The sequence below is a fragment of the Megascapheus bottae genome, chromosome 1, assembly GCF_031878675.1.
Source record: "Megascapheus bottae isolate mThoBot1 chromosome 1, mThoBot2.hap1, whole genome shotgun sequence".
Classification (NCBI taxonomy): domain Eukaryota; kingdom Metazoa; phylum Chordata; class Mammalia; order Rodentia; family Geomyidae; genus Megascapheus; species Megascapheus bottae.
The window spans coordinates 49769971-49842059 of NC_143509.1; the positions used below are offsets into that span (position 1 = coordinate 49769971).

The following is a 72089-nucleotide window of genomic DNA, read 5'->3' on the forward strand; positions in this document are numbered from 1 at the left end:
GTAAAAAAAGAAATAGGAAGAAAAAAGCAAAAAAAGAATGGAAGAAAAGATGAAGAGAAAGAAATAGAGGAAGAAGGCAGAGAAAAGAGGAAGAAAGAGGAAATAAAGCATAGAGACAAGAAAAAATAGAAAGACAAGAGAAAAGTAGAGGAAGAAAAAAAACAAAAAAACAAAAAAAAAACAAAAAAATAGAAAGACAAGAGAAAAGTAGAGGAAGAAAAAAAACAAAAAAACAAAAAAAAAACAAAAAAAGAAAATGGAAAATATGAAGAAGAGAAAGAAATAGAGGAAGACAGAAAAAAGAGGAAGAAAGAAGAAATAAAACACAGAGACAAGAAAAAAAATAGGATGAAAGATGAGAAAAGAAAAAGAAATAGGAGGAAAAAATGGCAGAAAAGATGAGAAAGAAATGGAGGAAGACAGAAAAAATAAAACACATAAAAAACATAGAGACAAGAAAGAGACAAGAAAGGAAAAATTAGAAGGATAAAAGATGAGAGAAAATGGAAGAAAATATGAAAGATGAAAATATGAAAGATGAAAGACAAGAGAAAAATAGTAAAGAGAAAAGAATTAGGAAGAAAAAAGTAGAGTAAGAAAAAAAGAAAAAAAAGAAAATATGAAGAAGAGAAAGATGAAAGAAAAAATAGTAAAGAGAAAAGAATTAGGAAGAAAAAAGTAGAGTAAGAAAGTAAAGAAAATATGAAGAAGAGAAAGATGAGAAAGATGAAAGACAAGAGAAAAATAGTAAAGAGAAAAGAATTAGGAAGAAAAAAGAGTGAAAAAAAGAGAAAAAAAGAAAATATGAAAGATGAAAGACAAGAGAAAAAGACAAAGAGAAAAACAGTAAAGAGAAAAGAATTAGGAAGAAAAAAGTAGAGTAAGAAAGTAAAGAAAATATGAAGAAGAGAAAGATGAGAAAGATGAAAGACAAGAGAAAAATAGTAAAGAGAAAAGAATTAGGAAGAAAAAAGAGTGAAAAAAAGAGAAAAAAAGAAAAGATGAAAGATGAAAGACAAGAGAAAAAGACAAAGAGAAAAATAGTAAAGAGAAAAGAATTAGGAAGAAAAAAAAGAGAAGAAAAAATGGAGGAAAATATGAAGAAGAGAAAGATGAAAGACGAGAGAGAAAATAGTAAAGAGAAAAGAATTAAGAAGAAAAAAGTAGAGTAACAAAGAAGAGAAAAAAAGAAAATGGAAGAAAATATGAAGAGAAAGATGAGAAAGATGAAAGACAAGAGAAAAATAGTAAAGAGAAGAGAAAGATGAAAGACGAGAGAAAAAATAGTAAAGAGAAAAGAATTAGGAAGAAAAAGTAGAGTAAGAAAAAGAAAAAAGAAAATGGAAGAAATATGAGAAAGATGAAAGACAAGAGAAAAGAATTAGGAAGAAAAAAGTAGAGTAAGAAAAAAAATGGAAGAAAATATGAAGAAGAGAAAGATGAAAAATAGTAAAGAGAAAAGAATTAGGAAGAAAAAAGAGGAAGAGAAAAAAGAAAAAAGAGAAAAAAGAAAATGGAAGAAAATATGAAGAGAAAAGAAATAGCGGAAGAAGACAGAAAAAAGAGGAAGAAAAAAATAGAAGGATGAAAGATGAGAACAATAGTGAAGAAAAGATGAAGAAGAGAAAGAAATAGAGGAAGAAGACAGAAAAAAGGAAAAAGAAAGAAGACATAAAACAGACAAGAAAAAAATAGCAAGAAAATGGAAGAAAAGATGAAGAGAAAAATAGAGAAAGAAAGGAAGAAATAAAACAGACAAGAAAGAAAGAAAAAAACAGAAGGATGAAAAAAATAGTACAGAAAATAAAAAGGAAAAAGAAAATAGAAGAAAAGATGAAGAGAAATAGATGAAGACAGAAAAAAGAAAATAAATAAAACACACAAAAAAGAGCAAAAAAAAGAAAATGGAAGAAATGAAAAGAAGACAAAGAAATAGAAGAAGAAAGAATAAATACAGACAAAAAAGAAAGAAAAATAAAAGGATGAAAGATGAGGAAGAAAAAGGTAGAGGAAGAGAAAAGAGCAGAAAAAAGATGAAAGGAAAAAGAGGAAAGAAATAGGAAGAAAAAATAGAAGAAAAAAGCAAAAAAGGAAGAAAAGGTAAAAGAGAAAGATGAAAGGAAGAAGAAAACAGGAAGAAGACAAAAAAGAGGAAGAAAAAAGAAGACATAAAAAATAATAGAAGGATGAAAGATGAGAAAAAGGAGGAAGAAAGAAAAAAGAATAAAGATGAAAGGAAGAGAAAAACAGGAAGAAAGAAATAGAGGAAGAAAAAGAAAACAAGGATGAAAGGAAGAAGAGAAACAGGAGGAAAAAAAAGAGGAAAGAGGAAGAAAAGATGGAAAAAGAAGGAAGAAAGAGAGGAAGAAAGAGACGAAGAAAGAAAAAATGAAAGGTAAAGGAATAAAGAATGAAAGGATGAAAGAGAGGAAAAGGAAAAAATAAGAGAAACAAGGAAGAAGAGAAACAAGGAAGAACGAAAAAGATAATAACAAAACCTTGCAGATCAATTCCATAAACTCAGACTCCAGATAAATGAGTTTCCCCTGAGAGGAATCGCAGCCAGGGACGGGTACGAGGTGATGCCGCTCTGACCAACCTAAGACAGGGCCTTCAGCTTGATTTGAAGAAGTTCCCCATGACGGGTAAGGCAGAGTCAGCAATCCACCCAACCTAAGACAGGCGGATTCGCTTCTTTTAAAAGAAAGACAGGGGGCATATGCTGGGAGCTGAGTGTGGAGTCAGACTGACCCATGAATCTGCATCATTGCTTTACCACTCTCTGCTGGGCTGTGGTCTTAAGCTTATGGCCGTAGGTGTAGTTAAGCTTATGGCCGTAGGTGTAGTCTTGGGCTGTAGCCCTCCCGCCCCCCCCCCTAGAAAAACAAAGATAAAGGAAGAATAGATGAAAGGAAGAAAAGAAAGAGGACAAAAGAAATAGAGGAAAGAACAAGGAATAAAGATGAAGAAGAAAAAAAAGAGATATAGAGGAAAGAAGGAAAAGGATGAAAGGAAGAAGAAAAAGAAAAAGAAAACAAGAGGAAGAAATAGATGAAGAAAGAAAAAGAAGAAAAAGAAAAAGAAAACAAGAGGAAGAAATAGATGAAGAAAGAAAAAGAAAAAGAAAAGGAAGAAGAGAATAAGAAAAGGATGAAAGACAAGGAAAGAGAAAAAGAAAAAGGAAGAAATAGAGGAATAAAGAAAGGAAGAGAAAAAGGAAGAAAATAATAGAGGAAGAAAAAGGATAATGAAAGGAACAAGATAAAGAGGAAGAAAAAAATGAAGAAAAAGGAATAAGGATGAAAGGAAGAAAAAAGAAAAAAAGGAATAAGGATGAAAGGAAGAAAAAAGAAAAAATAGAGGAAGAAAGGGAAAAAAGAAGAAAGAAAAAGGGAAAGAAGAAAGGAAGAGGAACAAAGAAAGAAAAATGAAAGATGAAGAGAAAAAAAGGTAGAGAGAAAGAGGAATAAATGATTAAAGGAATAACAGAAAAAAGAGGAAGAGGAAAGAAAAAAGGAAAAGGAAGAAAAGATGGAAGAGAATAAAAGAGGTGGAAGAAGAAAGAAAAAGACAAAAGGAAAAAGGAAAAAAGGGTGAAAGGAAGGAGACAATGAAAAAGAGGAAGCAAGAAAGAAAAAGGAATAAAAGATGAAAGAAGAGAAAAGGGGAAGAAAGCAAAAAAAAGGAAAAAGGAAAAGATTAAAGGAAAAAGGAAAAGATGAAAGGAAGAATAAAAGAAAGAAAAAGGTATAAAGTATGAAAGGAAGGAGAAAAAGGAAGAAAGGTAATGGAATAAAGGATGAAAGGGGAAAAGAGTTGAAAGAAAAAGGAATAAAGAATTGAAAGAAAAGAGAAAAAGAAATAGAGGAAGAAAAGGAAAACAGGTGAAAGGAAGAGAAATAAAAGAAAGGATGAAAGAGAAACAGGAGGAAAAAAATGAAAAATAAAAGATGACAGGAAGAAGAAAATACAGAAAGAGGAAGAAATGAAAAAAAAGAAAAAGCAATGAAATATGAAAGGAAGATGAGAAAAAAGAGGATGAAAGAGGAAATATAATGAAAGGATGAAAGGAAGATGAGAGAGGATGAAATAGAAGGGAGAAAAAGAAGGAAACAAAAGAAAGGAAGAAAAGAAGAAAGGAAAGAAAAAGCAAAGAAGGAAGAAAGATGAAAGACAGACACAGAAGGAAAGGAAAAGAGGAAGAAGAAAAAATGACACAGAAAGTGGGGGAAAAAAGGAAGAGAAAAAGGAAGAGTGAAAGCAGAGGAAAAAGGAAGAAAAACAAACACACACCAAAAGAAAGAAAGGAAAAAAGAAAAAAAGACAACAGGACACACAGATAAAAAAAGGAAAAGGAAGGAAGAAGAAAGAAAAAGAGAAAAGAAAGATGCAGACTGAAAAAAGACACACACCAAAAGAAAGAAAGGAAAAAAGAAAAAAAAAACAGGACACAGATAAAACGAAAAGGAAAAGGAAGAAGAAAGAAAAAGAGAAAAGAAGATGCAGACTGAAAAAAGGAAGGAGGGAAGAAGAAATAAAGAAATAAAAGAAGAGTGAAGGATGAAATGAAGAGCAAGAAGGAGAAAGAAAGAAAAAAGGAAAAGGATGGATAGATTTCACATTTCTTTGGGTCATATAAGTGATCTTAGACTTCATTTTTGATTCAATATGAATATATATTCAATATGAATATATAACAGTCTCATAAGAGTTTTATTCAAGAGAAAGATACGATTGGAAAATTTGAATATTAATACATTTTCACTGAAATGAAAAAGGGTAGATGACAGAATTCTATTGTTTCAACTAAAAAATATACTGTGAGACTCATCATCAAGAAGTGAACTTGCAAAGTAGAAATCTGAAGTTTGTTTAATACACAATTTCTCTCCATATGTAAGTGGAATATTTTTAAGGACAATAAATTATTTCCCTTTATCAATTTTGTTTCCTATAATTATTTCTACATAGCTGATGTCCTTAGAACTTCTTTCCATGGCTTTATAAGAAAAACATCTTTTTATAATCATCTCAACTTCTTTCCATGGCTTTATAAGAAAAACATCTTTTTATAATCATCTCTTTTTTAAAAAACACTTTTTAAATTTTTTTTAAACTTCACAATGCTAGAGGAAGGTGTCAACCAAAGGAAAAAAAATCAGGCAGCTGGGAGTTTGGCCTTGTGGTAGAGTGCTTGCCTAGCATGCACAAAGATCTTGATTCCTCAGTATCATTTACATAGAAAAAGCTGGAAGTGTTGCTGTTGCTCAAGTGGTAGAGCTCTAGCTTTGAGAAAGCCCAAGGACAGTGCTCAGGACCTGAGTTCAAGCCCTGGGATTGGCAAAAAAAGAAAAAGAAAATCACAGAAAATTTTGCTTCTTGCTTTCATTTTTAATTTTAATGATTACGTAGGATGCTTTTAGCTAGCTAAAGAGACAAATTTTATAGCAAGAAATGTAGAAATAACCCCAATATATAACAAAATATGGATTTTCCAGTCTTCTTGGCTATGATATTCTCTCTTCCATTTTTGTGCTTAGCTGTTTTCTAAGTTTAAGGCCTATCCACAGATATAAGGTTTTTATATGGTTCTTTTTAAAATGAAAAGCTAACATGATTGAATTATGTCTTGGATATTATCTTCCATACTAGGGGAAGTTTAGACACTTTCAACTTTATAATATTTGCTTATGTAAAAGAATAATGGATAGCTTTATAAAAAAAAAGTGTGCAAGCTTTTTATTTTTTTTAGTTTTTTGGTCAGTACTGGGGCTTGGATTCTGGGCCTGCGCATGGTCCTTGAACACCATTTGCTCAAGAGTAGAGCCACACTACCAGTTCCAACTTTTTCTGTGTATGTGGTACCAGGAAATTGAACCCAGGCCTTCATGCATGCTAGGTGAGAACGTTACCACTAAGCCACCCTCCTGACCCAAGAGAGAAGCTTTCTTTAGTCTTAAGGAAGGGGGGGGGGTGGACAAGATGGTTGGGAAGGGGGAGGAGGAGGGAAATGGGGACAAAAACATGAGAAGTATCGATGTGTAAGAAGCAATGCATCTACAACCTAGCGAATGTAACTGTAATCCCTCTATACATTACCCTGACAATAAAAAATTTAGATCTGAAATTATCCTATTTTGCATATGAGAGAGCTAAGATCAAACAGGATTCCAGTGGCAGAAAAATAATTGAGCTGCCAGTGGCAGCTCCTTTGATTTTAGGTGTGTTGATTTAGCTGATTTTGACTAGGGACAAAAAAATAACAACAGCACACACAAAAAATAATGTTTAAGGAATACACATGCCATGTCAAACTTTTCTTCAGCAATTTTAGTTTACTTTTATTTAATAAAGCATTTTTATAACATAACCATTCAAGTTAAAAAAAAAAGGCTGCAGTACAGTTAGATGATAAGCTAGACACAAAAACACGCCATCCCCCAAGGCCACAGATGATTAACATTAAGAGTTTTAAGAGCTGGAAGGTTAGGTTAGGGATTTCAAGTTTTCTTCTGTACATCTCACTTAGGACTGATGGATTTTTCAATCAGAAAACTAAGGAATATGCAAATCAACATTCCATTAAAGGAAGAGTGCCAGTATCAGTCTATGGTTTGTTTACTCACAGATGTTATAAGCTTCCTAGCAATGTGTTTATCACCCTGTGACTTGTCTGATTTATAATCCATAAAAATACTTGTTCTTTGCTAGTTAAAAAAGAAACAGTAACTGTGACAAAAGCATCTGAGAAAAGACCTTGCATATCCACAGGGTACAGTAGAGCTAACTCAACTTAAGCAATGTGGAAACAACTTTTTTTTTTTTTTTAAAGACTGATACTGAGGAAGAGGAAATAGTAGAGCAATAATTTCAGCATGTCTACTTGGTCTTATAACCAGTACTGAGACGGTGAGGAAGGACCAGAGAGCCAAGGGAGGACTCTGAAAGAAAAGAGTGCTAAAGATCAACTATATCACGGATGCACACCCTAGGTTGCATTGTGACAGACCCAGTGTGAACTCCCTTCCAAAAAAGACTTTACTGCATGAATTCTGTTCCTCTTCATCTGTTCTTGTATTCAGCTTGACCTTATGTTTGCTGCTTATAATTTGACTGTGCTGTACAGAGTCACTGAAAGCAGTTTCCTGAACAAAACTCGAAATTGCTATATACAGCAATTAAATTATTTTGGAATGAATTATAGTCACTGTCTATTTTGTCTTTTATCTTATTAACGCGGGGAAAGACAACAATTAGGACTCATGCTAAAGAATTCTTACACTGCAATGTAAAGTAATGACTGTGATGACAGCAATTTGTCAGAATCCCATTAATGAAATTATGACAAAGCAAAAAAGACTAGCTAATGGCAAAGATGCAGAATAATAAAACACAAAGACCAAGTAGTCAGAGAAGTAATATGCCTGTGAGATGTTGCCTGTGAGATGCTGCCTTTTTTCTCTACCTTAGTATATAAAAAATTAGATCAATTATGACCAGAAGCATCTGTACCTCAGTTGTCAAAATGCACAGAATGAATTTTCTCAACCTCAGCTGTAAGTTTTACATTGCTGTCTTCATGGAATTTTCACAATCAAGTAACTTTCACACGTTAGATTCATACGTAAAAGATTAAGTTGCACACCCTAAATACATTTGGAGAACTTGCTCTGTATACAGTCTCTTTTCATTTTTAATTTCTAACTAAAACATAAAAAAATCCTACCTTTGATTCAGGGTCATGCTTTCTTTTGTCTAAAGAGGACTTCTCACGATCTCTGGCTTTTTTATAAGCTTTCTTTTCTTCAGCCATTAGAAGCCGAGCAATTTCCTAAACAAAATCCAGTCAATTCCATTATCTACAATTAGCCTTGAAATTACCAGGATGTTAACCCAAAAATATCATCATGTAAAACTTGCTGACATGAACTTACCTCATCCTGGGCTACTTGAGCGGCTCTCATGTCCGCCTGGGTAGCCTGTGGTATAAAGAGCAGATATATGAAAGTGATTTAATTGGAATCCATGTTTTCTATCTTTTTAAAAACTCTTACATAAATAAACTGGCACTGGGTGCCAGTGGCTCACATCTGTAATCCTACCTATGCAGGAGGCTGAGATCTGAGGATCACAGTTCCAAGCCATCCCAGGCAAGAAAGACTGTGAGACTCTAAGCCCCAATTAACCACCAAAAAGCCAAAAGTAGAGCTGTGGCTCAAGAGATAGAATGCCACCCTTGAGCAAAAGAGCTCAGGGACAGTATGAAGGCTCTGGCAGAGTTCAAGTCTCAGTTCTGGCACATAAATTAATTTTTAAAAAGAATTGACATTGAAAATTATCTGTGGTTAACATTCCTGAAGTTGCTAATACTGTGGCTTACTTTGACTGACCAGAGCAGAGGTATATTTGATCAAATTTTACAACAGGTTAAGAAAATTACCAGAACTAAATAATGCAGTGGTAGATACATAGAAGTATACAAATGGAAGCAACTAAATTGACAGTCCCCTTCTCTACCAGGATACATTCCCATACCCTCAAGGATATCTGACACTGCAGATACGTGTTTCTTATACACATATACAGGAGAAAGCTTAGTTTACAAATGAAGTCCAGAAAGATGAATGATATTGAAAAAACATATATAGCACTATACTGTTATAGAGTTGGTAGTTGTTATTTCTGGACTTTGCATGGCACTTTTGGACTACACTTGGGCGTGGTCACTGGAACCACAGGTCTAGCTGTGGATAAGGAAACTACACTATACCCACTGCCAGAGACTATTGAGCCATTACATAATCCCTGTATTATTCACAATGTAATGGAATTGTCAGTCAATACACAAACGATCAAAAGCAACAACAAAATCTACTGATTCAAGCCGGGTGTGGTTGCTCAAGCCTGTAATTCTAGCTACTTGGAAGGCTGAAATCTTAGGATCAAGGTTCAAAGCCAGCCTGGTCACAAAAGGATCTGATCACAAAAGGAATTGAATGTGCTTACCAAAAGTTCTTCTTCTTGCAGTTTTCTGGCAATCTCAGCATCATACCACTCTTGATCCCTATGGGTCACCCTCGATGGAGTAGCAGTAGCCTCTTTCATCACTCTTGGCTTCACTCCTAAAAGAAACTCAGTACAATAAGGCAACTATAAACAGACATCGAAGTTTCCCTTTATTACCTTCAACTAAACATATAGCCTCCATACCAGAATTCAGTGTGGAGTAAATCTCAAATACACTTTTCTTGAAGCATGGGAGTGGTGATAGATAACCAAACTGTCCTGATAAAAATCCCTCTCACAGTTTCTTCAACAGCAGAAAATCATGCACGAAACCTTCACAAAATAGGGAATGGAAATAAAGAAGTTGTTGAAAATAAAAAGAATTTAAAGAAAAAGGTTACAGCATCAGATTTAAAAGGTTATATCATCGAGATGAGAGGGAAAGAGAAGCCTCTTTCTAGTTCCTACAAGCTTTTTATCTCACTAGTGAGAAGACAGGAAGACATCCACAAGTTACCTGAAAATGTTAGCCCCATATGGCTCCTGATTCACAATCTAATGTCATTACTAACTTTTAGGCAAGACACAACAGACAAAAAATGTCACAGAGTGCACTGCCAGCATCCACTCCTCTAGGGAGAAAGGAATACTGGGAGACTAATAAGTCCTGCAATTCTAGCTTTTTACTTTGAAATGCTATAGGCATAATCTATTGTGTTAGTGTCACTAATTACAACAAATGTTAATGGTTGTTTCCATTTTGTAGGTGTTTTCCAAGTACCTTGTGATAAATTACAATTACTTAACAGCATGAATGTACTGTGCTCAGAATTTCTCCAAACATTAAATGCAGTGAATAACATCAGACATCTGGAATAGTGGCATTCAGTAAAAAGATAGTGAAGACGGCTGGGAGTTTGGCCTAGTGGTAGAGTGCTTGCCTGGCATGCACGAAGACCTGGGTTCGATTCCTCGGTACCACATACATAGAAAAAAGCTGGAAATGGTGCTGAGGCTCAAGTGGTAGAGCTCTAGCCTTGAGAAAGTCCAAGGACAGTGCTCAAGCCCTGAGCTCAAGCCCAGGACTGGCAAAAAACCCCCAAAAAACCCAACACGGCATAGCATAGCATAAGATCTAGTATCTCCAGAGATGATTTAAAGTGATTTGTATAACCAGATCCTTAATAAGTCAAGCAAAGAAACCCCGTGTTGGTTTTATCCTCCATTACTAACTGGTTTGGGGCAGAAAAAAAAAAAAAGTAGATGCTCCCAAGGGGTAACTATATATAAATGGGATTTACACTACCCTGGAGTATCTTGGACCTATCCAGAAAGGCAGATTATTGGGAAAGTAAATAAAACTACGGAGGAACTTAGCACTGGGAGAGTTGAGTGGACAGATATGCTGTTATATGATCCTCCAATCTATTGGCAAAAAATGGCAGTTTGATGCACAATCCACAGACTCACTCATAATGATTTAATATGCCAAGCTTCTCCTATTTATCTATCTTATATCTAATGAACTAGTAGAGAAGAAAGTATTTGGATTTTAAGACATTCAACTTTCTTCACTAGTGCTGAAGATGTGGCAAGAGTGCCCACCTAACAGATGCAGGGCCCTGAGTTCAGAGGACAGAATTAACCAAGGAAATATTTTGCTTTAAAATCTATGAAAGGAAGGGAAGGGGTGATATTGTCCAAAAAGAAATGCACTCTTTACCTGATTTATGCAATGGTAACCCCTCTGTACATCACCTTTATAATAACTATAAAAAAGTAAAATATATCAAAAGACATTCTACCAAATATACCGTGAAATGAATGTTCAATTATTTTGACGAAATTATAGGATTATAACTATGAGCAATTAAAAAAGAAAGACAAGTTGGTAAAATTCAAAGTACTCAGAGGAGAAATAATTCAAATCCTTGCTGTGTTGTGAATTGGTAATTCTCATTAAACAGAAAAATCTCAGAGCTCAAGTTCCTGAACTTACATCACTTTCTACTCTTCATAGTGTTCTCTGTATGTCGGTGATTAAGATGTCTATAAACGCAAGTTAGTAACCACAGTAGCACTGTGAACAGTAGTCATTACAAAAGCAGAGATATTTTTTAAATGCTTTAAGACAGAATGAATTGTGGGCTAGAAACATGAACAGCTGTCTTCATTTTGGCAGCCTAAAGCTCGATTCAAGTGAGCTATATTTCTACGGAGGGTGTATGTGTGTGCGTACGCATGTGCATATGAACTGTGTGTGTGTGTGTGTGAATCTGAATCTGTGTGTGTTTCAGGTGAGAGCCAGGACTCTGCCCATGCTAGAAAAACAAACTTATGACTAGTAGTCATACCCTTATCCCTTAGACACTAACCTAATTATTTTCCTGTTCATCATTCAATTTGAAGAAACAGATTCCCAAAATGAATACAAATAAAGCCTTCTTTTTAGTGCCTCAGAATAAGAAAAACTGCTGAAAGTATTGCAAGATATATTTAGTCCAAGCTTGAAACAAAATTATGTGGTGACTTATAGACTTGATATTAGATAGGAATATTTTTTAATTCATCTCACATGTAGGGAATGTCATAGTACATGTGGCAAACAAATACAGAAAATTGCAGACATTTTATGGCCTTGAGAAGATAAAGAGAACTTGCAAACATGATAAGCTGTTTAGTAACAGAGAAATGTGTTTCAAAGATTAGGTTTGACTTAATTGCCCTGTAGGAAATTAACTAATCACCAATCTAGTTTAGCAATTTAGTTTTGTTACTTTTCCAACTGACTCTATGTATGTTGTTGTGTAAATGCTCTTGGAACAAGCTTTGTCATCCTTTTAGTTTCTTCATTATTGAGTTAAATAAAACTTTGGCTGTACCAACAGCCTTAAGAACTATGTTTTGTTTGTTCGTTTGTTTGGGGTTCTTGTCCCCAATAACAGGTACATAGTATGACTCTTCTGAACTACTATTACAAAAAGGTTGCAAATTCAAATGACAACCTGACAGGAAAAGTAAAATTTGTAAGAGGAGCTGAATGTAAAATGGCAAATACATCACAGCTCACATCTTAGTCATTTTAATACTGACTAGCAACACTTTTTAAAAACTCTTGTAGTAGCAAAATAAAGGAGTATTTGCTTATAGTGCCAGTACTGGGGCCTGTGGGTCAGAATTTACTGTCATGCTTCCTAAACTCATGAGTATAACCAAAAGCCCTGAAAGCTAGCAATCCTTTAAAGCACTTTTACAGAGTCAAACTCACAGAATCAGAAAGAGGTCAATGTAATCACCATTCCTTGCCTCCCCAAAACATGCCTTTCTAAACTTGAACACATACACCTACTCCAGATAGATATAATAACTTCCTTCTTTATTCCCCACTGTTCTTTCTTCATATCTCCCTAACACATCTCTGATTTGGCAAGTATTTGTTTACAAACCCATCCTTTTGGCTTAACTCTCTGAGGCTTGGATTCAAGTATAAATTCTAATGGTATTTGTGGTACTCAGTTTGGTTTGCTAAATTTTAATTTTCCTTATAATTAAGTCCTTCTAACAGAGATAATATGACAGGAAAACCAACTGAATCAATCTGAATTTGAAACCTAGAAACCAGCTTCCCAGCCACAAGTAAAGTACTATCTGGGCCACAGCAGGTTCCTCCTTTATACTCCTTTCCCAATAACCTATCCATTTCTGTAAAACGTCAGTGAGAGTGAAATAAAACCAGGATGCTAAGTAGGGTCTAGTAAAACATCAGACAGTGTGATGTTGTGACAACATCTTAGCCACAGGGAAAAGCCCCACCTCAGATTTGTTCCAAACAGCACAAAAAACAATTCATGTTGGTGACAGGTTTCGGAGTTAAGTCTCACTGAAGGCTCATATTTAATCACTTCATTTACAGGGACCAAGAACTTACACTTATTGATACTTTACAAACAACATCTGTAGAATTAGAATTTGAGAAAGAGCATAAAATGTAACTTAAAGCTATCTTTTAAGATTTGTATACCCAGCCATCATTTTACATAAGAGAAAGATGATATCTAGAAAATCAAGTACTTCCAGCTTTAACATCATTAAGTCATTTTCACCAGATCTTCTGAGTTCACTGAAATTCAGTGAGTTTCACAGAAATTCAGAACATCTGATTACGTTTCAAATGAAAAAGCGCAGAGATTTGGGCATGTTCACCTGAAACCTGGGCCTGGTAGAACCCTCCTAGGAATCTATGTCTCCTCACTGGAAAAACCTGAAGAAATCAGTGTATTCTCGACACAGAAGGAGAGAGGCACCAATGCTTTCTTTGCTCCTCCAGACTTGCAGTGTATGGCTTCAGGATTTGTTTCAGGGACATGAGTACAAACCACAGAGCTTAAAATGTTTATGAAATGCATTGTATAATGTATACATGTCACACCAGGGCTTCCAATGGGGCTGTCCTTGTATTACCTGGGTCGTGGAGGTGGTACAGCTCTTCTCTCTCTGAGAAGGTAGGAGTCCTGGGCCTGTGCCTCCTTTCTCTGTGCTCACTTTGCCCATGGTCCCTCCCATACACAGTTTCCTTGCAGTGAGGCCCCGACATCTGTGCAGACTTGGGTGACAGTGGGTCTTGGTGTCGGGAATGCTTTTCCGGATTCCGAGTCTGATGGCCATTGTGAGCCTCGCAGTCATCACACCCAGAGCTCAGAAACACCTCACCACTAATCTTGGGGAGTGGAGGTTTCCGCAACCTCTCTTGACCAGACCGTTTCCTTCCGTGATGCTCCCTGGTAATGTGGGGATCATCCCTTACTTTTCTCCAATTAGCAGATGTCAGGGCTGTTTCTGAAGAATAACATTCTTCTGGCTCTTCCCAGCCCTCCTGTGGATGCCTTGATTTCTCCTTCCTCTGCTTCAGAGCCAGTGCATCGCTTTGCAGTCTTTGAGATCTTGAGCATCCAGAACCCAATTCCCTGGCCCTCCTTGACCTTGGCAGGTCTGAGAGGAGGTGGAGGGATGTGAAAAATAAAAATGCTGATTAACTTAATGAGGGAATGCATACATTACATGGAGGAAGTCAGGGCCCAAGTGTAACGTAATTTTTTAAAAATGAGGAAAACTGCTTTATCAACCACAAAACTGAGAAGAGGGGATGAACATTCACTGGAATGATCCATACATGCATGAAAGTTGTTATGCACATAGCCAAAAGGATTAAAAAAATAAAATTAAGTAAATTAAATTGGAAGGAACTTGATCATGATTAGGTAGAATTAACAGAGTATTTTTATATTTGCCAATAACAAAAATTATAGCCATTAAACACTAAATTCTACTTTATAAAACCAATTTGGAGCCAGTGTGTTTACAGACATTGAAGAGTTTACTTTAAAAAAAAAAAACCCTATGTGATTGTTGTTCTTAATGTACTCTGTTATTTCTCTTTTATTTTCCCTTATTACTAACCTCATGTTGTTACTGTATCTGACTTTGTTACCTGGTATATTGTATATGCATTTATTTATTTGAAATAGGGAAGGGGGAAAACAAGATGATTGGGAGGGGTTGAGGGATAGAAATAAACGTAAGGAGTGGTTATCAGTGTACAAGAAGTAATGCAGCTACTGCCTGACAAATGTAACTGCAACCCCTCTATACATTATCCTAACAATTAAAAAAAGAAAAAAATCTGTATGATTTCTGTGAAAGACTTTCAAATACCCTTATTGGAAATAAAATCAAGATACATCTGAATATTAGTAGTTTCTACCTAAGTCAGGGACATGGTTCCTCTGCCTCCACTTTTATGAGGCCAAAATAAACCAGCTATTTCAGAGAACTGTCTTATATTATAGTCCAGTGTGGAAGAAGATGAAGGAGAATTTTAAGTGAGCAAATTACCCTATATCTTTAGATAATTCTGTTCTTGATTTTTACCTAAGCCTTGGCAGAGAAAGAGAAATGCCAAAATAACACACATAAAAGAGCATATTTAAAAAAAGAACATGACATTTCTTCTTTGTCTGAGAATAGAGCATTGCTAAATATATGTCCTCAAGCTTAATGCAAACTTTAAATTTGTATATCCACCCCTGACTGCACTGTCAGGTCTCACTTAGACACAAACATATTCTAAAAACCAAGGAAGTAAATTAATATGCACTTTGCAAGAACATGTAGATGTTAATATTTTTCTGCAACTTTTACTACATTGTCAATAATAAAAAGAGATGCTAATCCATGGAAATGTACATTCCCTTTTGAATCACAAGTCAAAGAGCAATCATAATTTGGTAAGGAAGGAAGGTGCTGTATTTTCTTAGCTTTTAGGGCTCTAAATTGTTTTGGCTCATTGTTTTGAATAGAAATCTGATAAAACAACAGAACAATGGGAAAGATTTGCTCAGTGCAACACTGGCCTTCTAGCTTCCACTCAAAAACCTTAATCTCCTCTTACATTTTCCAGAAGAGACATTTGTTTCACAAATTTAAGTCCAGATTAAAATGTCTTCTATACAATCTGCAAGTTATAGAGTTACTACTATCACTTATAGTTAAATGTGTATAGTACATAAAATCACACAAGTAAAGCACCAGGAGTTTGGCCTAGTGGTAGAATGCTTGCCTAGCATGTACGAAGACCCGGGTTCGATTCCTCAGTACCACATACATAGAAAAAAGTTGGAAGTGGTGCTGTGGCTCAGGTGGTACAGTGCTAGCCTTGAGAAAAGTCCAAGGACAGTGCTCAGGCCCTAAGCTTAAGATCAGGACTGGCAAAGAAAAAAAAAAAAAGATTAGGTGGCCATAGGTCTGTGGTTTAATATCTGGGTCCTTCAGTTCTATTCCATTGGTCTTCAGAGCTCTGGGACAGCACCCAGGCCGAGTTCAAGCTCCTTCACCAACAACAACAAAAAAAAATCACACAAGTAAAATAGAACAAATTCTGTGACTAAGAAAAAAAGTATCCTCTCTGTGATGCATACTTTTAAGTTTGTCTTTATAAATGAAAGAACTGGCTACTACAGTGAATTAATGTTACTATGAGCACATTCTGAGACCAAAGCTTTATACCAACGTTCCTGTTTAGAAATGCATGAATGAAATATAATTTAAGCCTAAAAGAAATAGAGTTTTGTTTCAACATGAATTTGTGAAGCAGTTGTTTTTTGGTTTGTGTGTTTCTTTTTTTCCCAGTTTTTCTTCTTATACAGTTAATTAATCCATAATAGTTTCAATTTGGGGAAATATGTTGTCTATATTATTAAAGCTATCCTAGATTTTGAAAGTGTAAATATATATGTACATAGATACATATATTTCATAAATCAGTTACTGCAATATCTTTAAATTAGAGTGGTAAGAAATAGATGTGGAACATTTATTTGAATTCTTTTTAACACTGTTGAGAATGTTTCTTGAAGTTATTTGGCAAATAAAATTAACTCCTTTTTTGCATACATGTATACATATAAGCACACATATACATATAGATCTACATTTTATATAGGGCCCATGTTTGTCATTCAGATGGCTTGTTCATAAAATAAAATATTCACATATTGCATTGATACATGGCTAGGGAGCCCAGAGCTTATATATCCTTCACCAAAATTACAATCGATTTTTTTTAACATCTATGTGAAGGTTCTATTTTTAAAGTTCCATTTTCCAGATGAGATTATAGGTTTAGAAATAAAAGTAAGTAACTCTGGTAAAAATTTTAGTTGTTTTAAGTAAACGAAAGAACTTGAATCACAGTATCACAGTCTTATATGACTTTCTAAAGACCATGACAAATCATCAGTATAACAACACAGGGTAACTGGCTTGAAAGACAAACATGGATGCACAAAAACAATATATACTATTCCATGATTTATATGCATTTTGAAAATGTTTTGGATAATGTCAAATTTATAGATCATTGTTAAGATTTATTAAGACATACATAAAAGCTGGAAGGACAACCACTTCATAAGGATTTGCTGTGATTATTATGTAAGTAAGACAAAATCAAACTACTAAAAGAGAAATATAGTCACAGAATATACAGATGTGTTGGGAAAGAACTACTGCAAAAACTTAATGACTGCTCTGTAAATATGGAGAATTCATTCCAGTATGGTCTCCGTGGTATTCAACCTGGTCTAATACCATGGCACATAAATGAGAACATGGTCAGCAATACACAGTCTCTCAACAACCACAGCTGCAGCAAAAGGAATCCCATACCCTACACACACATACAGAAACTCCTATGGCCCCTCAATACTCTCCTGTTCCTCAATACGCCCTCAGGCTCTCACAAGCACAGATACCATTCCCTACAAGTTTACTAAAGTTGTTTAAAATAAATACAGAACTATTTAAAACTTTTAGGTGTTCTTTATGACCACTTAAAGTTCTTAACATAGCTACAGTCCTAGAGATACCAATCAGGATGAGTGCTCAAGTCAAAGCAAACAGGCTTAAGTCTCATTTCAAGATAGCACAGGGTTTAACACAGACAGATAAATATTAATACTTTCACATACTTTACTACTTCTCAACTTGATATATTTATAATTACATGCTTAAAATAGTTACTTTTACTTATACTAAACACGCCTTCAAAAAGAAATAAACATATTTTGAAGACTGAAATTGAAATTGAAGAGTACTTAACCCCTTAACCTCTGGCCTCTACTATAACAAAATATGACAATATTCTTTCTTTTTAAATAAACTAATATATAACGATGAGAAAAACTAGCAAGCTGAGAACTTTATTTTGGGGAGAAGAAACCATCTAGTATTAAAGAATCTATTTAGTAAATAGAACATAGAACTTAGCTCTGATAGGTAAAACTAGGCAAGACTTGACTAAGTAAGATTATACATAGAAATGCTACCCTCTACTATCATTCTTTTCACCCTACTCACTATGGACAGTTTTTTTTATTTTCTGAAGTGAAACGACAGAAAAACGGTTGGCCGGCCTCTCAGGATCACCTCAAAATCTACAAAGTATCTTCAGGTTTTGTTCATTGGTAACTCAGAAAGTATGTGAGGCTGAATTTCGTTAAACAGAAAATAAAATTCAGGAAATGTCTCTGACAAATATTTGAAAAGAACTAAACTATGTTTGTAGATTTTCATTTCCCAACACATTTTTAAGATAAAGAATCACCATCACCGCAACCGCTACCATCACAGCACTACCACCACCACACTGCAAAAGTTGGCATAAGGAAGAAAACCGTAGAGAGCCAGCTTTACTTCAGAAATTACTCAACATGATCATCCAACAAGATACCATCAAATCCAGAAACAGAGAACAATGAATTTTGAAGGTTAATATTGTTTGGCCCAAGTTTAGAAGACAAGAGAATGGGAAAAAGCAGTGTTACCCAGTAACTAGGGCATAAGGTATCTTCTTTATTTAGAACACTGTTCATTCAAACAAAACTGTGTAGACTTCCTTGAGAAAGGGTAATAAGTCCAAAGACTTACCTGACGCTTTACACAGTAAGAGTAGTGGCTACAGCACAGAATAATTCATGCCAAGTGGCACAGAGCCATACTCAAGATTTTAGTCATAAAAAATGGCTGTAACTGGGGCCGAGAGTTTGGCCTAGTGGTAGTGCTTGCTTGGCATGCACTAAGACCCAGGTTCAATTTCTCACTACCACATACATAGAAAGAAGCCGAAAGTGGTGCTGTGGGTCAAGTAGTGGAGCTCTAGCCTTGAGAAAGCCCAAGGACAGTGCTCAGGCCCTGTGTTCAAGCCCAGGACTGGGGAAAAAAAAATGGCTGTAACTGCCAGGTGCAGTGATTCACCTCATACCTATAATCCTAGCTACTCTGGAGGTCAAGATCTGAGGATTGCGGTTCAAAGCCAGCCCAGGCACTAAAAGTCCATGAGACTCATATCTCCAATTAACCACCAGAAAACAGGAAGTGGGGGTGTGACTCAAGGGGTAGGGTGGAAGCCTTGAGCTGAATAGCTCAAGGGACAATGCTCAGGCCAGAGTTCAAGTCCCACAACTGACCAAAAAAAAAAAAAAAAGACAAAAAAATAGCTGTAATTGTACAACTAAGGAATAGATGATCCCATCAACATTAAATAGAATACTATCACAATTCTAAATGTACCCAATTCCTGGATACAAGAGAAATCTCCCCAGCTTCCTCTGGTCATTGTATAGATAAAATTAAAGGGATGTCTGGTCAATGGGTCTGAGAACAAAGTAGATCATGATACTCATGAGAACCGTTACCTCCATCTTCATAGTAGTAATTATCTCCAGAGGCATTAGCTACAGAGAATTCTGGAATGTGTTTCTTCCTCTTTTTCTCTTCCTGTAACTCTTTTTCTTGCAAAAGGCGAGGTATATCCTACAAAGACAAAAGGAAAAGGAAATAAATGTTTAGAATGAGCAAGTTTAACAGAGTATAGAGTATGGCAAACTGTTACATGCTCTATTCACAAGTTTCCAGACTTCTGGCCACTAATATATACTATTCAAATGTCACAGACTAATCAATAGTTTTGACACAAAATCTACACGATGACTTTTCTTTTTTAACTGAAATTTAAATTTAACTCAATCTAAAGAGTTTCATATCTAGCCCAGCCTACAGCAGGTCTACAGCAGAATTTTGATATATATTAGTTATATTTTGATACATATATCAAATACTATATATATATATATATATAGAGAGAGAGAGAGAGAGAGAGAGAGAGAGAGAGAGAGAGAGAGAGAGTGTGAGTTTTGGGGGTTTTTTTTTGTTGTTCACAGGACTTGAAATCTGGGCCTGGGTGCTAGCCCTTTGATCTTCAACTCAAGGCTGTTGCTCTACCACTTGAGCCACAGTACTTTTTTTTTGGTAGCTGATTGGAGATAAGAGTCTCACAGACTTTCCTGCCTGGGCTGGCTTTGAACCACAATTCTCTGATCTCAGCCTCCTGAGTAGCTAGGATTACAGGTGTGATGTGAACCAGTGCACCTGGCTGTTACAGCCATTTTTTTTTTTTTTACAGGCATGAGCCACCAACATCTGGCTAAATTTATATATATATATATATATATATATATATATATATTTGTATTTGAAATCCTTCCTTCTGAGCTGACGATCAAGTAAGTCTTGTTGGGAAGTCTCAGGAACATATTTTTTAATGAATTGTATTTTATTGTTACAGTTATATATACAGTGTGAAAATGAGTACATTTCTTGTACCCTCCCTTTCCCCCCCTTCATCCCCCCCATTTTTCCCTCCCTAAATTGTAAAGTTCATTTGCAACACAGTGTCTTGTGAGTATTCCTGTTGAATTGGTTCACCCTTTGTCCATTTCCCAAGTCAGATAAATGTACATACAAGACACCAGATATCAAACAAAGAAATAAAAGCCAGTGACCATATAAGGTAACAGTGTCATTTGAAGAAAGAAAGTTAATTTTGATTGAGATGGAATTTTCAAGTGGTTTTTTTGTTGTGGTTTTTTTTTTTTTTTTTTGCCAGTCCTGTGCTTGAGCTCAGGGCCTGAGCACTGTCCTTGGGCTTTCTCAAGGACAGAGCTCTACCACTTGAGCCTCAGCACCACTTCTGGCTTTTCACTATGTATGTGGTACCGAAGAATCGAACCTGGGTCTTCGTGTATGCTAGTCAAGCACTCAACCACTAGGCCAAACTCCCGGCCCAGATTTTGGTTTTTAAATGACTGGCATTTTGTATTTGCTGGTATCAATTACAAAGAAGTTTTCTGTGTTTTCCTTGGGACCCTTCACTTTCAGTATGGCTGTTTAAGTCTGTAATTTTTCTCAAATTCATTTTTATGTGTGAGAGAAATGTTAACATTCATTTCTCTATCATTTGTGCAAATAGTTGTTTTAGCCTCATTAAGCAAAATAACAAATGTTTTTTCATTAAATTCCTTTGACACTTTTAAAAGATCAATTGTCCTCTGATGTGTGGATCCTATTTCTGAACTCTATACAGTTCTATTCTCTTAATGTTCTTGTTTTTCCTTATGCCATAGATTTATTCATTTACTTACTGACTTCTGATGCAGGGTTTCACATTTGCTAGGCCTTTTGCTTTATTTACGTTTTAGATAGTCTTATGCTTTGTGTACCAATTGGCCTAGGATTGCAATCCTGTTAGTTGCTGCTTAGTTTAGTTGGAATTACAGATGTGTTCCTTTATGCCTTTTTTGTTGAGTTAATATCTTGCTAATTTTTGGCCTGGTCTATTCTCAAACCATGATTCATAGTCTCTGCTTCCTGAATAGCTGGGATTATAAGAGACAATACTACACCCAGCTCATGCTGTTTTGATTTACTGGAGTAAGTTTTGGTGTGAATTCTATAAGCAAGGTCTTCTGTTGTTGTCATTGTTTAGTTTTGCTTCTCCCCTCCTCCCCAGTCCTGGGGCTTGAGCTCAAGGCCTGGGCACTGTCCTTGAGCTTTCTTAAGGCTAGAGCTCTACCACTTGAGTCACAGCACCATTACTGGCTTTTTCAATGTATGTGGTACCGAGGAATCGAACCCAGGTCTTTGTGCATGCTAGGCAAACACTCTACCAGTAGGCCAAACTCCTGGCCCTATTTAGATGTCTCTTTAAATTCATCTTTTCTTCAGGCCACTCCCAGCTACTGTGACAGAAGTTGAGGGCCTAGATTGCACTTACTTCACAAACCTACACAGTTCTAGTTGTCACTTCTCAAAATCAGAGAAGCTAAGAAGAGTATGTGTGATCAAATCCATTTTTTAAGTTTCATATGTTTTGTAAGCTTCCTATTTTAGAAAATCAAGTACTGTTTACTGATTACTGGAGTTGAAAATTAAATACTACAGAGGCAGAGATCAAAAGGATCTTAGTTCAAGGCCAGTCTGGGCAGAAAAGTCAATGAGACTTCAAAATAATCTGCAAGGAGCCACAGCTGAAGATGGGATTCATGTGGCAGAGTGCCAGCAGAGCAAGAAAGGTAAGCGTATAAAGGGCCCCGAGTTCACCTTTCAGCTCATCTTGGCTACTGTGCTAAGATGTTCTCTTCTGATAGAAAAATGTGAGTCTTCCTTGAGTAGCAAGTTATCAATATTAAATGAATAGAATTTGCATTAATAAAATTTGTTCTTGTGGAATGACACAAGCAACCTTTGAGGCAGAGGAGACAGGGAGTCAGTCAGTAGTCTAATTCTGTTCTATGCTAACCACTTTCTTATAATGTGCCCCAGTTCTTTTTTTTCTTTTCTTTTCTTTTTTTTTTACTCTTTCATCTTCTTCCCTGTAGTTGAATTAGTTATTTAATAATACAGCTCTGGAAAATGCCTCTCTGGATTTTTACCTAAATATATCAGAGGTATTTGGGGTCAACTCTTTTGAGCAGCTTATAACTTCCCCAAATGACCAGATATAAAAACAAAGGCCCATTTCTTGGGTTTGAGATTTTGTTCTGAATATATTACACTATAAAGTAATGGCACTACACAGCTTTGTGTGTGTGGCTGAACATTTCCAGTATTATCATATAACTGTAGTGTGCTTGTTAACAGAGAGCAGAAGGAAAGTAAAGTAACATTAACATGCTAGGGATCAGATGTAGAAAAAGTTCTTAATAGCATTTGGGACATTGTTCTCTTTTTCCCTTCTCTTCCTTCTCTTTTCCATTCTTTCCCTCACAATTATGCTCTTTATCTTTTATTTGCTGTTAGTTTTCCCTTTAAACCTTTTTTGTGTATTGTCTTAAATATAGAGGTTGAATTTTTCTTTAGGTGTTCCTTTGAAGTGACTTATAGCCTTTTGGTATACTCTTGTGAGGTTGTGATTATATGAGTAGATTAATTATACTGAAGTCTTTCTCCAGTCACAGCATATGCATTTGCCAGTGGTTTCTTTTTTTTTTTTAAATAAATTAGTGTGAGTTCAGTTAATTGGACTTAGTTATTTTTAAATAAAACATTGTGTATTTCTGTGTATATTTTAGACTTATGCATGTGTGTATGTGTGCATGTATTATGTTTAAACCTTGGACAAATATATGTGAATTATTATTTTTAGGAAAACCTTTTTTTCTTATTTTTTAAATTTTTGATTAAGTAAACATTAGCATGGTCAAACATGCCATGAAATGTTGTGGCACTGACCTGACAACTTGAAGGCATCTGTATATTTGAACTGCTCAAATTATCAGCTTACATTAAAAATAAAAAAAAACATGAATCTCTTATATGCCATCGTACTTATTCAAAGAACTTTAGGCAAGTGGAATTTTATGACATTTCTTTTTGTTTTGTTTTTGAATTTTGTTTGTCAGTCTTGGGGCTTCAACTCAGGGACTGGTTACTGTCTGTGAGCCTTTCTTGCTCAAGGCTTGTGCTCTACCACTCTGAGCCACAGCTCCACTTCCTAGAATTTTAAGGTATAAAGTAATATTTATATAAGCTGATAATACTTTTTTCTTGAGATTTTTTTTATTGTCAGGGTAATGTATAGAGGGGTTACAGGTGCATTTGTCAGGTAGTGGGTGCATTACTTCTCAAACACTGATACCCTTTCTTGTGTTTTTGTCCCCCTTTCCCTCCCCTCATCCCATCCCAATCATCTTTCTTTTCCCCCTTCCTATCCCTATTTCAAATAAACAAATAAACATATATATATAATACACCAGGTAACCAAGTCAGATACAGTAACCACGATTAACCATATGGGGGAAAAAAAAGAAAACAGAAATAACTGCACATAGTACAGTTTAGCCTAGTGCTAGAGTGCTTGCCCAGCATGCACAAAGACCTGGGTTCAATTCCTCAGTACCACATACATAAAGCTAGGAGAGGCACTGTTGGCTCAAGCAGTAGAGCTCTAGTCTTGAGAAAGTCCAAGGACAGCGCTCAGGCCCTGAGCCCAAGCCCAGGATTGTCAAAAATAAATAAATAAAAACAAAATTATGCAGTCACAAAGACATTGCAGCAAGGGAGTTTTCCAAATAAAGCTCTTTGTACTCATTTTCCAAAAAAAAAAAACCAATATATATATATATATATATATATATATATTCAGAGATTTAGATTACATGTATCAATTGTTTATTGTAAAGTAAAACTACCAAGAACAGAGCATGATTAATGCCAGCTCCTAACCCTTACCAAGTACTAATCCCAGATTCTAGCTTGGATTTCATTCAAGGTATGCTCTATCTAAATGAAAACTCAGGCAAAGAAAATGTTAGTGAGTTGAACAGTGTCCTTATTTGGAAATGGGGGATTTGTGGATGACAGTAGTTAAGTCGATCATTCAGATTAGGTCCTTAAATCAATCATTAGTATCTGTGTGAGAAGATATATACAGAGAATAAGGCATATGACAAAAGAGACAGAGAGTTAAGTGATTCAGACACAAACCAAAGACTGCCAGGAGTCACCAGAGCTGGAAAAAGGTAAAGAAAAGTTCCTCTTAAGAGGAAATACAGGGCCTGGAGTTTGGCCTAGTGGTTAAAGTGCTTGCCTAACATGCACGAAGACCCGGGTTCGATTCCTTGATACCACATATATAGAAAAAGTCGGAAGTGGTGCTGAGGCTCAAATGGTAGAGTTCTAGCCTTGAGAAAGTCCAAGGACAGTGCTCAGGCCCTGAGCTCAAGCCCAGGACTGGCAAAAAAAAAAAAAAAAGAGGAAATACATTCCTGCCACCACCACCCTTGATTTTAGACTTCTAACCTCTAAAACTGGGAAAGAATAAACTTCTGTTACGTTAATGAATCAACCTTGTGGAATTTGTTTCAACAGTCCTACTAAAGAAATTGATACTGAATTACCTACTGATATCGAATTACCTATTATTATTTCTCAAATCTTTACCAGGTGTGCACCTTTCAAAAAACAGGCGATCCATGAGAGCAATGCTTGCACTATCACACTCCAAGTAAACAGAGTCTGCTGCCCAGCCAGCCTCCCTTGAGTCAGTACACACAGAAGGCCTTTGAGGCAAGCTGGGCACCCCTTCTCCACGGGGTGGGGAAGGGGTTATACCTCATCCTTCTTCTCCTGTATGCGACGTCTCTGCTTCAATAGTCAGCTTCTCTTGAATTTCCTGAGCAATTTCACAGTCTTGTTGTTCACTACAAAACAAAGGCAAGAATAATGTCAACAACAAAAACAAGGACTACTGTTACTAAAAAAAAAACCAATTAATATAGTTTCCTGATGAGGAACCCTCATATATCTTTACCTCACTTTAACCTTCATGAAAATGACACACACAGGCTGATAACTGTCCAATTGTGTAGAGAGAAAACTGGGCTTAGAAAATAAGGTCATTTCCCTCAAGATCACAAAGAAAGTATATGGTAGAACCAGAGTCTGACCCACAGACTGCAATGCAATGATCTTGCTTCTTCACCACATCACATCATACTAAGGGATCTTTTGATGGGAAACAAGCATGGTTTCCAGGGATTCTGCAAAGGTTTTATATGTAAAGAAATACAAAGACACACACACACACATAGAGAGAGAGAGAGAGAAAGAGAGAGAGAGAGAGAGAGAGAGAGAGAGAGAGAGAGAGAGAGAGAGTGTAAAGAGATTAATGCCTCTTAATATCCAAATAGAGTAGAACACAATAGAAACAGGAGAAAATGCCCCACCAGACTTTTGAAACCCCTGGTACTTGTAGCAGAACAAAGATCCTTTAACAGAGTATTGTCAGAAAAGCTATTCCACAAAAAATGAAGGCTGATTTTCTCAGAAACTACTACCCAGGGTGCCCTGACCTACAGAAGTCATCCTATTTTTTATGTGAAAAAAAATTTAGAAACTTAAACCTCCAAAATGTGATTATCTCTGGAATGTTACCTTTCATACAAAGCCACAAACTAGGAAACTAGCTTGGAAACCTACAAATTTGCCAGACTGTAATTCATATATACAGTCCATTTGCAAAGTACATTCCATCATTCTCCCCTTGCCAACTGACCTTCAGGTATTCAAGGAGACTCAAATTTGGTCATATGTTTCATGTTTAATGTCAGTCTTTTGTAATTACAAACAGTTAAGGACCATGGGGAACTATTCTGTAACTTATTCTCTGGAGAATAAACCCAAGTATTCTAACAAAACTGAAGACAGAAAAGTAATTCTCATTTAAACAAGACAATGGTCATTTTGGCAGTATTGGATTTTGAACTCATGGAATATGCTTGCCAAACAGGAGCTCTACCAATTGAGCTATACCTCTAAGTAGGAATTTGTTGTTTTGAACATACATGGAAATAAGCAGGGGAATTTAGGTGAGAATGCAGACACTAGATGTATATACACAAAAAGACAGGAAGAAAGAAAGCAATTACAACAACAGAACATAAGCTGGAAACAGGAAGACATGCATTTAGAGCCTGAAAGGAAAAAAAAAATCACTAAATAAGAAATCTATAGATCTGCATTCAGAGAGAGAGAGAGGGAGAGAGGGAGGAAGGGAGAGAGGGAGAGAGGGAGAGAGGGGGAGAGGGGGAGGGGGAGAGAGAGAGAGAGAGAGAGAGAGAGAGAGAGAGAGAGAGAGAGAGAGAGAGAGAGAGAGAGAGAGAGAGAGAGAGGGAGCACGCGCGCACGTCTCTCATCCTAGGGCTTCAACCCTGGGCCCAACCACTGTCTCTGAGCCTTGTCCTTAAAACTAGCACTTTAGGGCCAGGAGTTTGGCCTAGTGGTAGAGTGCTTTGCCTAGCATGCATGAAGACCCGTTTCAATTCCTTGGTACCACATACTCAGAAAAACAAAGCCAGAAGTGATGCTGATGCTCAAGTGATAGAGCTCTAGCCTTGAGAAAACTCAAAGACAGTGCTTAGGCCCTGAGCTCAAGCCCAGGATTGGCAAAAAACAAGCAACAACAACAAAAATAGCACTTTATCATTTGCGCCACACAACTACACTTCCAGTTTTTGGTGGTTATCTGAAGATATGTCCAGGCAGGACTTTTCTGCCTGGATTGCCTCCAAACCACTATTTTGTTACTACAGAATGCTTTTGAATTCCAGTTAATCGCCTGTTAAGTTAATGACTTTACATTATAAGTCAAAGAATCTAGGATTCTTATTCACTTAACTCAAAAACATAAAATTTACTCAGACTTCTATTTATATTTTCTCTTCTAAATTTATATTTATGTAAATATGTATTTGTTTCCTCTTCTATTAATTCAATTCCTTAAAATAATAAGAACCATGAGTTTGAAAGACTTTTACCTGACCTTCCCAATGAATGCAGAGACCATACAGGTAGAAGGAGCTACTAACTACACATAGGTGATAATAAACTTGAAGAAAGCAAAAGAACAATGAACTGTTCAGCTCTCAGGTGACAGGGAATTTGCAGCGCTTTGTACAGAAAGTAAGAGCACAAATGTTCAGTGAAGCTTCATGATTTCAAACTGCATTTATTTCCAAAAAGGGTCAGCTAACTATAAAGAACCATGAAGAAGTAAAATAATGTGCAAAAGGAATAGGGAATAATCGGTAAGCTTGGTTTTGAACAGTGGCCCCAGGATACCGAGATAGTGAAAGAGGCCAGCTCATTAAAATCCAAAGCATCTCATCCTTCCCTTTATGTGGTCAGCTGTCAACACTTCCAGAAAGTGAAGGCTAGAATTCCTTTCCAACTTATTAAGAATTTCCAAAAACCTTCGCCTCCCAGGAAGAAATACCCCATGCCTGGTTCTTCTCACATTTAGGACTATTCTGCTTCTTTCCAAATCCTTATTTGTATCTCAAAGCATTTTGTCTTAATAATCTCTAAATCATCTCATTATGCTCAATGTCATCAACCTAATTCAGGAACTTTAATCAGTACATTAACCTCAGAACTGGTTTAACAGGTAATTGTGAAGAATATAAAGGGTGACCATTGACATGTCTCAAACATTTTATTTTAGATCTGGCTCTCACTTTATCTCTACGTATTACCCTGGGCCTCAGAATCTCTCAAATCTGTCCCTTCCTCTCACATCTGATTATCACCACTCAATTCAGGCTTAATTGTCTCTAAATTTGACCTACAGTCCTTTGCCCAACCAAATCCTCCAAATAGGTCTGGAAAGGATAACCTAAAACTTTCAATGGTGTATAACATAAATGGTTGTAATATAATCTATGTGACATAATTACTTTACCATAACTTGTATGTCCACTCTGATCTAGCATAACTATTCTTCTCATTTCATGGTCCTAATACTTTTCTCACTATAGTCTTAATCATACTCTCACTTTAGCAATACTCAACTTCCCACAGTTACTGTAAGATTCCAGGTCCTTTTGCTGTGTCTACCTGCATGCTACTCCTTCTGGCTGGAATGGTTTTTCCCGCGATTATTATCACAAATGTCTAACTAGCCATCAAGATAGAGATGATTAAGCATATCACGTGTCTTCTGAAACTTTTCCCAATCTCTCTTCATGGGCATGAAATGTACATTCTAATCTGTGACTCAATTATCTGTCTCTATGTGTACAATGTTCACGTGTTTTCCCGAGGTTCCTAAAGAGCATGCCAATATCTTGGTCATACTTCTGGTCTCCAACGCTGTTCTTCGGTCGGGTTTAGCAAGCCAATGGTATTCACTTGCAATATTAGGACGCTTAACAAAATTCATAATAAAGTCTTCTCTACAAATGATAAGCAGAAGGAAGAACCCTTCTACAAAGAGGGGGAGGGTCAGTAGGCACTCCTGTTTGATTTGAACATGAAAATAAATTAGGGGATCTCTTCATATCTCCTTTTATTCATTTCTCCTCAACACATGGTCTTGTGGTTAAATCTACCATTTCAAGTTTGAGCTGCAAGAGCCAACTGTGACAACAATTGTACTCAGTGAGCTTTTTTACATTACAAAAGATTAAAAAGCCATTATACTTGAAGGACCTTAGAAAGAAAAATATCTATTCATCTATCTAACAAGGGAGGGAAAAGTTTGGTGTGATGTTGAAATTATGAAGATAATTAGGTATACAAGTCAGAGCTTTTCAGAACACTCTGGAAACAGAATAAACATAGCTAGAACATAGTAAACAAAACCAATACAACTCACAGGCTTTTTTGTTTTTGTTTTTTGGGTTTTTTTATGTCTACTATTTCAATGGATCCCCTAAATAAACTGTGAGACAGAGGAAGAAAAGTCACCTCTCCTTACACTTGAGGTATAAAAATCAAATTCAAGGAATGAAGTCACTAATACTGTTAGGAATTAACGCAGCCTGCCATAAACTAAGTTAATGGTACCCCCCGCAAAAAAAAAAAAAAAAAAAAAAGGTTTTTGGGGTTTTTTTTCAGATAAAAGAAAATTACTAGGATTTATAAGAGAACAAAAAAAAGGAACAGGAGGAATTTCCTGCCCTGTCCTAGTTAGCTGCTGGCTCCACAGACAATCCCCACTCCCCAAATCCTTACAGGTCTTTATAGCGCTTCTGGAGCTGAGCCTGGGCTTTCAGATCTTCCTCCTGGAGCTGCTTAGCCACCTGGAGATCATGTTGGACCAAAGGGCTCCGCTGAATGTTCGACGCCAGGTGATGCTCAACTGGGCAGAATGATCGAAGAGAGTTAGAGTTACAATGCTGCCATGGCTTTGCTGGTTAATAATAATAGGCCTCATAATTAATTTAAGAAGGCTTTTACTGTTTAAAAGAACAGTGCAGAGATTGTTATTGCCGGCAAAAAGAGTCACTTGCACTGGTCTCATGGCAAAAAAAGTGGTGATGCCAGGATTGTTTCACCAATATTCTAAGCCAGGGCCCGTGCTCTATTATCATATTATCATATTACTACTCCTTCATTAGCCACATTTTTCAATTCACTTTATATTGATAAATTAATAAATGATTAAAAATTCACAAACTCATATATGTACAAACTTAATTTTACTTTCTATAAGAGCACTTTTTTTTTTTTTTGCCAGTCCTGGGCTTAAGCTCAAGGCCTGAGCACTGTCCTTGGACTTTCTCAATGCTAGCGCTCTAGCACTTGAGCCTCAGCACCACTTCTGGCTTTTTTTCAAACCCAGGTCTTCACTCATGCCAGGCAAGCACTCTACCACTAGCCTAAACTCCCAGTCCTACAAGAGCACATTCTAAAAAAAGAGTACTTTCTAAAAAGTCTACAATGTAACTTTATATAAATTCTGTGATTGCCAAGAAAAGGTGTTCAGTCCACTAGTTGAGGACAAGAACAGACTCTTATGCTAGGTCCTGGCATATCTTGGATACATTTACCAGCACTGTCTCTCTCTTCAAATCTATTGAATCCTCCTATACACATAGCAGTGGCTTCACACCCCTGACAAGTCTTAAACACTCATAAATTCATTTTCATCAAGTCATTTACCTAGACCAATCCTTCTGGAATGGATGTAGAGTGCATCTTGGTCACTACATTCTTTCCTATATCATTCTAAGAAACAAGCCTCAAGTTACCAGTAAAAGAAGAAGCTGAAGGCCAATAAGTTAAGAGTCATTACTCACTCTCTTGTTCCTGAAGGCTGTGAGCAAGGGTGTGGTCCTCTAGAACAGCAAAATCTCGGCACACTGCAGAGGATGGGAGGGGTAAAGGAGGAAAGGCAGAGAGAAAGGCGCCCGTTAGCTATATTTTAATATGAAATGTACTTGGTTTATTTTTTTTAAAAATCGGGGCCAGGAGTTTGGCCTATTGGTAGAGTGCTTGCCTAGCATGCACGAAGACCTAGGTTCGATTCCTGGGTACCACATACATAGCAAAAAGCCATAAGTGGTGCTGTGGCTCAAGTGGTAGAGTCCTAGCCTTGAGAAAAATCCAGGGACAGTGCTCAGGCCCTGAGCCCAAGCCCAGGACTGGCAAAAAAAAAAAAAAAAAAAAAAATCAATGAAAATTATTTTAAGATGATCAACTTTATAACCTGAAATGCATAAAAACATGAAGACTTCACTTCCAGAATTTCACTCAGTGCCTGCTCAGTGTCCAGCTCAGAGTGTCACAAAATAATGGCCTGAGGTAAGGGATTACTATCCACAGTCTTAGAGCCCAGAGGTCTAGAATTTCCAGGGCACTTCTTTATAGGAAGAAGTGTTGCTGAAGTAACTGAAGAGTTAACAATGCTTTCACACTGATGCCAAGTAAAAGTGGAGTTCTTGCAGGGTCAGAAGAGTTCAAAGAAGCAGAGCCTAAGCCTCAGCCATTCTTAGTTCAAGGGTCCTCTCACAGGGAGTTACAGTGTCTTTATAGAAAAACACCACCTTTTTTAGTCTCTCAGGAACAAACCTCTATTTTAATAATAATCACTTTTTTAATTTTATTATATTGTCAGGGTAATGAACAGAGGAGTTATAGTTACATTCATATGGTAGTGAGTACATTTCTTCTCCAACATTCTTACTCCCTCCCACATATTTCTCCCACTTTCTCTCCCCCACACCTCCCCCCCAAGATGTGATTCCCAAGTTGTGATTATCACTAAAGAATAATCACTCTTTAATGCATGAAAAAACAGTAATTCCCATGGAAAGTTCTAGTCTTTGAAATTCTAATATGGGCAGACCTAGATTGAGTCACTGTATATCAAAGAATTAAAGTATTTTCAAAATGAACTAGTTGACTTCCTCATTTTATATGCGAGAACCTGAGGGTCAAGAAGAAGGGAATTTTACTCAGATTTTTATATATGTAGGGCACTGGTGACAGGGATTGGGGGTATTCAAACCAGTAAAATCTTTCCTGTTCTGGCACTGTAAAAACATTACCTGAACCCAGGAAAACCACAGGCAAAACATCTGAGGATATACTTATATTAACCAATATGCACTCTCTAAGAGCCTTCAATAAACTGATACTTAATTTTTCAATACAACCAAGTTTTACATATAAGAATGCTATTATAGGGGCCGGGAGTTTGGCCTACTGGTTAAAGTGCTTGCCTAGCATGCACGAAGACCCGGGTTCGATTCCTCGGTACCAGATACATAGAAAAAAGCCAGAAGTGGTGCTGAGGCTCAAGTGGTAGAGCTCTAACCTTGAGAAAGTCCAAGGAGAGTGCTCAGGCCCTGAGCTGAAGCCCAGGACTGGCACAAAAAAAAAAAAAAAAAAAGGATGCTATTATAGAGATTGGAGGCATGGCTCAGTTTAATGGGTGGTAAACTAGGATAAAAAGCATCATCAAGTACCACGTTCAAGTACCAATCTCCAAACAACAACAAACAGAATGCTATTGTATATGCATTCTCACTCCCTTCAACTTGCCCAACTAACCTTTCCTGTTAACCACGGGAAAAATCCTAGTTTCATTTTGCTGCTGGTGACAAGGGACAATTGCTTATGTGATGAGAAGAGAGGTTGGAAAAAAAACAAAACAAAACAAAACAAAAAACAACAACAACAAAAACCACAAAGAACAAGTTATCTAGCCATAGGGATGAGGCAAGCATCTGGATTTCTGATTTGTTCTTCTATCATTAAATGATACAAAACAATAAAAAGCTCTTGTATTTCCTTTAAAAACTTCAAAAAAACCCAGTAACCTCTATGGAACTGATTTAAAATATTTCCTTTCAAAGAAACAAGCATTGCTCAAAATTAGATTCTGTTTCCCACATCCATGGAACCAACACTCAACAGTATTGTTATGAAGCATCCCATCAGAGAATAATACGATCAAAATGTAGCAGTTTTATACTTTCCAATAAATCTAAAATCAGTATACATTAGAATTCATTACATATTCATGAGATAATCAATGAGAAAGGACATTCACAGTCATGCCTGCAAGTGTTAGAATAACATTATTGTGAAAGAGACCAAACTATTAAATGTCTTAAAGTGTAAATGATCATGTTAGATACAGCCTTTCTCACCAGTGAGCAATCTGTAACTACACTTGTAATTTGTATTAATTGTGCTCAATCAAACAGTAAATTCCCATGTTGAGAAAAACTGCTTCCTCTTAAAATGTTGAATAATTTGGGGGAGGTAAACATAATAAAATGTTCATCCAGTGAAAACAAAAAAAAGAATGCTATTATAACACACTATTTATAGTTGGCGTAGTTTTATTAGAATACAAGAGCTACTGCTTATATAGATCAGTTTTTTTTTTAATTCAAATGGTATTTTTCAAATCATGAATGTCTATCATTAGATCATAGAAACAATGTACAAAATCTGTCACAAACAGCTAAACATTCACAGGCTAGAAAATAACACAATAAGCTGGGTGTGGTGGCTCACGCCTGTATTTCTAGCTACTCGGGAGGCTGAGATCTGAGGACCACTGTTCAAAGTCAGCCCCCACACTAAACACTATGAGACTCTGAGACTCTTATCTCCAATTAATCACTAGAAAAGGAGACATGGGGCTGTGGCTTGAGGGATAGGATGGTGGCTTTCAGCTGAAGAGCTCAAAGACAGTACCCAAGCCCAGAGTTCAAGCCCCATGACCCACCCACCCCCACCCAAAAAAAAGGAAAAGAAATAAAATAACAAAATTAGCAAATAGTATAGGTAACTATGGTTTAGAAAGAGTATTTTTCAGTATTACATATACATATATCACATAAATATACAATCATGTAAGTGATATATGTACTAGTTCACAAAAAATTATTATTTTATAGATTATACTGAAAAACTTCATAAGGTATTTCAATGTATGTTATTAGACCATCACATATGTCAAACACATATTTTATATGTTTTCCACATCATGCTGATTAAGATAAAAAATATGAAATTATTATAGCTTTTCCATGCAGAGAATTATATATCTGAAATATTTATATTTTTATTTTTAATACACTTAAAAAAGCACATAGTTTCTAGACAGGTACATTAGAATTTAAAACTTGGTGTTTGAATATATAACACTAAATTGAACATAGTGGTAATCCCAGAGAGAGATGAAAAGAGGGATGCCTTAGCATTAACAGCAAAGGGAAAAAATTTAGGCAAAATATTGACATGTATTTGAGTGGTGAGCTCCTTTTTCTTTATTTGTTTTGTTTTAGTTCTGGGGCTCAAAGTGAAGAGCTACACACACAGCCCACAGCCTAGGTTCCTGGCTTTCAGTATTTTCTGTGCTTTTTTGTCTTGTAATATGCTATGTGTTTCGTAAGTATAATTTTTAAGCACATATTGCTACCATATATAAGAGATGAAAATCTGCTTTTTCTAATAAGGACTGACTCCCACTTAGTTCCACAAGTTAAGTAAAAGCAGGATAAAAAGCCTGCCCATCTGTCTTATCGATCATAAACCTTTGAGTGAGAGTCTACCTAGCTCTGAGGTAGGCATATCATTTAGAAATTTTGTTGTTACTACTGTTTTCTTTTTCTTTTCTGTCTCATTTCTTGGTTTGTATTTGGGGTGGGGGGTGGAAACAAAAAGTGAACAAACACAACAGTGGTACTTGTTAGATGCTATGTGGAAAATGAACTGTGCATCTTGTGAGTGGGGATGGGAGGGAAAAAAACGGAGCGAGCGCAGAGGAGACATGGTTCAAAAGGAATTATGCTCACTACCTGACTTGTAACTGTAATCTGCGTATCACCTCTACAGTAACAATAAGATATATTAAAGATGTTTAAAGTATTATCTAACAGCATTGCTACTTCCCCTATGCCCATCCTTCAAAGCTGAAGGCTCAAAGGTAACAGCAAAGAAGGCATTTACCACCAGCAGAACCCCACCAATGGACTAATTAAAACATCTTCAGACACTGTCCTAGCATGCTCCAGATCCAGTCACTCCACCACCACTCCTGCCCACCCCCCATGCACATAAGCAAGTAGCAATCCTCTCCTAGGAACCAGACTGCCCCCCTCCATAGGACTTCTTCTAGCCACCTTACTGAACCAGAACTGAGATAAAGATCAACCAATCATAGAGGAAGGAAGCAACAATCAGGAAAGTAACTCCTTTTACAATAGCCTCAAAAAGAATAGCCCAGGACTGTTTATGCTATTTCTAGTCTCTTATTCCAATTCCTCCTCTGTTTAAATTTAAAGCTGCAACAATGGCTGAAATGCTTATTCTCCTTCTTCCCATGGCCACCCTAACACCCATGCTAACACATCTCGTTTCTCTGTGTTTTACTACTGCCTTCTTCAACTACCCTATTAGAGCTAGTGGCAAACAGACTATTTTCTGGTTCCTCTCCCCTCAGCTACTACCAGGGAGTTAGGCCTCTGGACTAGGTCTCTGGATCCAAAATCAAACCAATAGAAGGGTTTGGCATGGACAAAGATAATTGATTACCTTAAGGCTTTTTATAAATGAATTTAAAAATCATTTAAATAGCTAAAATGAAATAAATTCAATTACTGTGAACTGACCCCGTGTCTTCTACCAAAAGAGGCTCTGGAGGGCCTGAGCTAGAAGAGGAACCTGAAGACTCAATGACATTAAGGAGATCATACACCTGCTTACAGGTGTATTGTCAAGTACAGTGACAGATATAGCACCGCAGAGCTTACCAAAACCTTCCAAATACACAGTCATTTATTCTGAAATACTATTTGTCCACTCCACACACAATTTCTTCCAGCATCTACCACACACCACAAACACACACCTCCCCCCCCACCCCCCGCCACACACACACACCCCAGAGCTTGAACTCTGGGCCTGGACAATGTTCCCAGGCTTCTTTTGCTTAAGGCTAGCGCTCTACTACTTGAGCCACAGTGCCACTTCCAGCTTTTTTTTATTGGCGATAAAAGACTCATGGACTTTTCTGCCTGGGCTGGCTTTGAACTGTGATCCTTAGAACTCAGCCTCCTGAGGAGCTAGGATTATAGGCATGAGCCATCAGTACCTGGCCGACAATATATTCTTTTCAAGACCTTGCAATGTATATTCTGAAACATTAATATAAGCTGGAAAAAGAGTCACAAATTCAATCACCTTTATAAATCATTAACTAGACTGGAATGCAGTACACTTCACTGTAAGGTCAAGTTTATAGAGTCTGGACAGAACTTTGCTCTTTGGCACACTACACTTGAGTGCTTCAGTATATCTTAAATATAACTGGGGGAACATTTAAGCTACTTATCTGAAATCCATTTTAATCTTCTACTTTTCAAACCTTTTTCTTCCATGTTCATTCTCACCCACAACTCAGACTTGACGAAATGCTGTAAGCACACCCCAGCTTTTTGTCTATTGTCCTAGCCTGTTATTAAAAAGAAATTCCACACCATAGTTAATTCACAATTATTCTTGTTTCCACTAACAATAACAGTCCTGTAGCCACTTCCCTTTGCCCTAAACATTTGTCCAAAAAAGTCTTTTTATGTGCTTGCAAGCTGACAAGATCAACATAAAGATGCCCTGTACACAGGCAGACAACTGTCTCCTTAACTGTCTGGAAAGAAGGTAGATCAGAGGATTTGTGAGGTCTCTTCATGTTCTACACTATTAGTAATATGTGTATATACAGTGAGACTCATTCAGTTAAAGATTCCCCCTAACTACCCACTCTATTGAAATCACCTAATAAACACTTGTTTGTTCAATAAATGAGTAAGCTCTATGTTTCAGTATGAGTAAGTCATCCCCAAAATCATAAAGAGGTAGAAATGAATGAGATGATAAATAGATGAAATATAACTTAATAGATGTTATACTAAATGTGAAAATATTTGAACAGTGAAGCTTATTAAGAGCTAGAAGGAGGAGTGAGAAGTGGACTTGGACAGTATATCCGATGCCCTCTAAATAGTTAGCATGTGAAATGGACTGCAAAACAAGGTTAAGCACTGATGGCAGAGAGAGCAATCACAGAAATATATATATATATATATATATATATATATATATATATACAAAAGACAAAAAAAAAAGTCACAGGCAATGTCCTGAACTTCTGTGCCTCAGAAGCATGCATCTGAACGGGAATCTGTGCACCCTTTCTACCCTGTGTTCCTGATTTATACACATGCCAAAGGAAATCTGGTATTTACTGCCTTATTTTTTTCCCCTTCTTCCTGAATCTCTCTCTTTTGCATTCTTCCTGAATTTCTAACACATCTTCCTTCTTTTGGCTGATTTTTCCCTCTACAGAGATCTGTTTGACAATTTTCTCTCCCAGCTTGAGGAGAGTCTGCTGACTCCCCATTCTCCTTCCCAGTAACTGGGAGGCTTTCACTTGCAGGGAAAGGAACTGCTTCTCCTTTTACAAAGCAGAACACTTCACCAGTGCACTGCCAGAAAGAAGAAACTACATTTCTACCCTCTACTAACTAATAAGATAAGTAAAGCCAACTGAGCATCAATGACTTAAATATGCCCTGAAATTCTGGTTCAATGAAAACAAGTTCGAAGTCCTACATTCTTATTTCAAACAGATTTCTTAGTCATTAACAACTACTACAGGTAGTGATCCTCCTCCTCAGCCTTCTGCCCATACAGAAAGAATGCCTCCAGTTTACATACCAGTATACAAGATGGTTATTTTTTAAAAGTTCACTTTAAGCAACTCTCCCTTCCCATTCAGACACGTGTTTCAGAGAAATGATTCAGGTTTAGAAATTAGAATGAAAGTCACTGAATCTCCTTATCAGTTTTTTGTGGACAAATAGAAGTATCTCCTTCTACTTGTTAGCTACCACAGGCATACGTGCATGCACTTGTGCACATGTACATACTATAAATTGATGTTCTGCTCAATCTATTAAACATACTCAGGAAGTTTAGCTAAAAACCAAGGACTTAACCCATACTTCTACTGATAACGTAATTGAAGGTGGGGGGAAAAAAAACACCTTTGGGAACAATTTCCTAAAACTATTCTGCTCAAAAGTCTAAGTTAAAAACTAAACATACTCCTTTTACTCCTTTGAAGTCTCTCTTTCCCTACAGTCACATATAAGGAATGAGCATACATCATTGTTCTAGGACATTCTCCTATTATTTTCTACAAGTACTTATTTCCAACTCTTTTGCATTTAACTCTACACAAACCAGAAAAGTGAAAATCATTTTGCTTTTGTCATTATTTAATCATATCTCAACTCTGAAAGTGCAATTGCTATGAGTCAACCACTACAAGTTTTTACCCACAGAATATTGCACAGATTAGTAATGCATCCATTTACTATCTGTTTTACCTTTTATGGAATGATGGCACTTTAAGAATCGCCCTGCTTTTATGTAAATTATTTGTAACAAATAGACTACACACTCACCTATAAACATGAAATACTGTCTACGAACAAGGAAGGCATTCCAGAAACATACTTTATATCTTGACAGGATGGGAGGCATCTACAGCTAACACTTGCTCAGAATTTTATAGATTATACTGCACTTTCATTTTACTCTCAACCATTTAAAAAACGTTCTATCAACATCTTCATTTTCCAGGCTCAAATATTTCTGCTCAAAACAAAACAAAACAAAAAAAAAAACAATGGGGGCCGGGAGTTTGGCCTTGTGGTAGAGTGCTTGCCTAGCATGCATGAAGGCCTGGACTCGATTCCTGTACCACATACATACATACATACATACATACATACATACATACATACATAAGAAAAAGCTGGAATTGGTGCTGAGCTCAAGTGGTAGAGCTCTAGCCTTGAGAAAGTCCAAGGACAGTGCTCAGGCCCTGAGCTCAAAGCCCAGGACTGGAAAAAAAAAAGAATGAAAAAGACTAGATAGACAGATATTTGAACATATATATGCTTGAGGGTTTTTTGAATAGAGAAAATAAAAAATTGAGAGAAAATGGTATATGTATTCAAAAAGCAAATTCTAGTTCTAAAAACAGAAAATATGAAATATAATTTAGCCTATTATTTCTTATGACTAGACCCTTAAGCATAAGAATTAGCCAATATTTACTCCAAAAAAAAGAATAAAATCTTATTTTAATTTACATAGTGCCTCATAAGTAACCTACAAGAAAAAATCCTCTAGTGTCTGTAGTGGAAGATTTTAAGAAAATTCTCCCTTTAAGATATACCAGTCTTCCCCCTGCCCCCCTCGCTGGTCCTTCATATGACAAAAGTTTCCTTTTCTTTGGGAAGGCAGTGAATTACTAAATCTTAAACAATTTAAACTAAAAGCCAACATACATATACTCCACCTTTGTTCCCCTACAATAGAAATGTCTCAATCTATAAAAGTCTATTCTTAAAAGGTTTTCTTCCATTTTTTTCTTAATAGTAGTGGGTGAAAAGAAATTTGGATGTCAGAAAACTATAGACTGATCATGACAAATGGTGTATGTCTGCTGCTCCAACAAAGTTTATATATTTGTAAACTAAGATAACATCAGTGTCATCATTACCAACACCATCACCAACAATCCAGCCTGGAGCAGTCAGAGTTCCTCCAGATGCTAAGCTATAGGCTTAAGACAAGTTCCTAACTGTCCCGATTATGAACCTCAGAACAGCACATATTGCTATGAGCTACCACTCAGAGAACAAAAGCTCCCACTATCAAGAAGGCTAAAAATCAAGTGGATATCTAAGCAGTGTTAAAGCAATTTATCAGCTATAAAACAAAGGGTTACTGAAATCTCTGTTCCTTCTCCCTCAGTGGCCTAAAATTTCTCATTGAAATGAAGAAAGAAAAAAAGTATAGTATAACAACAAAAGGGAATGGCAGCTAATTTGGACAGGGGCTGAGCAGATAAGTGGCCCAGGTATCCTGTCCTCATTTACTACAGTCCTGGTAGTCAATGGTATGGCTACTGTTCTGATCAAGTCTCCAAATCCTATGTTGGTTCCAAAATGCCATGATTACTCCACCTGTCTGGAAAGCAGATGATCCTTCTGAACAGAGATCCATAATACAGTTAAATCAGATCCACCTGCCTGTAGTTATTTATTAGTACAACTACTACCCAGAAAGGACACAGATTTCTGTAATTTCTTTGTGAAAGACAAAGACGTTCGTTCGACACATGTAAAAGAAATGCAGGATCAAGAAATACTAACCAATACTACAGCTATCCAGGGATAGTTATTGGTTTTGATTTTATTTTTAGTGCTCTGGAGGTTGTGGGTGTAAAACAAAGAGAAAAAGAACTTTTCAAGTCTATGAAAAACTTAGATTCTATCATACAGATGTGGGGGAAGGGGAGGGGGAGGGTTCAATCTATACCCATCACACCCTCTTTGCTGTCCTAACAACTCATTCCACAACTCTAATGTTATTATTTCTATTAACTCATATTTATACTTTATATACTACATGCAATTAAAAAAAATCAGTGGAAGGGCCAAGAGTTTTGCCTACTAGTAGCATACTTGCCTAGCATGCACGAAGACCTGGGTTCAATTCCTCGGTACCACATACATAGAAAAAAGCTGTAAGTGGTGCTGAGCCTCAAGTGGTAGAGCTCTAGCCTTGAGAAAGTCCAAGGACAGTGCTTAAACCCTGAGCTCAAGACCAGGACTGGCAAAAAAAAAAAAAAACAGTGGAAAACATTTTTCCTATTTTTCCCTTTCAATGTGTCACAGCATGTGGTATATAATATACTTCAGCACTAAACATAGTTAGAAGATTTCATATATCCATTTCCTTAGTATACATTCTAAATCCCAAAAAATGGAGAAAGTCTTATGAGTCATTTTATCGCCAAAGTTCATATCAGTGATTTTCAAATGAATGTTTCTGAAAAGAATGGCTCCTGAGAAGGAAGATGGTAAGTATTCCTTACATAGCATAAAACAATGAATGTTTTTATCCACAGCCATCCAGCATATTGACTGGTTCAAATTCCCTGCCTTACTCAAAACAAGGCTAAAAAGCTAGAAGCCAATTAACATTATCTCAAATGACAATGAATCCTATTACTCCAATCTCAGGTGTATTTTCACAGACAGGTATCTGAAGGAATCTGAGAACACTCAGAAACGTTTACTCAGGCAAATGATTGATGGTACCTTTGAACCAAAACCAACATCATCACTTGGGGGAAGACTGGAATCACTGGAAGATTTGGGATATATACTGATGATCATACAGAATTAAAAGTGGCAAATTCAGATTAAAGCTCAATATTATAAAATGTAAGTATATTCTCATGGGAAGATCTGTTTCATTCAGCAGCAAACACGCTGTTGTCTATGTGTGTACATGTCAGTTTGAAGCAAAGAAGGTAAAAATTGAAGTTTTTCAGTTCTCATATCAGAAATAAAAAATGTTAAGTCTTCACTTTAAGGAAGTATTTTAGTACCATAAATGAAAATAAACTCTAATTTTAAACACACACACAAATATACACACAGACACAGATACACACACACACACACACACACACACACACACACACCCCAAACACACAGGGTAACCAGAACAGAAAGCTAATCTAAGAAGTACAATAACTGATTTAATCCCAATATTTCACTCCCATAAAATTTATCAAAGGAAGTTTCTAAGTGTGGCCTTCTCTACTCAAACGCCTCAAATTCAGAGTAAAGTAAAAACCCCAGTAACCTAAACCACTTGTTTGGCAAGAAGATACATTCTAGCTAACCACAGACAGCAGATTGCAGGCAAGCGGTTTGTGAAAATGCTGAGATAATGTAAGTCATCAAGTCAGAAGTACTACTTTAATATCACAGACCATCCACATCATTATCAGAAACCACAGATCACTGGGTAACTTATTGGAAAGTAGAAAATGGCTGAATCAGAAATTTCCATCTTACAGGGTACATGACAGGGCATGAGAAGAACAGTGAAAGAGAAGGGACAGAGAAGTAGAGTAGAATTAAAGCAATTTTCACTCACACCAGTGGCACTGTGGGAAAGAGAAAAAAACTTTCCACATGAAACACAAGCTACCATAAGTGATTTTTTAACACATATAACTTCATAAGCATCCTATATGGCACGGGCATGAACTTAACAGATTGGTGTTATCATGAAACCAAACTTTTTTTGTGGTAATAATGAAGCCAAAGTTATATAATGAAGTAAAAGTTATATATTCTCAGAAAACAAAGATACATATATTAATATAAAACATTTAAGTTTAACTTTTCTTCTCAAAGAGATCCCATAATTTGAAAGGAGCTTACTGAAGAAACCAATTAGTCTGAGTTCTCATAAAAACAATTGTTGAATTGTTTTCTTTTCAGTGCCACCAAGTAGTGATCACTAAGGTGTCCATCAAATTCCAAGTCATAAATATTCCAAATGGCCTATTGCATAAGCCATGTATCAGAAAAGACTTCTTCCTTAAACCAGACAAAAACTGGTATGTTTTATCACTGTTATCATTATTCTAAAGTCTACTGTCCTCATTTTTCTACTCTATATGTCACATGCATTCATTTCAACTTAAAATTAAATTTTAAAAATTCAATCCTTAGTTTCATGAACCACATTTCCATTCCTAAATAGCCACATGAGGTTGGTGAGTATAATACTGAATATCTCCAATACCACCTACATTCTATTGGTTAACACTGCTCCAGACATCAGAACGTGACCCTGCTTAGGCAGTAACCCTTAGCTAAGCTCCACAACACTTAAAAACATTTAAAACACTATGTATGCAGGCCTGTGTGTAGGGGTGTGTGTGTGTGTATGTGGAAGGAGTTACACTATAAACCAACTTATAATTTACTTTGCCAACCAAAATGTCCTGATAACCCAGTCCTGAGTATATTACAGCTCTTGTGCAAGCCACCAATTTATCTTGAGTGCTTATGTACTACATTTCTTCTACTTTTCTTATTCCTCAGCCTTAGTGATGGCAGTTTTGCTAACCTCACCAAGGTAAAAGAGAAAAAAATCACATTTACATGGCAATCACTGAGAAACAAAGAAAGCAAAGGAAAATAGGTATTCAGCATGGTTAAATTAAATGTACAGTTTTTTTTGTTGTTGTTTTTGTGATACTAGCATTTGAACTCAGGGCCTGGGCAGGGACTCAACCATTTCAGCTATGCCCCCAGCCCTAGAATTTCAATTCAAAACATTTAACTGCTATTGACTAAACTTACCAAATCTCTAATTCTGTACCAAATACTTGCCAATGAACACTGGCAAATATGCCTATTTATGCATTTTAACTGGCCTTGAAAATTAAACTGATCACATCCGAAAAAAGCAGTTCCCTAAAGTTATTGCTGTCCTAGTCCTCTAAAAATAAATAAATAAATAAATAACATTTTATATGGGTCATCTCCTCCAGAACAATTCAGGACTATTTTATTTTACAAAGCAACTAAACTACTGTTAGTATCAAAAACGTGAGGAAAATAAAAGAATTCTGCTATTTTCAAATGCTCCGTTTATTTTTAAATGACATTTTACGAATTTCATAATTCAGTAAGAAGAGGCAATACGAAAACTGTAATAAGCGAATGAAATTCTCAAAGAGCATTTTCTATAGGATGATGCATACAACACTGGCTCAGTGTGATACTGAGTGACCACACACAGCACAATGAACCACTCTGCTCAATAATCCCTATGTGAATAATCTTGTGTCACCTGTTTGTTCACCTATGAGAAAAATAATAATTATCAGTAAGTACCTGAGCAGTGCAGGGAATTAAATTTTTAAGATATGCACAAATTACTCTCATAAGAGATCATTATGCCTATAAACATATCAACATATCAAAGGATGGAGAATGACAGGAAGGTTGCCATTAATCAAAACACACTGTACTCATAACCTGACTTCGTGCAACTACTTTAAAAAACACTAATGATTGTTACACTGCACCCTCAAAAGGTAGATCACAGTATAGAAACAATAGTAGGCAGAATCTTGTCAAGAAACTTTTTTTGGGGGGGTGAGGCAGTCCTGGGACTTGAACTCAGGGCCTGAGCACTGTTCTTGAGCTTTCTCAAGGCGAGAGCTCTACCACTAGAGCCAGAGCACCACGTCCAGCTTTTTCTATGCATGTGGTACAAAGGAATAGAACCTGAGTCTTTGTACATGCTAGACAAGAACTCTACTATTAGGCCAAACTCCCAGCCCAGACCTATTTTTCACTAAGAATATCCAGACAGTAAGAATTTGTTTATTCTATTTTGGGACCATGTATCCCTAAAGAAACTCCAACCTTCTGTTGTATCCCTATTTGAATGGCACTTTTCCTGGCACTTAAACAAGCCCACAAATGGTTTGGCAGCCAGTTCTCTGTTTGCCTTAGCCTAGAAAGAAAAGCCGCCCATCTTCTCAAACCTCTGTAGAATGAATCCAGTGATGCCCATTAAAAACCAAAGGATCACATCCAACCCAACTTAAGTACAAGTTTGCACCATGGGGGAAAAACCCATTTTGGTTTACTGGCTTTGTATGACAAGAGAGTTGCCTTAATTACTGGCTACTACAAGTTCTGTTTATCCTTGAGTCATATATATTTCCACTTTCAAATTCTCTTGTGCAAGTAGAGACTTTGGCATTTTTCTTTCAAATTAGACTAGTAAATTTAAAAAAAATCCAAGAGCAAGGCTCAAAATCCCCCAACTGCTTTATAAAAGATAGTGACGATAAGAGAGTAGATAAAGTAAAATGTTCTTAGAATTTTGTTCCGATAAAATAAACTGCACAACTCATAATTTCATTCTGGTTACCACTTGTCAGAATTCTATACACATTTCCAGTGACCTACTAGTATGTAAATCAAAACATAAGCACAGGAAAAAATAAGTGAATCTTCAAAATTTCTAATGTCACTATATCCTAACTAATTGGTCATGTTCACTAACTAGTCCATAAGTCAAGTGGGAGTCCTGGCTTCTTTTTAGAAACATACTCAGTTTTACACTTATCTTAGGTAGTATCTACACAGAAGACTTACCATGCATTGATGGCTCACATTTGTAATCATAGCTAAAAAGAGGCTGTTATCTGAGGATCAAGGTTCAAAGCCAGCCTTGGCATAAAAATCCATGAGACTTATCTCCAGTTAACCACCAGAAAACCAGAAATGATGATGTGGCTCAAGTGGTAGAATGCTAGACTTTTGCCAAAGAGCTCAAGGGCAGCACTCAGGCCTAGACTTCAAAGGACCACAACTGACAAAAAAAAAAAAAAAGACCAGAAGACCTGTCTTCCTACATTGGTTTGCTAATATAAGCAGGCTTGCATTAAAATCAGATTTCCTTCTCTAGAACAATAAGCTCTACAAAGTAAGGATGAGATCTTATAACAAATTCAAAGAAGCTAGCCAAATTGGGAGAAAATAAAGGAAGAGGTGATATTATCCAAAAAGAAATATACTCTACATCTGACATAACTGTAGGCCCTTTGTATATCACCTTTATAACAATAGAGAATTTAAATCAAAATAAAGAAAAGATGGCCTGTGTCTCAAAGTATGTGCAGTTATTACACAAACAGGCAGGAATAGCTAGAGATGTTAAGATGTGATCCCATCAACTATTTTGTCTCACTGCAAAGACTGTTCAGAGTGGAATATTTTTTTTTCCTTGAGTAAGAAACTTGTATTTGCATCACTGGTACTTAAGTTATATCAAGTCCAGACTTTACTCCCAACGAAAATTAGAAAATCAACAGGTATGAGGAGAAAAGAGAAGCAAAAACCATAGTGATCAAAGTCCAATTAGCGTACTGAGATCAAACGTGAACAGGGGATCCCAGTGGCAGTTGCTTAACACCTGTAATCCTAGCTACTCAGGAGGCAAAATTATACAGAATGATGGTTCAAAGCCAACGAGGGCAATAAGGTTTTTAAGACTCCATTTCCACAAATAAACAGGAAAAAGCCAGGCTGGATGCATGAGTCAGGTAATAAGAGTATTAAACCCCTAGTTTCAAATTATAGTACCACAAAAAAGGAAACACAAGCACAGTAGAGAGGTTGTAGTATGGATTTGTAATGAATTTTGCTTAGTACTTAAATACTTCTGTGAAGAAACATCAACGACATTAAAGATATCCAAACAGGACTTCAAATATTACTTACTTAACAAGCTAAAAGACGTTCAATTAATTATTGACCCTCTTTGGGCCTCAAGCTCCTCATCTGTAAAATAACAATAAATTGGGAAAAGAGGTGAGGAATGAAGAATGGTAGCAAGGTAGAGTGAGAAGTTGTATTCAACCACACAGTCACGTGCCACAGGTACTGACAATGCACTGCATTATTTCAAAAATCTAGAAGATAAGATTCTAAGTGTCTTCACCATGAACAAATGATAAAAGTAAATATTTGAGAAGTTTACCTTTGTGTAAACATTACACAATGTGTTTGTTTATGCGTCAATGCACCACAAAGTCCTCCATAAATATTCATAATCTATTTACTCGTACAGCTACAAAAGATAAATTTTAATTTTAAAAAGTAAAAAAAGACCTAAATTAGCTAACCTATGTGACAGGCAAAGAAATTATCTGACACTCGGTAAGAAGGCTTTCATTAAGCAAAACTTACTATTATTTTTAGCATCACCGAAGTTAATAATCTTGTAATAAGTTATTTCCTCGTAAGTACCTCCTTCAGTCTGGTTCCAAGAAGTTAATGATTAGTCTCTTCTAAGTAGAATATGAGGTCATGACCTGATCTTAATAATGCAGAAAATATTTTCTGGCAATAGTCAAACAACAGTTCTTCCTAAAGTGCTAGCCATAAGCAAAAGAGCCCACAAACAGTGCACAAGCCACAGGTTCAACCATCAAAGACCAACCAAAAAAAAAAAACAAAAAACAAAAAACAAAAAAAGACTTAGAGGAACTTTTCTTTGGTTTATTTTATTTTTTAGAAAACCTGGCCTCTTTTATTGGGTTCAATTTTGTCCTGGGTTTTGGTTTTCTTCACAATCTTGAACATTTTATACTAGAACTCATCTAAAAATGGTTATTTGGGGATAGGGGAAACATGCACAAATCTTTTCATAATTAAAAAGAGCCTTACTTTCTTTACACACCACAAAAAATGGGTATTTTGTCAAAAATATATAGGGACTCAATATTTGCATACGCAATGATATGGACATGGTACAGGAAATATAAACATAACTACATAGACATAAAAACTTATGACTCTATAGACATAATGTTTTATTACACTGATTAATACATATCTATGATATACAAACTCTTAGACTAATTTTGATTATGTTCTAAATATTAAGTGTCTGTGATTGTATATAGAGATTCCCTTCTTGAATACTTGTTTACTAAACATGTCATTTGAAATATGATATAAAAATCAATGTTAATAAATTCTTTAATAAAAAAATACATAGGGATTATTTTGTTGAAACACTACTTTGTCAAAAACAACATGGGGATTAAAATGTGTGTCATGCCTAAATCTAGACAGATTTTCCTAATTTCTGCACTTTGAGATGCTTCAGTAAAAGCTTCAATTCACTTTTGCAAGAAACATCATTATTTTGTGCCTAATTTTAAGAAATCTAAGGGCTTCACTGTAGTATATAAGTAGAAAAATATAAAGTACTAATAGCTCTCAATTCCAGATACCTGCTCAAATTTTAGTCCTGACTCTTACCAATTTAACAAGTGAACTTTGACAAGCTTTTTCCCAAATAAGAGCCTCATGCCCCTACGTATGAATACATAGTCTAAATACTCTTTCAGAACTAATCTGAGAGACAAGATTATAAGAATGAATTCATTCTCTTAGATAGTAAGTGTATCATCTAAAAATGTGTACCCACACCCCATATGAAGCTTACCTATTTAGCATAATTGATGGAGGAACCTTCTCCTGTATCTAATATTGTTATCTTCTTTGTTACTCTTCCTATCACTACTCTAGCAAACCAAAACAATCTTCTGCTTTAATTTATCTGAAAAGCAATTGTATCCAACTATTAATGTTAAGCTAACCTTTTGCCCAACCTTGTGCATGATTTTATTTTATTTTTATTTTTTTATTTTTTTTTGCCAGTCCTGGGCTTGGGCTCAGGGCCTGAGCACGGTCCCTGGATTTTCTCAGGGCTAGGGCTCTACCACTTGAGCCAGAGCACCACTTCTGGCTTTTTGCTATGTGGTACAGAGGAATCGAACCCGGGTCTTCGTGCATGCTAGGCAAGCACTCTACCACTAGGCCAAACTCCCGGCCCAACCTTGTGCCTTTAAAAAGATAAACTTTCCTATTACAACTAGCAGCTCTTACAGAACCTTCATCATCAGGCTAAAACACAACCAAATTATCAGTCCCTAACTGCTCAACAAACTCAAATGTACACAGTAATCTTTGCTAAAGGTTTCCTTTAGCCAAGTTTCTTCCAGACAGATGAACAAAGCCCAAACAGCTAATACCTTCCACATTCAGAAGGCATGTTGGAGACCACCAGATGATTTCAGTCTTTGTGGAATGCATCCTAAATGTCCTGAACTTCTCTATATATGGGTACTAAAATCAGTTCAGTACACCCTACAAGGTGTTGTGCAATAGCATTGCACAGGAACTGAAAAGAACATCAGGGCAGCCAAATTTGCAAACCAAACCAACTACCCACTAATATAACTTTCTGGACACAGGGATCCACTTGCTGTATTTGTATTTTAAGGGGTGAAATTGTTCAGTTGATTTAGAAAGTTTATATATTAACTCCCTAGAATTAGAAATCTCTTTCAGTTAGCACTACATGGTTTTAAAGCAGTGTTAACTGCTTATACACCATATAAAGCTGAACACAATAAAAATAAATAAATAAATATTATTATAAAAATAAATTAAAATTAGTCTTCCCTGAAGCAAACTCTGAATTCTTTTGCTTCTTCATTCTTTCCATCCTAAATCACTGCAAATTTACAGGACTGACCCCCACCTTGTTTTCCCAGATGCAGATGGATACCAGGCAAGCCACCAAAGTGCAGACTGCCTGACAGGCAGGGCAATCTGACCTGAGTCTTAAAAAATTTGAGTTTCATCCACCCTTCTTAAGAAACTAATCAGAAATCAATGGCCCGTGTCTATAATCCTAGCTATTCAGGAGGCTGACATGCTAAGACTGTGATTAACGAAACGTCTCTGACATTCTTATCTCCAATTAACCACCAGAAACTGGAAGTGGTGTTGTGACAACGTGGTACAGTGGTACAGTGACTTGAGCTGAAGAGCTCAGAGAGCGCCCAGGCCCAGAACTCAAGCCCCATGTCCAACTAAACCAAAAACTGGACCTTCTAATCAAAACAAAAGCTCTAGCAGTTCACTGAATAATATATAGGCATTACCAAGATCTCATGTAACTAACCTGAATGTCCAACAGGTAATACTGTTGTTGCCAATGTAGACTACTACGGGTTTGAACCTAACCTCAATTCCAAAAACTTTTACAAAAGTTTGAAAGATGAGTCAATCAAATTTAACTTACTCTTCATCCTATAATCCTACCATAGTAGATTCAGATAAAAGATCATTGATAGCTTTTAAACTAGGTCATTCTGTCCACTAAGCTCAAATTGCCAGGTATTCTGACAAGTTTGCTAGTGTACCTTCTATGTGTAAAAAACAAAGAACTATTACAAACAAAAAGCTGCTGGCCTTGACTTGAAAAACCAGCAGACCAATACAGTCAGAGACTGCTAAGTAAGACAGTAAACAAATGTTTCCATATATAAAGCTAGACAGGCTAGGGGAAAATGAGCGAAAGAAAACACACAGCAAATACAGGAGCTTATTCCTTCATGTACTTCCCTTAAAAGTAAGGGATCAAATTCATTTAGGAGAAAAGCAGGGGAACTTAAGAAAACAGGCCTGGTGAAAGCAACTCAGAAATATGGTATTTAGAAACACAGAAATGCCATCTCCACTTCAAAAAGAGACAACAAGATGCATTCCTTCCAAAGAAAATTGTTTTCCCAAACTTAAGCCAACTCCTGACCCAAATGCTGATAGCAGTGTGCCTCCTTATAGATAAGAGTCTGTTCACGGCAGGATGCATTCTTACTTGGGAACTCAGAAAGTAACACCAGGTGTGATTAGAGCTCAGACAAAGCACCTATCTTTCCATAACTTTGAAGGAGACACCCTAACTTTACCCTATAAATACCTCAACAGCCCAATTGTCTCTCTGTCTCTATCTACCTCTCTGTGAGAGCACCCACACTCTGCTAGAGTGTGCCCCTGTCCTTCTGCTTGTCTGTATATCTGCTTTTTGTCTGTATATCTGCTTGCATGCTTTTACTCAATAAAGCTCTACCAAATTTTCTTAACATTGTGACTTGTCTAGAAATTCTTATTCTGGGATAGAAGTCAAGGACTCTAATTCTTACCTCTAAAAGAAAACTTCACTAACCCTCACCTGCACACAGTGACATAACATTGCTTCAAATATAAAACAAGCCTATGTATTTGGCATAGTAAATATTGTCTCCAATGATGTCTCTGAGTTGATACAGCTAATATGGGAGAAAGAAGAAATAGAAAACCAGGCCTTACAAATCTAGGCTCAAAAAATTTCCTTTTACAAGGAAGTTATTAGTCAAATGAACTTAAATTTTGAGTTAACTATGTGATAAACTGGTAAGCTAATGTAAATATTATACAGCAATGCAAAGATACGTGGCACAAGAGTGTAATGAACAGCCCTCCTATTCTATTGAACAGGATGGTCATATTCCGTAGTGACAGTAAGTTGTAATCAGAATATACATTCCTCACTTATCTTAAATAACCTTATTCAGTTCAAAATGAGTTCTTCACATTTTTTAGATGATAAAGAAACCCATAAATAGATAACAGAAAGCTAACTCAAGAAATATAATTTTGGTGATTTTTAATTAAATATGAGTAGTGAAATTCCAATGATTTCTAATGTATTTTAAACAGTAGATTCCATATTCTGTTTAATAATCAAGCATGAGCTAAGAAACAAAGTGAAAGTCAGGACAGTCCACCCAAACTCTAGTTGTATTTCAGCAATGTTCTTTTCAGTTAATGATCGTTCACAGAGATCAACTCCATGAAGCTGGAATAGGCAACAAAAACAACAGAAAAGACTAAATGATTTGCAAATACAATGAAGCCCAATGTAAAATCAGGCCTGTCCACAGAAGTCAGGAAAACAACAGAAGCAGATGTGTTAATTTAGAATTCAGCTATCACTGACTGAAAAGGGAACATTTCATAAGCAAAGCCTGAAGCATCTAGAAAGGCAGACACTGAGAAGAGATGAATAGTTCTTTCTACCATGGCTAGCCCAGATGTGAGGACAAGTAAGAGATGCAGATGACAGTAAAAGGAACTTAATGGAGTCCTTTCTCTTTTGCAACTTCAAGTTTCCCAATGATCAAAACTTAGTAAATGTAATACTTAACATAAACTCTGGGCTCCCTCTCAATCAATTAACAAAACAATTTTTTGTTGCTGATAAAAAGGCATTTTAGAGGGAAAGACTTAAGTCATATACACTTTAACTATACACAAAAGTCCTGGAGTACAATTGATGGAAATGGACTCAGTCTTTATGACTCATTAGAAAAGCAAAAGACAAAATGTCCAGTATTTGGTCACTTAGAAGTTTTACCAGGACTGAAAATATTTATCAAACATAGAACTTTGAAAGTTTGGTGGTCAATCAGCCTAGGCAAAATTCTGACACAAATTTCTCTGAAGTGATATGCAAATATCAATAAAAGGCTTTGAACAGATCCAATTATTAGGTAACAATATAAAAACTATAAGCAGAGCCAGATGCTGGTGCTAGAATCCTACCTAGGTTGAGATCTGAAGGATTGATGTTTCAAGTCAGCCTGTACAGAAAAATTCACAAAACTATATATTTAATTAACAAGCAAGAGATGACTAGTGTTGTGGCTCAAAAAAAGGGCAAAAACATAAACAAGCACACCTCTTAAAAACTGGATTCGTGGTCCAGGAGTTTGGCGTAGGGGTAGAGTGCTTGCCTAGCATTCACAAAGATCCGTGTTTGATTCCTCGGTACCACTTACATAGAAAAAAGCCGGGAGTGGTGCTGAGGCTCAAGCAGTAAAGCCTTCTCAGGCCCTGAATTCAAGCCCAGGACTGGCTAAAAAAAAAAAAAAAAACTGATTTGTTTAATCAGTTGAAAGAGCATTTGCCTGATATATAAAATCCCAAAGTCTTGGGTTTGATCCCAATCCCTAAAAACAGGGAGTTAAATGTTGGATTTGTTGGATGTTTACGTAGCTTACTCACAAAATGTCTCATGGAGCTGCTTTATGGCACAGTGGGTACTTTAAATAATGTTTTCACCTTGATTTCACTTTTAATTCCATAGAAATCTGTAAGGAATCTCATCCTTATATATAAATGTATAGTTAGATCCAATACAAGGTACAAATCAATACCATATATGTACATGCACAAACACACACACACACACACACACACACACACACACACACACACACTACACACTGTCCTGGTATTTACACTGATAACTGAAATTCGGGCTGAGACTTAGTGGAATGTGTGTCTAACATGCATGAAGCCCTGGGTTTTATTCCTCAGTACCACATATATAGAAAAAGCGAAAAGTACCATTGTGGCTGAAGTGGTGGAGTGCTAGCCTTGAGCAAAAAAAGCTGCGGGACACTGCGCAGGCCCTGAGTTCAAGCCCAGGACTGGCAAAAAGTTTCATGGAGAGTATTTTCAAAAGGAATCTTTCATTTCCTGTCAAATACCAGATAATAAAACACAAAGAATCATGGGGTATCTTACTACAAGGCCTCATGTGCCTCTGTGGCACAAAAGCAACCACGGATGAATGAGTGAATGAGAATAGCTGTGCTCCAATCAATCATACAGGCACTGCAATTCAATTTCTTATAGCTTTCACAGCCCACCAAACAATAAGCCATTCCCCAGTTTATGTGCTATCTCAAGACAAAAACTGCAGCTGAGTGCCAGAGGATCACGCTTGCAATCATAGTTACATGGGAGGCTGAGATGGAAGGATCATGGTTTGAGTCTAATTCCCCCCCCCCCACACACACACACACAAATGTGACCAGCAAAAAGCTGGAAAAACTGTGACACAAATGTTAAGAGCCTCAGCTGTGAGTGAAAAGTCAAGTAAGAGGCCCTGATTTCAAACCCCAGTATCCTCATATACATGCACACATGAAAACTATATATACATGTGTAAAAACTCATAACTATATGCTAAAAATGGAAATTATATATGTTATATTACGGTGAACTTAACCACACTTCCACAGTGCCAAAATTACAGGTAAGCACCACCACATCTGGCATATCATGTCTTTTTTTTTTTTTTCCCCTTTTTGCAGAGCACTGAACTCAGGACCTTGCATTTACCAGGCAAGTATTCTTCCACTAAAGTAAATCCCCAACTCTTTGTCACATCCTTTTAAAATGTATTATCTGAAAACACATTTAGCATAATTCTCCAAGGTCAAGTGTCTAAGCAACCCACAGAGTCCTTCTGAACATAAAACCCAATTATCTTTTGTAGGCCTTTTTGAAAATCTAGGGTATCCTAATTTTAAATCAGCACAGGGCACCTTTAAATGGATCATGAGATAAAAACCTTTATCCAATGGTCCTTCCAGTGGGTTAACACTTAAAGTGCTTTGTCATTAAAGTAAATTTGTCTCAAAACCTCTTAAAACAAGATCATGGTAATTTTTTTCTTAGTCTAGGTCTATTATAAGTTGAATTTTAGACATTATTTTGTGTAGTTTTTCAAGTAGAAAAATATGTAAGCAAGTGGGTGCAGGTGGCTCACGCCTGTAATCCTAGCTACTTAGAAGGATGAGATCTGAGGATTGAGGTTCAAATCCAGCCTGGGCACAAAAGGACCTGAGACTCCTATCTCCAGTTAACCTCTAGAAAACACTAAGTGGGGCTTGGCTCAAGGGTAGGGCAGTAGCAGTGAGCTGAAGAGCTCAGGGACAATGCCTAGGCCCAGGGATAGGGTGGTAGTCTTGAGCTGAAGAGATCAGAAACAGTGCCCAGGCCAAGTTCAAGCCCCATGACCCACCAAACAAAGAAAAAGAAAAATACGTAAGCAGACAAACACTGATTTAAAAAAATGTGACTTTTTATATTGTTCACTCACTAATTCATCTGTTCTGCCAAAAATTAACCTCAAGAAAAGCTTAATTGAGAGGGAAATGGGGACCAAGACATGAGAAAGGGTATCAATGTATGTGAATTACTGCACCTTCTATCTGGCAAATATAATGTAACCCTTCTATTAATTACAATAAAAAATATATGAAAAAAAAAGAAAAGCTTAATTGAAAAGTAAAAAAACTTAAGGGCTGGGAGTTTGGCCTAGTAGCAGAGTGCTTGCCTAGCATGCATAAAGACCCGGGTTCAATTCCTCCATACCACATACATAGAAAAACCTGCCAAGTGGTGCTTCAAGGACAGTGCTCAGGCCCTGAGTTTAAGCCCCAGGACTGGCAAAAAAAAAAAAAAAAAAAAAGTAAAACCTATTGGGTAAAATCAGTCATTCATACCTGTAATTCTAGCAACTCAAGAGTCTGAGAGCAGGAGGAACAAGATGTAAGGCCAGCCTAAGAAGAAAAATTCACAAGAACCTTTTTCAATCCATATAGCTGAGTGAAGAGGCATCATTGCTGGGCCAAGAAGGAAAGTCTACAAGATGATGTCTGTAGCAAAAGAAGCCGGCATGCTTATGACCCAGCAACTACAGGAAAGGTAGTTGAATCTTAAGTAGGTAGATCTATATCCAGGCGTATGCCTATGTCCAGGTACAGAGACCCTGTCCCAAAACAAAGCCAGCAACAAACAGTGCAAGAAGCCCTGACTTCAAACCCAGTGCTACCAAAACCAACAACCACTGACACCACGCTAAACACTGCTAGCTCATGTCTAAAATCCTTGATACTCAGGAGGCTGAGCTCTGAGGATCTCAATTCAAAGCCAAGCCAGGCAGGAAAGTCCATGAGACTCTTATCTACAATTAATCGCCAAAGAGCCAAAAGTGAGCTGTGGCTCAAATAGTAGAACATTAGCTTTGAGCACAAAAACTAAAGGATTGCATCCCAAGCCAGGAGGACCTTAAGTTCCAGGACTGGTGCCAAATAATAATAATAATAATAATAATAATAATAATAATAATAAATGAAAATAAAAACCATTAGCATCTCGAAAAAGGTCTTGCCACTTATTAAAATTTTCACTGTAATATTTTAATGACAATATGCAAAGGAACACTTTAGAAATTAGTAACATGTATCTATGGAACAATTTAAAAGAAAAAGAGGAAGAAAATGAATTATGTAAATTTTTCTAATTTAAATCCCCAATAGGTCCCTTGCTAGTTCAACTGCAAGGTTTCACACATTTCCCATCTTTAGCACACAATTTTTTTTTCCCCTTCTGGAATGTGGGGTCAATAGGTTCTTTCTCTCTCTCTCTCTCTCTTTCTTTCTTTCTTTCTTTCTTTCTTTTCTGGGATCCCTTTTTAAACAAGCAACTAACTCTATATAGTTCCAGAAAGAAAATGCAGTAAGAAGCTTAAGACTACATTAAAAAAAATTAAGTTTGTCTGACTAATTACAATCCTTTATTTTTAGGGAAAAAAATGCATCTGCAGCTGTGAACTCTAAACTGAGAACTTTACATTACTGTTGGAATCCCTATGATCCTCTGCCTAACATTTACAGACTGCATATTACATTTCAGTTGTAAATCTAATAATTTTTAAAATATCTGAAAATTATTTTAGCTCTTGTTGCATAGAATCCCAAGAGCTTCAGAAAGAAATAAAAGAATTATTCCAAATGTGTCTTAAACATTTTTTAAAAGGCATCTGACATTTAGTGAATTCTCTGTACTGCTATAAACTCCAAAGGTCCTTCTTTGTGCTCTAGTTTAAGAATGATATCCCAAGCTATAAATACGGCCATGGTTAACAGAGAATGGAATGGGGAGAAGGAATTAAAAAAGGCCTTTCCAAATGATAATTTCTTTGACCTCCTTAAAAACTAAAGAGGCAAACACTGTATTTTAAACTTGCAAAGAATATAAGATGTCTGCTGCTACCCATGACCTCCCTTTTGAGAGGTTCACAACAAAGGTCACAAATGGCAGTGGAAGGGTCATACATTCACCACAAAATTATTCTCCATTTCCACTGGAATCTCCCCCATGATGCTGGATGTGAATGTACATAAAACTACCAAAGGTTTAAATTAAAAAGAGAAGTGGCAAAAAGGACTGATTATTTTTTTAATGGAGTTCAAAAATCTGTGGCAGAATATTAAGCAAACTCCTACCAAACTTCCTCAAACTCAGTAATAAAACAGTTTCAATATTCTGCTCCTGCATGCTCCAGCTTGGTTCTCTTTCATTAGCATGAAGTTCTCGGGAATAACTAGGTCATAATAAAGAGTTATGTTAGAGAAAAATACTGTTTATTAGGCTTTAATACCCGCCCGGTCAAAAACTTCCCTACTCTTAGGACATTCCTAAACAATACATCACTTCCTTTCATGATCCTGGACCCAGAAAAGTCACATGTGTACAAAGACAACAATGTTCAACAATTTCTTAAACAGTAAAATCTAACTCCACAAAGGCACATGAAAGAGCCACACTAAATTTCATTACTTTATCAGACTGTAAAATTCACTACTACACAATTTTTTATTTATTTTGTTTTTTTTTTTGCAAACTGAAACCAATTAGTAAGTACTCCATGAGAATTTAAGAGTGGAAAAATCCTCCAATTGTAGATGGAGAGCATGTGGAACTCTAAAAATTACTAAGTGGTTCAAGCTTGTAGTCCTAGCTACTAAAGTGGGTGAGATCTAAGGATCGAGGTTCAAAGCCAGTCCAGGCAGGAAAGCCCAGGAGATTATTATTTCCAATTAACTACCAACCAGCTGAAAATGGAGGTATGATTCAAAATGATAGATTACCAGCTTTGGGCAAAAATGCTGAAGGATAGCACCCAGGCCATGAAAAAAAAAAAAATCAGAAAACCAAAAAGTAATGTGAATGCACTGAAAGTTTTAAGATCCCCTTCCCGCTCCCCAGTTCACTGACATAGATTTGAGGCCTAAGTAAAATAATTTACAAGTTAAGTTTTGTCTGAATTCCAATTCTCACTCTATTTTCACCTACCTCTAAGGAGTACTACCATATGGACCGGTCACTTTTTCTTTAAAGACCTACCACCACACAGAAAAGAACTCTTGGTCAAAAGGCACAACTAGACAAACTAAGCAAATTACTGAGCTGCCTTTGCAACCACTCAGCACCTAAATCTTGACAGTGAATGGAAAACTGTAAAAAATGAATAGCTTCAACAAAGCTGGGTTAGGAACAGAAAATCAGAAAAATGTGAATGGTTAAAAAAAATGTTATTACCCTTTAAAAACATCAAAACAGACTCAGTCCCATTAAAATGTCTAACAAGATAAATGAATAAATAAAAATCAAACTACCAGCCAGTAATCTCCTAATACTTGGAACTCTGGGGAAGATGGCAGGAATGCAGCCACCAATCTCGGTCTGTCTAGGTTGCTGAAGCAAGAACACTTTGGAGTCTAACTAAGCTGACAGAGAAAACATGCAATCGCAGGAGAGCAATATCCTTATTTTTCAATTCCACATGAGCAAATCTGCACAGGTGACAGTAAATACTTAGGAGCAACAGATGACACAAGTTCTTGGACCTTATGGGTGCTTTCTAGAACCAAAGAAAACAGTCTAAACAGCTAAAAGTTAAAGAGATGATCCAACACCCAAGATAACAATTTAAAACATTAAAAATTAAAAAAAAAAACTTGGTCCTGGGGGCATAAAATAATAATGAACACTAGAGAAGCCAGAGGATGGCTTGGGGAGTCAGGCAGGCCAAGCTAGAAGCACTGGACTTTTCTTGCCCATCCAGATGGGAAGATTTTGAAGGTCGCCGGGCCCTGACTCCCACCTAAGGCCCAAGCCTCAGCTCTGAAAGCTGGAGGGAAGGTGGGCACACACTTGGCCGGCCTGCCAGCCAGCCAGCCAGCCGGCTGCCAGGCCGGGTGAAGGGGGGTGGGGGGGGGGAAGAGGAGGGAAAAAAGGAGTCATGTTTCAAAACAAAGAGCTTCCAGGAGAAAGCTGGGGACCAGGGGTGTCAGCCCGCTTCCCAAAGCCTCCCAGCCCGCCCTCCTGCCCGGGGCCAGGATTTTCTTTTCTTTCACCAATTAAGTCAGATCCAGCTGTGCGGGCGGTCACCGAAGGGTGGGGGGGGCGCCTGGGGACTGGGCCGAGGACCCCGGGGTCGAGTTCCAGGCCAGGCCTGACCGACGGGGCGGGGGGTACGAGCGGGCCGAGTGGGGCCGGGCGCCGTGGGGGCCCCTCCGAAATGCCCCCGTCCCCCGGCGCGGGCTGGGGAGAAGGGAGCGGCCGCGGACCCCCCGCCCCTCGCCAGCCCTACCTTCCTTCACTCCGGGCAGCTTGGACTGGTCGATGCTGACTTCGGCCATGGTGGGCCGGCCAGGGTCCCGCGCGCGCCCCCTCCCCCGGGATCCTCCGTGCCCGCCCGGAGCCGCGCCCGCGCCCGACGCCGCGCCGAGGTCTGACGGGCTAGGGAGCCGCGGGAAATCCCGTCGGGTGCTCCCGCCTGGGGGCTCCGGCCGCCCCACCCCGCCGCCGCGGCCACCTGCTTTCCGCCCCCCCACCCCCCCGCGCGCCTCCGCGGCCCGGATCGACACCCGAGATCCCGGAAACAGACCCCGAGCGGCCCACTACGGAGGGAGAGAGGAGCCAGAAAGGCGGGGTGGGCGGGCGAACGCGCGGGGCCGGCCTGGCCGGGGAGGGGGAGCCTGGCCCTGGCGGGGGAGGAGCGCTGCAGGTCTGAAACCACAGATGGCCAGGCTGCCTCAGCTTCTGGCTCAGTGAGGCTGGGCCCTTGCCCCCCTAGTCTGCACCCGGAGGAATGAGTCTTCAGATGTCCTGAAGGTCCACCAAAAAAAAAAAAAAAAAAAAATCAGTCTATCTAGCTAGCTATAATTTTTATTTTATCTATAATTTTTAAAAGCCAACCAGACCATGATTTGGATAGGGACCCAAACCATGATCATTCCTATCAGAGGTGTTTGCCTGTACTCTGTGATCACAGGACACTTCTGGCAAACCTAGCTATATCTCAGTATTCCAGGCTGTTTTTTGGTTTGGTTTGGTTTTTGTCTGCTTTTGTGCCCATCATGGAAAAGGAAATAATTTATGACGATTACCATTAAAAAGAAAAAAAAGACAAAATAAAATAAAAGCCTCACAGACTACACATACAATTTAAAACAGCTGATAAAATTCTGAGCTGATTTAGAGATTCCAGTAGAATGTTCACAGCCAACTGGTGGAACTCTGCTGAGTCACTCATTCATCAGAAAAAAAAAAAAAAAAAACATATCCACAAGTTTAATGCCAGGTATGGGAGTGATTTAAAAATCAAACAGACTTAACCACTGTTACAGCATGCAGCCTTTAGAACTGTAATTGTAAGGGCCAAGAGTTGGCCAAGTGATAAGAGTGCTTGCCTAGCATGCATGAAGACCAGGGTTCAGTTCCTTGGTACCACACACATAGAAAAAGTCGAAAGTGGTGCTGTGGCTTAAGTGGTGTAGCTCTAGACTTGAGCAAAGCCCAAGGACATTGCCCAGGCCGCAAGTTCAAGCCCCAGGACTGGCCAAAAAAAAAAGAAAAGAAAAAGAAAAAGTAACTGTAATTGAAACACTTCTTTCTCCTTGACTTGCCCAGGTCATCTCTTGGTGACATGTCCTGTTGAGAAGATGACCCCTTTCCCCTCCTCAGAGGAGGGCTCCTATTCTCAGTTTATGCAAAAGTAGAACCTCAGCACCCCAGACCTCAGACAGTCTCCATCACCTCCACCCCAAACACAAACAGCCACCTAGGTTTATCAAGGGTGTGTGTGTGATCAGAGTCAAGAAGTGTTCCTCAATATTAATTACATAAATCACATGGCGTATGGCTCATATGGCTCTGTAATCCTAGCTACTTAGTAATCGGAGCTTTAGGATCTGGGTGGAAGTCAACCTGGGCAAGAAAGTCTGTGCAACTCTTATCTACAATTAACCAGCAGAAAAGGGGGGGGGGTCCGAGGAGCAGCCAGCTAACACCAGCTTTAGTTGCAAAAGCTAAGGGACAGCACTCAGGCTAACTCATTCTATCTCCCTCCCTCCCTCTCCACACCCCTCCCCACTCTTTCCCTTTCTTCCCCCTCTCTCCCCTCTTTCTAACTCTTCCCCCTCCCTCCTCTTTCCTCTGTCTTCCTGCCTCCTTCCTCTTCCCTTTCCATTCTCCCCTCTCCCTGACAAGTAAGAAGAGAATGCATAGGAGGAAAAGAAGGAAGTCTGTCCTCAGTAAAGAAGTCAACTGTACAAGGAAGCAAAGATAGAACATAAGGAGTTAGACATCTCTGAGGCAAACAGTAACAGACTAAGATATCTCTGGAGCTCAGCAGGGATATCTTCTATCCTGAATGTAGCCATCTCTGAAGTTGTCTTTGGATACACAGTTACATTTAATGGAATAAAAATTGGTTTCCTGCCTTTGTCATCTCTGAATTCCAGTATTTTAGCCACTAGGGGTGTGGGGGGAAGGTTTCACTCTGACTTGACAATGAAAAGCAAGCAAATCATAGAATATCCAAGCCAGCCCTTAAGATAGTGAAAAATCTAGTAGAGTTCTTTCTAACCCAGAGATGGAAAACTGTGGTCCATAGACTAATTCTGGTTCACTGTTGGATAACTATATGTTAAAATTATCTCGTTTTAAATGGTTACATAGATGAGATATATTTTAGTTTGGCCTCATGAGCCCAGAGTTAAAATATTATCACATTCTTTACAGAAAAAATTTGTCCAAGCAGGTGCCAAGGTAGAAAGGATTCTCAGTAAGTTAAATAGGTGACAGAATTTTGAGCAGAAAACAAAATACATTTTTTTTATTTTCTTGCTATTAACTCGTGTTTATCTTCCTTCAGTGATAGGGAATATTTACAATAGCAGTCTTTTCTGTTCCCCTCCTTAACTTTATACTTTGTACTTCTGTACCAAGCTCCGCTGTGGGATGATGATAAATCACTCCCCTGGCCTTGTGGCTGGCTACCTGTTGAGCTGGTCCAATGTGAAATACTGTCAAAAGATCAAAAGAAAGGAGAATAGAAATGGCAAGAGTATGTATTATAGTCTTCTTCCCTTATGCCAAACAAAAATTTGGTTGTCATTGTGTCTTTCTGGAACTATAATGCCTGTCTAGAGGCCTGGTTTCTTCTCTATGACTTCAGTTCTAGTGGGTTTCTGGGGTGTGTGTGTGTGTAAGTGTGTGTGTGTGTGTGTGTGTGTGTGTGTGTGTGTTGCTGGATTTGAACTCATGCTTGGTTAGCTGGTACTCTGCCACTTGAGTCATACCTACAGCTCCTTTTTGCTTTTAATGGCTACCAACTTTTTTTTTATTTTAGGATAGGATTAATTATTTTGGCCTGGGGCCAGCCTGGACCTCATTTTACTTCTGCTTTCAACTTAACTACAATGGCAGGTGTGCATTATCACATTCAGCTTTTTTGTTTAGACTATCTTTCCCTTCCTCATTCCCTCCTTCCTCCCTGTCCCTGTCCCTGTCCCTGTCCCTGTCCCTCTCCCTCTTTTTCCTCTTTTGGCCTTGGTGGACCTCTAATCATAATCCTCCCCAGTGTCTGTCTCTGGAATACTTGGGTTTACAGATTCAAATCAGACATCAAGCCTCTCAAGGGTTTCTAATGTTATCATTTCCTTTCAGCACCCTTAGGGGTTAGGGTGTTAATGGCTTCCCACTGTAGATAGCTCATGTAACTCAGCTATCTCCCCTGCAGTCCCTTACATTCTGTTCAGATATGTCATTTTGATGGCCACTTACTTTCTGCCTGGACTCTGAGTGGTTCAGTAAGATATGCCAAAAGGCCGCTGTTTTGCTTTCCTTAAAAATGTCATTTCTGGCCTTGATACTATATCAAAAAGACATGGATATTGTTCAGGGCATGATTAATGTTAGATGCCTTCATGAGATAAAGTACAGACAGCAGGAACCCCATCTAATTTCTAGAGCAGATGATCTGGAAAATGCCCACAGAGTGGACCTTTCCTCTGATTTACATCTGCTGAATTGGCCCCAACAGGACCAAGCCATTAGAAGTTGGGGTTACAATCTGACTCCTTCAACAGAAGCCTGAAAACAGTGTGGTAACAACTAAGTGTTTTTGTTGTTGTTGTATTTTGTGGGGTTTTTTGTTTGTTTGTTTTGTTTGTTTTTTGCCAATTCTGGGTTTGAGCTCAGGGCCTGAGCACTGTCCTTGGACTTTCTCAAGTCTAGAACTCTACCACTTGAGCCTCAGCACCACTTCCGGCTTTTTTCTATGTGTGTGGTACCAGGAATCAAACCCGGGTCTTCATGCATGCATTCTACCACTAGGCCAAACTCCTGGCCCATAACTAAATATTTTTGATGAATATTTTTGATGGAATTTTTTTTACAGAATGTGTTTTATTAATAGGGAATGAACCTGTGTGAATGTCTATATCTCACTGATATTTCTTAGTATCATCTGACAGTCCCATCCCAAAGAGTAGCTCCCAAAGTGCTCCACCATTTCAAATCTTTTGGGAATTCCAATGAGTTTAGATATTATGTAACCAGAAACAAAAGTGAACACAAAATGGAAATAGCATCATACCATTATCATCATGGTTGGAGTCCAGTTTTACTTGAAGTCCATTTCGTTATTACAGATAGATTGATTTCTGATTTGAAAGAGCAGAAATGCCAACTGCTCATGGCTCACACTTGTAATGCTAGCTAATCAGGAGGCTGAGATCTGTGGATCAAAATTCAAAGTCAGCTCAGGCGGGAAAGTTATGAGATTCCTATCTCCAATAATCTACCAAAACCGAAGTCCAGAAGTAAATTGTGGCTCAAGTGGTAGCCTTGGACTAAAATGAAGCTTAAGGACATTTGAGCCTGAGTTCAAGCCCAAGGCTGATAGCAAAAAAGAGGAAAAGGAAAAGTAAAGAAGCTGAATAAAAGTAAGACATACTGATGATATTTGTTGTAATTTCAGAAACTTCCCATGACTATCCCAGATGGCAGTCAAGAAACAATGAAGAAGTGTATCTACTTTAGCCTTGCCTATTCTTTCTTGAAGTCACTTGGCAGCCATCTTGGTGCCAGCAAGAAGATCACTAAGGATCAATGACTATTATGGCAAGGATCCACCTGACCATTCCTGAGACAATGGACTGTCAGTTCCCCTCTTCTGACCACCTCTGTAACTTGGAGTGAGCTCTAAAGAAGCTTTGCCTTCTTTACCCAGAAGAAGGCTGAAGATCAGGCAGTGTTCTTGTTTGTCTCTTCTTTCATCTGCTTGTGATCTGTAAGAAATCTTTCTCTGCCCTTCATTATATTTTCTGTTGTAATTGTAAGTGCCAGTACCAGGGTTTGAACTTAAGACCTTGCACTCTCATTTGGCTTTTTCCTCACAAGTGGTGTTTGAACACTTGAGCCATGCCTCTAGTTCCAGCTTTCTCCTGGTTAACTGATGACAGAATTCTCACAGATTTGCTTTCTATAGTGGGCTTCAAACCATAGTTCTCAGATATTTGAGTAGGTAGAATTACAGCATTAGCTGCCAGGAGTCGACACCATAAATCTAGCATGGAACTGACCAAACATTATCTGGTGCTCCTGGTATTTGGGGCTTGAGATGTAAACTCCAATGTCAGTTTTTAAAAATGGGACACTAAGATGACCTATATGTTAGGCATTCTAGGCAATGACATAAAGAGGCTATTATTAACAGTTTTATGCATACTTTAACGACTTAAAGCAAAATATATTATCTTAATGAGATAAAAGATTTGGATATAGAAAACATACACATATCAGTGAGAAATACAGAATTTTAGTGGATGAAAGTAGAAAATAAGGGTCTGGGAGTGTAACCTAGTAGTAGAGTGCTTGCCTAGCACTAAGGAGTCTTGGTTTCAATTCCCTGGTATCACATACACCGAAAAAACTGGAAGTAGTGTTGTGGCTCAAGTAATAGAGTGCTAGTCTTGAGAATTCTCAAGACTGTGTGCAGAGCCTGAGCTCAAGCCCCAGGACTGGCAAAAAAAAAAGTTAGAAAATAAGTGGCAATTCCATTAGCAAAAGAGATAATATCTGAAGTAGAATAAAAATTATTTGTATAGCTTAAAAATTAGGGATGATCAAATAAAGACTCAGTAGACTGGAAGAAAGGGAGCATAGAGATGATTTAATATGAAAAAGTCAAGAAAAACAGCAATAAAACAAAGCCATAAATAATGAAATCATGACTATAATGTGAAAAACAAAAAAAGAATATTTGAAATGCTCAAAATGAAATGTTCACTATGTAACAAAATTGTCCTTCCAAAATAAAAATAGGACTTGAATACAGCTTGATGCTTACCGAGGAATTGCAAAGCATCTCATTCGACACAACTATCACAAACTTACAAGAACCACATCCACAATATTTCTTTGAAATAACCAGGAAAATTTGCAAGAGTAAACCTACACTGGACAGAAAGATGTCCAATATTGCTTTAAGGTGATGCGCAATTCTAATCCTGGCTGCAGTGGAGGCTGAAGTAGAACGTGTCATTTGCCAGCCTGGGCAAAGAAAGAAAAGGGAAAAGGATAACAAATCTAGAGATTTGAAGTAAAGAATGCTATCTAAAGCTCAGGATAAGTTTTCAAAACATTCGAGTCTTATCTAAGGTCTTTAACTCTATATAATAATTTATTATGCTAAACAGGTAAAAAATAAGTATAAGGGAATAAGTATTAAAATGTAGAAATAAAATTCATAACCTCTTAATCTTACATTGCCTGATACATTCATTTGAGATCATTCAACCTCTTTTTAAGGAGTCTATGTACAGGTGGTTACAGCAAACTTGGGCATGAGTGCATGCATATCTGTTACTTGAGCTCCTCCTGTCAATCAGCCTACATCAGTGTTTGCCCCAGAAGGGTGACCCACACCTAACTTTGGCCCACCAAAACTTCATCCAAACAGAGCATTTGTGCTCTAGATCCTAGCCAAAGATTTCTGTACCACAGCAGTGTATTCTCTTTAATACATTTTCCTATTGTTTTCATTATTCTTTGTGCCTTGCCTGAATTCTCCTCCTGCAAGGCCAAAGAATGGGGCTTTCACTGCATGAGTTTTTGGTAGCCTTTTATAAGATTTAGCTGCTTGGTTTTCAACTACCACCACTAACTCATATAAAAACCTTTAAAGAGGTTCCAGCTTCTCTACTGAATGCCTGAGAAGCAGGAAGGGGAATAAGCAGCATGAAGGTACAAGCTTTGGGGCCACTGTAGTGAGATCCAGGAGAAGAGGTGGAAACAATGGAGAACGCCTTGTGCTTCTTATCCAAAATGAACTCTTCTGAGAGTACTCCAGATGTATTCCACAAGATACAACAACTGACTGTTGTCATGTGAAATTGTGGCCAGCAAGGAAACACATCACCTTGTATTTGCTTTCTCTGTGTCTCACACCTTACTTTTCTCTTTTTTTTCTAGATAACCTTTGCACTTTTGAGTAGAGTATTAATATACAGAAGATTTTTGCTTGTTTTTATTTTTTGTGTAGTGATTATCTAAATTTTAAATCATTATTATAAAAGTGATATACAGAGCAATTACAGTTACATAAGTCAGATAAAGAATACATTTCTTTTTGGGCAATATCACCCCTTCCCTCAATCTCTTCCAGTTTTTCCCTCCCATCACAAGTTATGCAGTTTATTTTCAACATAGTGTCCAGTGAGTACAATTGTTGCATTTTTTTCACCCTTTGTACCTCTATTTCTATGCATTCCTTTACTTTCCCAAAGACATAGAAACAAACAGGACAAAAAGAAAAGAAAACTAAAACAAAAAGAAAAAATATTCCTCTTGTTTCCATTTCCTGGAGTTCATTTCCGTAAATATTTTTTGTATAATAAGGTATACATGGGCATTGAAATTTTCTGTTCCTTTCTTGAGATTAAGTTTAGCTTTGGCTTTGCTTTTTTTTTTCTTTTTTCTTTTTTTTGCCAGTTCTGGGCTTGAGCTTAGGGCGTGAGCACTGTCCTGGACTTTCTCAAGGCCAGAGCTCTACCACTTGAGCCTCAGCACCATTTCCGGCTTTTTTTTCTATGCATGCGGTACCAAGGAATTGAACCCGGGTCTTTGTGCATGCTAGGCTAGCACTCTACCACTAGGCCAAACTCCTGGCCCTGGCTTTGCTTTTTTAAAGGACATTATGGACCAAGATGAACTGCAACAGCATTTGGTGGGCCCATGAAAATGTGGCTGATGAAAAGACTGCAATGATGGATTTCAGGCTGATGAGGAGAGGCTTCCATGTCAAGCTAAGGATTAAAAGCACACTTATTTCCAACACTGTGTGATCCTGTATTCATACAGTGGTGAGAACAAGGCTGTGCATCAATTAAACCACCCACAGCCCGGCCAGGCATTTATTAGCTAATTTAACTGGGGAGGTAATGTTGCTGATTCTTTCTCTTCATGAAATTTCTCTGGATCTCTTTTCCATTTAATTATGTGCACTATACCCTCCTGTCTGCCAGAAACTCATCTTTTGTGTATAGGAGAGAAAAGGTCTTCCAAAGGTGAATCAAAGAAATTACTTACTGAGAAAATGTCTAGCAACCACAACTACAAAAAGGTCTCCTTATCTTCCTCTTCCTTAACACAGGAGGTTATTGGTACTCAGCTTAAGAACTCCCAAACAGGCTTTCTGTACCATTGTCAGCTCCTTGGTGCATTAGGTAATTTATAAACTAATGTGGGTAGAATCTGCTTGGTGTTACATGCTATGACTTACATTTTGGGCACTAAAACTGAAAAAGGAGTTGTTATGCTCTGGACTCAAACTCCAAGCCATTCATTTACATATGCCAAGTAATGAGAGAGAAGAGATGTATTATATGGCACTGGCATGCCAGTGAAAGACTGCTTTGCAGCCCATTACCAGCTGTTTTCAGGAGTGTATGCATGAGCTGTAGGTTTTATGATCAAAGAACTAAGGCAAAATGAATGACGTGTGCATAATTATTAAAGAGTCCTAGTTCAGCTATAACCTGGTTGCTCTTTATTGAGAGATTGAGAGAATTTATCATTTTAGTCATCACCAATCAGGTAAAACAACACATGAAACAACTCATCATTGCCTGTGGGTGATCTGTCTTGAGGGGGCCCTATTATTCCTTAAGGCCAGTTTTCTTTCCTTGTCATAAAAATGATTTGGATCAGGCTTCTTCTTCCTGGATTCCAAGATGATTGTAACATGACTTCATAGAGAATAGCTAAACAAAACATACAAAATGGGGTTAGTTTTGCCTGATTTTCTTTTCCCATTTTTTGTTAATTCATTGGTCCACCAAAAGCACATTTTAAGTGCTTTTGCAAAACACATATGACATAAACTAATAAATAAATGACAAATCAATTATGTGCAATTTGTAAGATGTGTTAGGCTTAAATAATCATTAAGCCTAATTTATGAATAATAAAATGAATGAAGCAGATGTGTGTGTGTGTGTGTGTGTGTGTGTGTGTGTGTGTGTGTGTGTGTGTGTGTTTGAAATGTACTCCTCTTTATTCCTGGAGTCTTAGTTCAGAGATCTAATTCTGGGGGTTTTAAAATGTTACATGTGCCCACTCACTCCAATGTTCCAATTAAAAAGAGGGGTAAGGGTCAAAATAAGGGAAAGAAGATTTATTAATGCTCTAGCTATGTACAGGAAGAAATTAGGAAACATTTCCACCAATATTCTAGATCCTGATGTGAGAGTTAAATTTAATTATAAGAAGAATTGGAGCAGAGACAAGAGGTAAGCATTAGTAATTAGTCTGGAGCCTCAAAGATCTTGGTTGGTTTGTTATTCGCTAAGTTCTGGTTCTGAGAGGATTTCTAGGTGAGTTTGAGGAGCAATCTGGTCTACCTGATGAGACTATTTCAGCTACAGAGTACAGTCTCAACATTATAAGTAATTGTCCTCTTATGGGGGGATGAGCCATCCTGCTGCTCTCTGTGGTCATTTCATTTCAATGCTTTATTGTAAAAATGTGATCTCTATTAGAGCTTTGCTTTCAAGAGTCCAAGGGGACCAAGGAAAGAGAAATTTGGAACAAAAGAAACATGTGAAATGAAGGTAAAGGGTGTCAAGCTTTTATACTGTTTTCATTTCATTTGTGGGTCTGATGTCACCTCAGTTCTTTGGCTTGGAAGTGTTTTTTTATAGAAATGACATCGTCTTCCTTCAGGTTACATGGTAAGTGAGGAAAAAGACACAAAAAGAACAACATGAAAGCAGTGTTTGGTGAGTTTCTGTGAGATGGAGTTCTGAGGATAAAAGAGAGATGTGATTGTTGTGTATTAGACAGAGCATACTTCAACAGATTACATAGGAATTTCTGAGGGCATGGTGGGGGAATTTCTGGGGGGGGGTGTCTGGGAAAGGATGCTCTTTCACAAAGAGCTTTCATCTGTAAAGAAGCAACCAGGGAACATAAATGGGCTTCTTTAATTTCCACGGCTGTAGGCCTAGGAAAGACTTTTTCAGGAAAAAGAGATTGGAATTTGTTACCTGTCCTGGAGAGAGATAACTACACTATTTTCTGAAGGACTATCCACATGACATGACAACCCTTGCTCATTGTGCACCTGCTCCCTCATCTCTCCACAGTCTGTACCACTTCCTTTACCTTCATAACTTAGAGTCTCTAGCCCTTTGTTCACCTCTGTTTCAACTATCTGAGATCTCCTGAATCTCACACGGCACATGAGCAGCTTCTCTGCATACAACAATATATGTGTTGCCTTTCTTCTGTTAATCTGCCTATTGGCAATTTATTTCTAGCCTAACATTGTCAAAACTTCAGGGTGGGGGAAAGTAAACTTAAAGCTTTTCTACAGTATTCAGATTACATTAGGTATATCTTAATTTGCTATCTACAGAAACACATCTTCAGACAAAAGCTTGATCTAAGCTATAACTTGTCTTAAAAAATATATATGATATATACATGTATATATTATATATGCATATGTCATATGTATATTATATAGATTATATATACATGATACATTTATAATATATACATGTACATATGCTCAATGCACTTAATGCTTAATCCTGATTAAAGCAGGATATACTTAGAGGAATCCAAAGTTGTAACTCCTCTGAACAACTAAATTACTGTTTATCAAAACAAATACCAGGAAGTGCAAAGATTTTTTTGGGGGGGGGTGAATGGAACAGGCAGGCAAAGGAGAGGCACAGCAAGGAATGGAGAAAGGGTAAACAAATATAATAATTATATTCAATGAACATTATGTAAAAAATGAACTATGTAATTTGAGAGTAGGAATGGAAGGTGGAACCTGGAGGATGCACAAAAGAAGTAGTTTATTTAGGAGGAAAGATGGGGGAGAGAATGAAGAAGAAATGCATATGAGAAAGAAAGAGTGAAAAGCAGGGCAGTATGTTACCTAGCTGTAAGAGGTGCTTAATAGTTGCTGTGTGTGTCTGTGTTTTGGGTAAGTGTGCTAGTATCAGAGTTTGAACTTAGGCCTTTGCTCTTTTACTTGGTATTCTTGTTCAGCTGGTACTACCTGAACCATTCATCCAGGCTGGGATTTTTCTGATTAGGTGGAGATGGAATCTCAAATAATTTCTTTCCCAGGCTGCCTTGATAATAAGGTCTTCCATGTCTTAGACTCCGGTGTAACTAAGGTTATAGGCATGAGCCACTGGAACCCAATCTTTTTAAATTAGATTAAAATGAAAAATAAATTTAAGCCAATATATATAAATCTGTAAAGTAAAGCATTGATCAGAAGACAATGAATACTAGGGATGGTAACTAACACACACACACACACACACACACACACAAGTGGGGGAGGATAGAAAGAGATATTGAAACCTGAAAAACGATTATTACAATGTGATCTCGCTGAGCAGATGGTGGATCTGTGTTTAGCAGCAGTGTTCTATGAACACAATTTTTTCCATATGGATAGAAGCTCCTGGGATCATATAGGGGAAGGAAAATTACAGAGGGACCAAAAGCTTAATCTTAGTTAAGCTAAGATTGCATTGACTAGGGTCCTGCTGGCAGGACCTAGGTCGACCTAGCCCTTGTCTTAGATGGCCATTTTGTGCCTCTAGTCTATTTTCTCTTTTGAGGTTAACGCCCCCCCACAAACCTGCCCCACAGATTATCTCAAATACAGGCCTATTGAGACCTGCAGACTCAATGGAACTGAAAATACTCCTCAAGCTCTGCTGCCAGCAGTACCCTAGTCAACACAATCTTAGCTGCTGTTTGTAAGTCCATTAGCGACTATGTAAGAGGAAGGGGGATTTGTTTGGCGCTACTAAGAGCTTTGCTAAGGATGAGACTGAGAAAAAAAGAATTACCTGGAAAGTAGAAGTGTGAAAATAATTAGGTTTTCTGGCTTCTGAAGTTCAGCTCTACTCACTGTTGGGTGGAGAAGTCTCATCGGGATAATGACAAACTTTCCCTAGAGCAAAATCACCTTATGCAAAGTTTGCCTGAATTGCCTCTAGTGGTCCAGGGTGTGGTGGTGGTATAATGACCTCTTTCCTGCTTATGTCTGGCTACCATCTTACTCTAGAGGAGGTGCTTTGCTTTTGTTGTTGTTGTTTCTTTTTCAAATGTTTGGGTGACCCCTTTACAATGACACAAATTCTTCTTATATAGACACTTGATTGAGGCCTATATAAATTCCTGAATCTGTTTGGCTGCCCAGAAAGAGGACCTGGAATCCACCTAGAAAAGAAGAAATGGCTCAGTTAAGGAGAGGAAGATGACAGCTTGTGGTTAGGCCAGAAAAACTCTTGTATATGAAAGGAAAAACATTACTGAAATGCAATGAACACACAAAAAAGAATACAAAAGAATGGACAAAAAACCTGATTTATAAGGGAAAAAGAGTACACATCCTACCTTAAATGAATTAGTGTCATTCTTCTTAACTTGTGCAGTGAGACAAAGTCTATACCAGCTACTAGGCTAATGAGAAACCAAGGTCAGGAAAGAGCAAACAATACTCCTGAGAATAGGCAGATGCAACATAGTTTCTTGAGTCAACACAGTAGAGACGACACTATATTCTAATTACTTTCTTCCAGTTCTTAACTTGCCTAATCCTATCCTGCCTATTCAGCACACTCTGTGGACTCACCTCTCTGACATCTCTTAGAGCTGAAGTCGAACAGGCCCTGCCCTAGTCGAATAGGACACAGTCCTGCCGTGGTTCCGGGGCCACACGATGAGTGCCTGTCCTCGTCCATCCTCTCAGGCAAGGAGCAGCTTCTGCATGGCCAAAGATCCTCAAACCACAGACTCAGTTAAGGCTAGCAGAAGTGCTGTCCCTCATTCTGGGTCCTATGCTTATATGAGTCCTTGGCTGTTCCTCTCTGGCCCAAACTCCTTCTTGCTTGATTGGGATTGGTTACATCCTTGGTTGGTGATGCCCAGAGATGTGCTGGTACTATTGCTCTATCTCCTATGCCCAGGTGTCTGGGCTCTGGGAATTTTATGATTGCTCTATCCTGTAAGCTATGCTCCCAACGGTTCCTATGGTTATGCTCATATGTGTCCTTGCATTGGCTTTATCTCCCATGTCCATAAGTCTTTAGATGTAAGTTTGTATTGGCGATATATTTCTTTAAATATTTTAGCTGTATTTCATCCCATTGTTTTTCATTCTAGTCATATTCATTATAATAGTATTTTCCAATCACATTCATTTAGTATTTTCATATCATATTCATTATTCTAGTATTTTCGTATTCATTATGTTGGTGTTTTCACATCATTACCTTTTGTTCTACCTTCACATCTTTACCTTCATAACAAGGTCCTAAGAATGAAGCTAGGAAAGTGATTAAGAATAGATGTATGACTCTAACTCAGGCACCCTTAAGGGACAAAGCCGCTAGATGAATCAACAAAACAAATACAAAAAGCACACAGAAGAAGACAGGGCACGGAAGTTACAGAAGGCATTTAAATAGGGAGGAAAAAAGGCCCTTGGTATTTGTGCATTCATCTGGAAAGATCTTTGACTTCAGACCCGGAGTGAATCCC

At 37.5% G+C, this 72089-nt stretch overlaps 2 protein-coding genes across 2 annotated transcripts; both read right to left on the minus strand.

The window, feature by feature from the left end:
* Positions 1-6158: 6158 nt before the first annotated feature.
* LOC150069122 (coiled-coil domain-containing protein 50-like) lies at positions 6159-19374 on the minus strand. The gene is made up of 6 exons (XM_090330502.1): positions 19257-19374; positions 13468-13995; positions 9007-9122; positions 7935-7979; positions 7727-7831; positions 6159-6245 (listed from the first exon to the last, which is right to left on the minus strand). Exons 2-6 carry the CDS (start codon positions 13598-13600, stop codon positions 6159-6161), a joined length of 486 nt encoding a protein of 161 aa, XP_090186628.1. The 5' UTR covers positions 13601-13995; positions 19257-19374.
* A 5638-nt stretch (positions 19375-25012) lies between these two features.
* Positions 25013-58542, minus strand: LOC150069123 (coiled-coil domain-containing protein 50-like). Its single transcript, XM_090330516.1, has 4 exons — positions 58309-58542; positions 30480-30542; positions 29413-29539; positions 25013-25100 (listed from the first exon to the last, which is right to left on the minus strand). The coding sequence occupies exons 1-4, from the start codon at positions 58355-58357 to the stop codon at positions 25013-25015; spliced, it is 327 nt and encodes a 108-aa protein (XP_090186642.1). The 5' UTR covers positions 58358-58542.
* Positions 58543-72089: the final 13547 nt, after the last annotated feature.

Bases quoted from the DNA above. Each gene is read 5' to 3' on its own strand.
- LOC150069123 (XM_090330516.1), bottom strand. From the start codon at position 58,357: ATGGCCGAAGTCAGCATCGACCAGTCCAAGCTGCCCGGAGTGAAGGAA. The intron at 29,540-30,479 runs GTGAGTAATGAC...CATTCTGCCCAG, and splicing joins CAGCCTTCAGGAACAAGAGA to TTGAGCATCACCTGGCGTCG. The intron at 25,101-29,412 runs GTAAGGATTTGG...TTTGTTTTGTAG, and splicing joins CAGAAGCGCTATAAAGACCT to TGAACAACAAGACTGTGAAA.
- LOC150069122 (XM_090330502.1), bottom strand. From the start codon at position 13,600: ATGTCGGGGCCTCACTGCAAGGAAACTGTGTATGGGAGGGACCATGGG. The intron at 7,980-9,006 runs GTAAGCACATTC...TTTATACCACAG, and splicing joins TGCAAGAAGAAGAACTTTTG to GCTACCCAGGCGGACATGAG. The intron at 6,246-7,726 runs GTAGGATTTTTT...TTTTGTCCCTAG, and splicing joins AGCATGACCCTGAATCAAAG to TCAAAATCAGCTAAATCAAC.